Source organism: Medicago truncatula, chromosome 2 (assembly GCF_003473485.1).
Source record: "Medicago truncatula cultivar Jemalong A17 chromosome 2, MtrunA17r5.0-ANR, whole genome shotgun sequence".
NCBI classification, from domain to species: domain Eukaryota; kingdom Viridiplantae; phylum Streptophyta; class Magnoliopsida; order Fabales; family Fabaceae; genus Medicago; species Medicago truncatula.
Window position 1 is genome coordinate 30,104,914 of NC_053043.1, and position 72,089 is coordinate 30,177,002.

The following is a 72,089-nucleotide window of genomic DNA, read 5'->3' on the forward strand; positions in this document are numbered from 1 at the left end:
TATCATAAATGATCAAGATAAATCATCATTTGAGCAATCTTTAATACACTCAAAATGAGCATTCTAAACATGATTTGTAAACTTCTGGTTTACAATATTACATGTTTCATATGTTCTTATCTATTTGAAACAATAATGACAAAAAAAAAATATCCAAGTGAAACAATATAATAAATATTCTAAATTTATCTTTTGCATTACCATAGATAGAAATATAGATTAACACAAAATTTCTCCAATAAACAAGACTTTATAAATCATACACATTTGTCAGGTGAGTAATAAGGCAACACAAACTGTCAATAAGATATATTTTCAAAGTTTGACATAAGAAAATATGGATATCTCTCATGTAATATTTACGAGATAAAAATCTTGTGGAATAAGGAAGAAGAAAATCTTAATCAAATATATTTTTGTTCATAGAATAAGAGAACAATCTTGCAAGTTTATGAAAGAAAACAAAGCATAGAAGTTTAAAATATTACCTCAAACAAAAATTCTTTATGATACTAATTTTCAACTCATCTAAGTTCATACTAGTGGAACTTTATGACTTAGACATGTATCATATCAATAGTAATATCTACTAAATCAACTTCCATAACCACAATGTTGGATATATAAAACAAATAGCATGAACCATTCACTTCTGCGAATGACGTTCAATTTATAATGTGACCTTTCACCATTTTAATCAATTCCCACTATTTGTTCAATTACAAATGTGACTAATCATACAAAATATTCTTGAAGATATTCACTTATATGCTACTTCAGGAGCATATTCAAGTGGTATAGAAATACACATAATGTTTCATATTTTCCCCTTCTTTTTCTTTCTTTCATATCAAATAGATCTTATAAATTTTTATCATGTTTTGAATGTGTAATTCTTCAAGAACACACGATCAAATCATCATAAATGTTGACCAATAACAATTCTTTCATCAACCAATCCTTTTATTTCTTCAAGAAGCATGTGGCAAATGATCTATATCAAAGTCTTAATTCTTCAGGAACTATATTACACATTTATTTATTTATTATACATATAATCCTTCAAGAATTTTTTAGCATTAGTTCTTCGGGAACTATACCGCAATTTTGTACGATCCTACGAGATGCTTGAATATTAAATTTGTGAGCTCTTCAAGAACTATGTCACAAATCTTTTATTTCCTAAAAAAATATCACAAATCTCTCTAAGCAATGATCAAGGATAAACATAATTTTCGCATTCATTCAAGGATTCTTAATATTACATTATTAATTCTTCAGGAATTTATACCAAAAATGTAGATGGTGTTTGAGAATATTACTTTGAATACTCCTTCAAGGATGTTTAAATTTGTGAGTTTTTCAAGAACTATATCACAAATCTTTAAAATAAATTGATCAAAATAAATTCATTAGTAAAAGAGAAAATTAATTAAACAGATTGATCATGTTTATTTGAACTGAGTTCCATATTAACTAAGTTCCATATATATATATATATATATATATATATATATATATATATATATATATTTTGCAATCCTTCTAGGATGCATTACTTTGAATTCTTTAAGAATTCATTAGAAAAATTAGGTCTTTATGTTCTTCGGAAAGTATCAAACATATTTAAACAAAAATTGGAACTATTGAATTCTTTTAGAATTTATAAAGAATAAAAGAACATATCACTATTGAATTCTTCTGGAATCATAGAGAATAAATTAAAATGAACATATCACTTTTGACTATTCTTATTAAATTCATAGAGAATAAAATTGAGACTTTTCTTTTCTTTTTATAATATAAGATCAACCAAATACACAATCATTCAAGAATGCATAAACGTTGAATTCTTCAAGAATTCATAAGGAAATAACTAAACATTATTTGTGCAGTCCTTCGGAGATGCATTACCTTAGAATTCTTCAGGAATTCATTATTACGTTGAATTCTTCAGGAATCTCTTATGCAATCCTTTAGGGATGCATGAATATTAAATTAAAATAAATAAACACTATATAATTTGCATAATAACAATTATGTTTATCTATAAGGTACTTGATTCCAATTGATGGAATTGTAACAGTAGCCTATAATAATCGATACATAATCACAAGTTATTTTATATATCCTAATTGACCAAGAGAACACAAACGCATGATTACACTATGAATTCATAAATAATAGCTACATAGATATCACATATACCAAATCAAAAAGAAAGAAAAAAAAACCATTTTTGAGGCAATCACGTAAGTAACTAAATTAAATTGCTAAATCCAAATCAAAAAGAAAGAAAAACAACCAATTTCTGCAGCCACGTATATAACTAAATTGCTAAAAAAAAAACTATGAATTAGTGAAATAGATTATACTAATAGATTTTTAGTTGGTTAGAGCGTGCTGATAACGTGTTATGAAAATAAGTAAATAGAGAGAGCAATGGAGAGAAGGAGAAGAAAAGAGAATAGAAGCAGTATTCTTATTCACTAATGTGTGTATCTCAATGTTACAAATGAGCTCTATTTATAAGAAAATAGAGTAGCTTATGAACTAAGTCCAATAACCTAGTAGTATGGCCAATAACACATTTGCTATCTGGACATCCACTATTAATATTTATAACACTTATTAAATTTTCACACGGCAGAAATATAAAGAAACCGCTCAATTAAGTGAGAAAGGAGAAACTTGGCAGATTTTTTTTCAAAGAGAAAGCCTGCAGTTATGTTTTGATGTGTGATTAGTGGGTAAAGCAGATTTTTTTTCTTTAACAACTGCTATCGTGTGTGTGATTATTAGTGGGTAATGCAGATTTGTTTTTAATAACTACCATCAATTAAGGTCATTTTAGGATTTACAAAAAAAGGCTACACCAAAATATAGTATTCCTTTTATTAATAGGTATAGATAACAGATCGTTTAATATTTGGGTATTTTTTGTTACCATTTTCTTTTTTATGTTTTGTATCACAATTAATTTAAATGAGTAAAAATGCATAGTGGTATTCATGCTAAATATAATTTTCATAAATAAATTATTTTATGTTAATATTAAAAATCATTTTTTGTTGAAAGGGAGTATTGAAAATCATTTAATTATGTTTAATTTGACATTTATATTAATAATTAATAAATTATTTTAAAATTGTCTTGGTCCTTAGTTAATAATGTATTTTTTTATTATTATTGTCCACATTTTTAAAATAGCGCCCGCTCCTCGCTCCCACTCTGCTTTTATTATTATTCCACTATGATTGATGTGAGCTCTATACTTTAAAAAAGGGTCTCACTTTTTTTTTTGAAACAAAAAGAATCTCATTTAAAGTGGTAGAAGTAGAACTCGTATAAATTTTACAAAATAAAAGAATGAAGTTTAGAGAAATTGTTGAAAAAAATATGTTGGTAACCCTTCTCTCATATTAAACTTCTTCCATTATTTTTTTTTTGATGTTAAATAAATTATGGTTAAGAATTGTCTTATTGATGAATTAAACTTAGATTCTCATAAACAATTAATTTTCTAATGAAACTTATTAACCACTTAAAATAAATTGCTTGATCTTAAGATGTAATTCAAAATATGTGACATATTCATAAATATAACATGATCATTCTAACTTCTATTATTTCTACTCATGCCTTTGAGCTCATTTTATGATAATAAATTAGTTAGCCATGTTTTGAGCTTTTTTTTTATTAAAGAGTGTTTTGGGCCTTATTATTATTATTATTGTGCCACGCACCAAGTTTTTGAAGATTGAACATTGCAACCGTGCTTGGCTGTCTTCTTTATCCTTTTAGTCAGGACTTGTCATGATATGATTGTTCCATTTATTATTATATTTATTACAAGTCTTAAATCATTCAATTCCTCAAAAAAATAATCATAAATCAATTAATAAGATAAGATAAGAATAAGATACATTAAATGTCAATATCAAAGAAAGATACATTGTATGTGCTGCTGATTGTACATAATACTATAGTTTTCTTTGTTTGTTGTATTTTGTAAAATCGCAAATAGAAGGGTGCAACATTGAATTAAAAGGTTTCAAAACTCTCTTGAATTTTAGATATAAACATATAACTATATCTAAATCTAATGTGTTACTTACTTTTGAGTTTTGAATTTCAGGTTTAATTCAAAGAAAGAACAAGAGTGTAGAAAATTGAAGTGAGTTAAAAGATATGGCTTACAAATCCTTATCTTCTATCTCTGTATCCGATATTGAATCCCTTGGAATTGCGAGAGACCACGCTGCAACTCTCCACCTGCGTCTCACGGAATTAATTGAAATTCATGGAAATGATACATCTGCCACGTGGCAAAACATCACCAAGAACATCCTCAGCCCTGAACTTCCGTTTTCGTTTCATCAGATGATGTATTATGGTTGCTTCAAGGATTATGGTCCCGACCCGCCCGCTTGGATACCCGACCCGTATGCTCTCTTAACACTATCATCATAGATTATTCGGTTATTAATTTTATAGTTAGTTCAAAAATGATACCGGACACAACAATGATACGTAGACATTGTAAATAATTTTATAAATACAAATGATTGATTATGACAACATATCTATTGTGTCATATACATTTCATCTGAGGTGTTGGTGCTACTTATGTTATGTATATGGTGTAACTGTAACAACAATTTCTTTTGCTACATGTGTAATAGGAATGTCGCATAAGGGTGTGTGAGTTCAAATCTCGTTGTTGATGTGAGGACCTAGTTAGTGTAGTATCTTTTTAAATGCTTTTGAGCCTTGTAGTTTTTTCGAGTTCTAGAGAATCATCTAGTCGAAACTTTTTCCTTAAAGAAAAATAAGCCATAAAAAAAGGAAGTGTACACTAAAGCTCCCACATACGCAGGGTCCGGAAAGGGGTCCCACCATATGGTGTATTCAGGACTTGAACCTATGACTGAACGGGTTCTAGTCCTGGAAACAGCCTCTTGTATTAAAGATAGGCTATAATTCTTCAATTTTTCGGTTAAAGTGAGATAACTTTAGTGGAAAACAACAATTTTTGTACATTATTAACCTATTCATTTTTTCAGTTAGCTAGAAGTTGTATCAAGTGAATGATGAAATTTTGAAAAATGTGTGATAATTGAAATTATGATTATGAAGTTAAAGGTTGTGTACTTCTTTTGTTTGTTGTAATTAGAGAAAGTGTTCAATTGACGAATGTTGGTCGGTTGCTTGAGAAGAGGGGTAAAGAGTTTCTGGGTTCAATGTATAAGGATCCAATTGCAAGCTTCGCTGATTTCCAGAAATTTTCTGTCTCAAACCCTGAGGTCCATCCAAGATAATCTTATTATTTATTTTGAATTTTTTAAGTTTTTTTTATATTTGGCCGTGTTTGTCATTGTTATTGTGTGTTGTTTCAGGTTTATTGGAAAACTGTGCTGGATGAAATGAACATATCATTTTCTAAACAACCTGAATGCATCTTACGTGACAATCCTGGTGAGGACGGTTCATCCTCATACCCAAGTGGTCAATGGCTTCCTGGAGCATCGATTAATCCTGCACAGAATTGCTTGAATTTGAATGGGAAAAGAAATTTGAATGACACGGTAATAATATGGCGTGATGAACTACAAGATGATCTCCCTCTTCAAAGGATGACACTCGAGGAATTGCGTCAAGAGGTTTGGTATGCTGCAAGTAGCCTATCCATTTTGTTATCAATTGTTTAATGGATATCTTCATGGTTACTCATGAACCAATTTTTAAAGTGGATGTTTTAAGTTTCTCTCTGCTATAACTAGGTATGCACAACCGGCCTCAACATATTCTTTTTCCAGGGTTGACATGATTGATTTCTGGTGGGCCTTTCTTAAACAAATGCTTGTTAGATAAGAGAGAGGGCAGTAGGATGGAGAGGAATGAGCCGAGGGAGGTTATGCAGGATTATATATATAATCATTAAGCCCAATCTTATCGAGTGTGTGACCAATCACTCACAATTGAATTTGACAAAATAAGCATGCAACTAGATGTAAGGAAGGAAACAAACTGAATTAGGAGGGAAGTGACAGTAGCGAAGAGGATACAATCTGAAAAAATGGAAATGGAGATGAGGAAACGAGAGTTGGGAGGGAAGTGAGAGTAGTCAGGTGGGTCCGTTAGTTTCAGCTCTCATTTATATCCTTTCCTTTCTGTTAGACTTCTTATGACGGCGGTTATGGGAAGTTAGGTTTTTATTATGTGTCAATTAGTATAGCAGTTATGGGTTATGTGTGTTTCTGTTTTAGAATAAATAGACAGGAAAGGAGAAAGTGATTATGGGATTTTTCTGATTTGTTATGGGAGGGAGAGACCAAGCTCTCTAATTCTTGGATGGAGAGGCGAAGACTCTCGAATTTCTTGGATAGTAATTGTGTATATATTTTTCCTTAGTTTATGTGTGAATTCTATATTATCTATAGTGTTGCGTAATTGTTTGTTGAAAACGTTTCTGCCATCAATTAAAGTCACTTTCTACTATTAAAGTGTACTTTGGTACTAGTTTCTAACACTTTCATTCTCCATTGCTCACCATTCTAACAGGAGCTCTGCTTCCTGGTTTTGTCATCCATTTTTAGTGTCGATTCCAGTTTCCATCGACTTCGTTTTAAAAGTCATTAATCAACCAATGACCACCTTAAGCTGTTGAACTTCATATGTAACCCTATTGTCAGAATTTTTTTTGCGGCCGGCAACAGAAAATCTGTTTAGTATATCATCAGTTGACTTTATTCTTGACCACAAATGATAGCTTTCATGAGAGTTTCCAACTTGAAAGTGTTGGCTGATAGGCCTGCACTACCAGAGTATAAAATTCAATTTATGGCGTGTGTATTGAAAATTGGTAGATTTTGGTAGCAGAGAATATAGACGGTGGCTTTATGCCGCAGTTTTCCCAAACTTTACAATGTCCTAAGAGATACTTTTACATTTCATAAGATTTGGCTGGCGAGGTATGCATATCCATAGGACAGAGTGCAAGTTTCTAACTTAGAGAAAGGAGCACACACACGCGAACTCTTTACATGCTTTCTAACATATATTTGAAGCAATATTGTCAATACGGTGCCTTACTGGTGTAGCGTCCAGCATCTATATGGTACAGGACACACAATAGCAAATCAGTTTAGTGTAATGGCCGTAGAAACCGCTATAGTAGCCAACGTAACAGTCGTTGCGGCAAGATAACGCCGCACGCAAGAATGAGATAAAATTTCCAAAAATACTCTTCAAATTTATTTTATGGTCTTTGACTGGGATATGTTAGGAATTTCACAATTAAAACAAAATACCGGAGCAGCATTTGAGCTTCTCCTTTTTCACTTTGTCTCACTCCTGTTGTCATTTTCACTATCCTCACGGGTCAGTTCCAGTCACATCTAGTCGTTATGTTCTTATGTACATAGTATAAATCTTATAAAATGTATTAAAATTTCTGAAAAGTTACCATCCCACTAGCCCTTGCAACATTTTTTAGGTCCACGGCTACACTCCACTATCCGAAGTTGATAATACTTATTTTAAAGTCTAACCAACTTGTGCCAAAAAAGTATAGATGGTAGATTTATACTAGAGTTTTTCTATTCGTTGTAAACTTTTGAATTTAAAATGGTGCATAGTGTGGTTAATCTAAAATTATATTTTCTAGTTTCAGTATTGAAAACAGCCAAATGAAACTATGTTGCTTCTGTTAACTGTAGGTTAGTTGCATATGCTCTTGAATCACTGGGTCTGGAGAAAGGATCTGCAATTGCAATTGATATGCCAATGAATTGTACATCTGTGGTCATCTACCTAGCTATCGTTCTTGCAGGTTATGTTGCTGTATCCATAGCTGATAGTTTTGCGCCACGTGAAATATCAACCAGGCTTAAAATATCAAATGCAAAAGTCATATTTACCCAGGTTTAATCCCTAATATCTTTTGATTACTATTTCTTTTTCTTGTTGTATACGTTGATTTTTTTTTGTTTACGATGTAATTGTTTTGTTACTGTTGAAACATTGGGAATTTAGGTAGAAAAGGAATAGAAGAGAAAATAGAGATTGAATAATTTGAATTGATATTGATTTGATGTGACACAAAGTTCAAGGTACTAACCTTATTTATCTATATACTGGTATTAGACTCCTAATCCTTACTTAATGAGGAAACAAACAATGAAATATGATGAATCTTTTCACGTGGGCATCACTCCTCAGAGATCACCTAGGATACTTTATTTATTATAAGATACAATAATAATATTATGAGATAGGTTCAAAATATTCTTATAGTCCTGTTTAAAGCTAAGCTTTTATCCAAACACACCTAAGGAAAAAATAGTGTAATGCAGTGCCGCTTTTGGACTAGGGATGTGTTGGACTGCATTGACTTATGTAAGTAATAAGTGTCCATAAATCACTACTAGTGTATTGTTCATCCGTGAGAAAACTTTTATCACCAAAATGAGTCAACTGGAGAAGTAATCACTTATATGATTCATTACTGCAAAAAGCAGCATGATAAACATCTTCCAACTTTCTCTGTCTAGTTCAATGTTATGCCAGCATTTAAAAAAGCCATACAATAGCTAAAACAGTGACAACTTTGAAGGTCATTGTTGTTATGACAATCCTTTCCTACTAATTGTTCATTTGGACGATTGTTTGTTTTATACATGATGAATCATGCTAGTGGTAACTTGCACAGGCTCTTTGTCCCAAGAGTTCTGATGAAGCCTGCAATTTTTTATTTTTGATGAATTTAGAAAAATATTTTGTACTTGTTGTTCATAATTACTTGCGAAGAGTTTTCCACGTACCATCATTTCACTGATGTCTCTTCTTCCTTGGTAATGTACCAATCAGCTCTTTAAGTTTACCCTAGATTTTATTGATCTTGACGAGTCATCACTCCAACAGTGCTTTCCTCATTAGTCTCTCAAACATCCCCGATTGCCTTTCTAGCCATGTCTTAGAGAGCCTACTTTAGTTTTTTCCTAAACGTTAATCTTCAAAACATATAAAATCTTAGTAAGCTTTAGTTTGAGAGGAAGTGTCGGAATAACAAAAAAATATCTCACAATATCATGAGATGATCTCAATGTAGTGGTTTCCATGTTTCATTATATTTCAAAATTTGTTCCATCATTTAATTAGGATTATGATTCTAGTGAAAATAGGAATTTAAACTTTGTATTTTCATGTCCTTCACATAATCGATATCAAATTTGGAATATCTAGTCTCTATCCTTTCTTTTTATTCTTTCCTACCTGTAATAAAATAATTTCATTACATTTAAGTTTGCTAGTTTATTTCTCGATATATCTGCTATTATTTCCGTTGTTAGGTGTCAATTGTGTGACTAATTACATTTTCGTAGTTATTTACTTTTTCCTGTTTATTCTTTGCCCTCCTTCCCTTCTGTTACTTATCAGGATCTCATACTTCGTGGTGATAAAGCCCTCCCTCTTTACAGGTGAAAATCCTTTTTAACAGTTCAGTGAAGTAACCCTCTAGTTGATTTGTCTCCATGGTTTACCAATAATTTGATATCTCACGTTGTTACTTGACTTCCTTCCCAAATGCAGTAGAGTTGTGGATGCCCAATCACCTATGGCAATCGTTATCCCAACTAGAGGCTCTGGGTTCAGCATGCAACTGCGTAATGGTGACCTTTCATGGTGTGATTTTTTGGAGAGAGTCAATAAAATAAAGTATGCACTTTAATTTTGATTTGTTTATAGTTACATAATTTATGAAATGAAAAACCATTGTTAGGCGATACACCTCTGATTCTTTCAACATTCTCATATGTTGATGTTTACATATGATCCAAAAGCTCATCAGCATGAATAGTTCTGATTATGAGAATCTCCTTCAATTCTCATTCCCATTATTATCATGCAACATACAGAGGCAAGGAATTCCTAGCAGCGGAACAACCAGTAGAAACATTTACAAACATTCTCTTTTCTTCTGGAACAACAGGCAAGTTAAATTTTGTATTTTGTCTTGAAATCTTACATATTTAGACGAAGAGCTTAATACAGGAAATTCCATGGACCAATATTAACCTAGTCCAAATCTCATTGCCGTCTGACTTTGTGGTATCTGTCTGACTTTGTGGTATAGGTGATCCAAAGGCAATTCCATGGACCAATATTACTCCTCTAAAAGCTGCTGCAGATGCGTGGTGCCACATGGACGTTCGTAAAGGTGATGTAGTTTGCTGGCCCACTAATCTTGGATGGATGATGGGGCCATGGCTAGTATATGCATCATTGTTAAATGGAGCTTCAATGGCTTTGTATAATGGATCCCCACTTGGCTCCGGCTTTGCCAAATTCGTACAGGTATGAAACCATCCTTCCGTCATAATTTTCGACGGTTCCCGTTTCTTTTCTTGCCTATCAACATTAGATATACATAGAATGACACATTTTCATAAGTTTCTATCACTACGCATATCGCCTCGCATCCAGCACTAGGAAGGTGCTGGGGTTTGCAATGAAGGCAGTCCTAAGTTTCCACGATTAAGATGGGCACGGGTGGACTGCAATTAAAGTGTTTTTTCGAACATGTTATATAGTTTTATTCATATTGAGTGCTATTTTGCCCTGTTTAGGATGCTAAAGTAACAATGCTTGGTGTAATTCCAAGTCTTGTACGGAGCTGGAGAAATGCAAATTCTACATCCGGCTATGATTGGTCTGCTATCCGGTGAGCACTATTTAATCAACTACCCTAGTACACTAACAGACGTACCACATGAATGCGAATTTATGAGTATGCAGCATCTGATTGGAACTATTATTTTAACCGTAGTTGCTTTGCATCCACTGGAGAAGCATCGAACGTAGATGAATACCTTTGGCTGATGGGAAGAGCTCATTACAAGCCTATCATCGAATACTGTGGTGGTACCGAGATTGGGGGTGGATTCGTCACTGGATCATTACTACAGGCTCAGTCATTGGCTGCTTTTAGCACACCGGCAATGTGCTGCAATTTGTTTATTCTTGCTGATGATGGGCATCCTATTGTAAGAACTGTTCATTCAACTTTACTTTTGAACAGTTATCCGTGTTAAATGAGCTGGTGAACCATATGCAGTTCTTGTATGCATAAATGACATAAAGCTGATTTTTTTACTTTCCTAGTTATGAGTCTTATGACAAACCTGTATGCCTTTATTATTACAATTACAAAGAATATTGAAATTCTATATGTTGTTTTTGTTCTAGAAGTTTTCATCTTGTGTTTGTCAATCTTCTAAAAATTCAAATGATCTCTGAAAGACTGCAACATCATGTTGCTTTCTTGAACAAACCAATGAAGTGATTAAATACTTAAACTCGAGTTCAATCTTCTTTTCCATTACAGCCACAAAATGTTCCAGGAATAGGCGAGTTAGCTCTTGGCTCCCTTATGCTTGGGGCATCAAACACACTGCTGAATGCTGATCATTATGGTGTCTATTTCAAGGGAATGCCTCTCTCGAATGGAAAGGTAGACATACAATTCTCCTTTATGATATCTTGAATTCCTGAATATTGACAATTGAGTTTCTCTCTAGTCAGGTTTTACGAAGACATGGAGATGTATTTGAGCGTACTTCTAGAGGATACTATCATGCGCATGGTCGTGCAGATGATACAATGAACCTTGGAGGAATCAAGGTAATTTTTTTCCCTATAATAATAATAATAAGCTTAATTGAATGTTTGATCCCTTGTGTTTATTTGAGGTTTCAATTTGGTCCCTTATGTTTTAAAAGTTTCAAGCTTGTCCTTTTATGTTTTAAAAGTTTCAAGTTGGTCTAAAACATTACTCCCAGTTGAATAATTAGTCCATTTAGCCACATAATATTTTAAAACTGATTTTATAAATAAGTTCAAAACCGGCATCCATATTCTCAACATATATCTCTAAACGGCCAAGTGACGAAATGACTAACTTATTTCAATATGAGTAACGTTCAAAACATAATAATAATAATAATAATAAATTATAATAATGTAGTTAGAATATTAGCTAATGCCTCGGGAATTTGGTATAACTTCCCCTGTTGTCCTTAACATTGTTGTCTAAAATAAATTGTAATAATACACAACTGGTAGAACAATGTAAGGATAGGACCATGAACACTTCATTATATGATATCAACCTCCATAGGATGCATCGATACAAACTGTTCATCTATGGAATAGAAATTAGGGCATGATATATAGTTATTTTCAGCCTAGTTACTGAAAATAACTAATAAGATACAAAGATACAGAGAATATGATTCATCTCAGTAATATCAAATAAATGACATGAGTTTGTGTTGTTAAAGCCTTTTTACTTAAAATTTTCTCCATGTTACAACCATATAGATTCTAAATTTTATTTTGTTTTCTTTATTAATAAACTAGTTACTCTATTCAACTGCATGTGCATTCTACTTTATTAGCATGCTCTGACATATCATGTTGTTTCGATAGGTGAGTTCAGTTGAAATTGAACGGATATGCAACGGAGTAGATAGTAATATTGTGGAAACAGCTGCCATTGGGATACCGCCTTCTGGTGGTGGTCCAGAGCAGTTGGCTGTAGCTGTTGTACTGAAGAATTCAAACATCACACCACAAGATTTACAGAAATTGAGGATGTCTTTTAACTCAGCTCTCCAAAAAACTCTAAATCCATTATTCAGGGTACTTATTAATTTCTATATATTCATAAAGTTCATCGTCATAGTATAGTTTGGTGTTCTAAATATATGCTCGTTTGTGTAGGTCTCTCAAGTAGTACCAGTGCCGTCTCTTCCTAGGACAGCCTCAAACAAGGTCATGAGAAGGGTCTTGCGGCAGCAACTTGCGGAACAAAGCCAAAGTTCTAAAATATAACAATTTTATTAATTGAAAGCTTGATTTCTATTAGATTACAAAATAATTTGTATAAGTAGCCTCCCTTGATCTCATTTTGTACCTTCTATAATACCTCAGAAAAAGGAGGAATTCACTTGGAATCAGGTGAATTGATACAAATGAAGCACAAACACAAACACGAGCACCAAACACGACACTTGACACTGACATGGACATGTCGATACCAGTAAATTTTGTGAAAATGACATAATTCAATGTAATCACAAGTGTTGGTTTCATGTCGGTGTCGGACACAACACGTGCCGAACACTAAGACATGCCTTCAATCAGATTCAGAAGCGTTCGTGCAATAGAGCTACAAACTCTTTATAGGACTGCCTCTAAAAGAGAAATGTCTCGACATTCATCTTCTCATATGTCCTTGCCGAATCTTAAAATGCAATTAAAAGAAAGAAAAAAAAAAACAGATATAAAAACAAATTGAATTGCAACTCCACTAAAGAGCTCAATGATTACTCCGCTGCACCTCTTTTCCTATGTTCACCTAGTTCGAGTGTTTATCTGGTGATAGTGAGAATCATGGTTGCTTTAACTCAGTTGCCTCAAGTTGGAAATGGGACAAAATACCTCAGAAAAAAAGGAAGAATTCACTTGGGATCGGGTGAATTGGTACAAATGAAGCAGACACTAGACACGACATTGATAAGGACACATTGATATCGGTAAAATTTTGAGAAAATGTCATAATTAAATGAAATCACAAGTGTCGGTGTCAGACACGACACGTGTCAGACATTGAGACATGACTTCAATCAGAACTCTTTCGAGGACTGTCTCTAAAAGAGAAATGTCTCGACAGTCATCTTCGCATATGTCCTTGCGGATTCTTAAAATCCAATTAAAAGAAAGAGAGGAAAAAAAATAAAAACAGAGATGTAAAAACAAATTGAATTGCAACTCCACTAATACAATATACACAAAAGGTTGTTTACCAAATCACATGTTTTAAAAACTGTCATAACATTAAATACAAGGTTAATTTAAATATCAATAAACTCCTACATCAACGGTTAATTCCATATGGATGGTACACCAAATGTTGGTTTCTTCGATTATTTCTGATGGCATAGCAACCTAAGACATATATGCTAGTGAGGAGTATAAGCACACAAACATTGAATATTGTGAGATATCTCCATTGGTTCCTTATGTTAGCCAACACTTCTCCTTTACATGAATTGCAATCATAACACAGTTTGTTCTCCTTGTTTTTCCATGTGAAGCAATCTGTATCATTCATTGCTGGACCTGTTTTTGGTACTTCCCAGAATGTTGCATTTTTCATTGTGAATCCACATTGCACTGGTGGCTTACAACATCCAACCTATGAGAAACAGAAAAACAATATAAGAAACACTACTAAATGCAAACACAATTCACATCGTAGTGCACAGCGACATCGCAAGAAAATGGATGAGTACAAGTAGTACTAAACCATCGGAATTTTTGGTCGTGTTCGCCTATAATACTACCATGATGATAACTACAAGTTTACAAAACTTCTCACCATTCTCACAACATTCATCAAATTAGACGGTTATTGCATATAGTATTAGATTGTTTGTTCACTCGCGCCTGGGATCAATAGACGGTTTTTTCTTTTGAAATTCGGGATCTATGGATGATGATAACTAGTTTTAGTTTACAAAACTTCTAATCATTCTCACATTATTCATCAAGATATCATTATATGTGTAGACTTGGCCATTTTCATAATGAATTCAAATTGAACTATCTAGATTTTAATTTGCTACAATACAATATTTTTTACACCAATTAACTCTACAGAAAACAAAACTATGCAAATTCACGATATATAGTATTTGACCACGATTCTATGCAATATGATTGTTATTGATCACATCGTAACTATAGTGCTAAATTACAAAGTTCAACTGCAATTGCGACAATATTGTAAAGATTTTAAAAGTCTTTACAATATCATCGCAAAATCGCAATTGTGAATGCATCAGTCACAATTTCTCACTCATATTTTAGGTTTGAATGATAATTACTACAATTTAAAAAGAAAGTACGACTAACCCCCGCGGCGGAGAGATTCCGTTGACACAAACCTACACCCAACAAACAACTCTTAATATCATTCCAATTTTTATCATTAATAACATACTGTTGCAACCATAGCGAGAAATCCGCAACCTTATACTCTCCAAAACCTTTATCAGAAACCTTTTGACCAACAACCTTATTAGTCACAAACAATGCAAAAACAGTGAACAACATGAACGCTAATATAACAAAGAACGTTGCAAGAAGATAAGCATAAAGAGCCTCGTTGATACGGAACATCGAGCCCATTATTCCGAGAACAGATACGACGAAAACAAAGAAGGCCCCGAAGAGGAGAGGATACATCAACACTTTAAGGCAGTCTGTTTTATGGAAGTGGATGTATGCAGAACCAGCCATGCCAGCGAGTGAAAGCAGTAAGGTTAGAATGTTTAGGGTTCCAACCAATGTGTTGCTTATGCGGAACATTTTTTTGTTGATTATTAAATTTGTTTATTTGGGAATTGTGAATTGTTTTGTGACAACGAAAGAGAATTTGGAGAAGATTATAAAAAGAACTGCTTTGTAGGGGTAACGGTATTTTTTTTTTTTTTTGAAGGAGTAGGGGTAACGGTATTTTGAGGGTTGTGGAATGATGTGTAGTTTTCCATTGACCAGTTAGAAAAATTTGGAATATATCCATGAATGACGTGTTAATATGCGATTTTTTTTATACTATCTCTATCAATCAATATTATCTATACTCTATACCTATTAATAAAGGCAATACTTTTCTTTTGGTGTAGCCTTTTTTAGTTCCAATTTTGCCCTGGAATAAGTCGGTTATATTACTTATATATCCTTTCAAAATCACATTGAATTGAATGATAACTTCAGTGTCAGTTTCCTTCCCTTATCTTAACCCTTGAACTGAAAAAAAATAGGAAAAACTATTCGTTCTTAAATTTCCTTTTGTGTGGAGGTGTGAGAGGCACAGCTCTGATCAAACTGTTGAACAAAGAACATTCAGGCAGTCAATTGACATTGCGATTGTGGCACTGGAGTAAGCACTCTACATCTCTTAATACCCTTTCTCTCTTTCTCATATCTTTTTCACTTTCTCATTCACTTCCTTTTCTTTCTTTTTTTTTAAACCAAGTAAAATATCTCATGAATAATTTCAAGTTGGTTTGTTTGTGATTAATAATTTTTTATATTTTGTTTTTTTAGTACATGCGGCCTTTTCTTTTTGGTGTTTGATTATGCATAAATTGGGTACAGTTGCATCTATATTAATTTCATTGTTGTTGCTAAGAATGTTGGCCCTAAATGATTTGTGGTCTTTCTCTCTATCCACTTTTTCTTATTTTATCCTCTTCGTTCATGATTATTCTTATTTTGGGTGCATGTAAGGAGTACAACATAATGAAGTGATCATAGAAAAAGATTACGCATGTTCATAACGAAATGATACAACTGAAATGCTTTTATGTTTTATCTTGCTATACGCAATGTTCCAAAATTACCCTCTAACTTCTACCATTATGTAACTTCTGTGTATGACTCAAAAAAGCATTCCAAAGCAACATTTATGTATGCTTCTATACCTATTAATAAAGGCAATACTTTTTTTTTGATGTAGTCTTTTTACCTTCCATATTTACCCTTTTGTATTTTAAATTTTAAATAAAAAAAGGCAGCAGTTGCATATGAACAGGAGAGGAAGAAGCGGTTTACAACATCTAGGGTGGATTTACTTCTAGGGAGAGTGAACTTTATTTTTTCTGTCATAAAATTGGAGTAAAATTCATCTAAGAAAAGAGAGACTCAAACCAATTTTTATTTGTTAATTCAATTCCTTTAAATTTCTAACAATGGGATTCTTTACTTCTACTAGAATTAAATTAAGGAAACTGCAAATAGGCATGGAATTGTGGTCAAACCTTTTCTTCCTTAATGTAAGTTTGACTTTAAGTTGTTTTTGTGATTGATTGAAGCCAGATTTTTTTGGTTCGAGTTGCAACATTATGAACATTCAATGAGGTTTGCCTTTTACACACCTTCCATTTTTATTTCTTCTTATAAATGATATCTATTTTATATCTTCAGTCTATTTGATTTTTTAACAAGAATATCTATAACATCTAATAAAGGTAAAACACTCTTTTGGTGTAGCCTATTTTATCTACACTCTTTTTAATTTTTGATATTTTTGTCACGTTCAATAATTAATTGGTGCAGTTTTTCTTTTCAAATTTGTTCTTATGTTCACCAAAGTTTGTTACAGTTTGAGGCAGGAAAGAGGAAAACCCAACATCTTTTTCAAAGTGCAAGTGACTGTTTGTATATGAGTATATGACAATGCCATATGCCATTCATTGTTATCACAGAAAAAAAAAATGCCATTTAACATGCATTTCTGGCACTATCGTCATTCCTTCATATAAGTTACTCCAATTGATGCATCTTCTTATAATTTGCACTTTTGATTATCAATCACTATTTTGTATCTTTTTCAGTTTGTAGATGCCCTCAAATTAACAATCCATAAAGCAAAGAGGAAAAAATACATCTTCCAAACACAAAAGAAAGGGGGGAAAGAAAAAGAAAATGGTAGGAAAGTAGGGGATATGGAGGTCATCCTCTAATGGTGGGTTCAACGTAGACTATACTCTCTTGGCAATCACACCAATGATGGAAGGATAAAGGTTGCGCAAAAGACCGAGAAAGTGGTTTATTCATAGTTTTCATTGCATGTAACAAAGTTTTAACGAAAGCACATTCACTTTGTTTTGAAAACATAGATTGTTTTCTTCTAAATTTTTTAGATTCTTTTTAGTTAATTTCTACTCTTAATTTTATCTCCAACTAATTTACTTCTTCCCCTTGATTTTTTGTAGTGACGTTGCGATGCAAATTGAAAGGATGGCCATTTCTTATAATTAAGAAACTCTAATGGAAAGAGATAACGAAAAAAATTTAAGGGGGAGAAGTTGAAAGGAAATGAAAAATTCTATGGCGTGTTTCAAATTAAAGGTTATGACTTGAAATTTAATTACTTTAAAATGATTATCTCCCTTACTTTGGGTGGATTTAACAAGTATAACATAGCAAACAGGTCATAGATAACCACTTACTGAAGAAACATGTAATTGATCCCTTCAAAAAAACTATAAACTAATTGTCACACATACATACACTAAAGTGAAATTGAAAGCGTGTTAATCATCAGAAAAGGAGGATGAGAGAAGAGAGATAAACATGCATGGATACAAAAGGTAATGAGCCGGGAAGCCCACACGGTCGTAGCCAGAGGACAACATGCATATGGACCATGGTGGCGGTGGTATTTCTAACCCTTTGGTTCTCTCTCTTTGTTGGTTATTAACAAAAGATTGCGAGAAAGACAACAAAGAGATACAACCAAGAAACACCACGATTATTAACACGTAAGTTCTCTTTGAATTGAAACACTCACTAAGATTAGGAAATGGGGTAGACAAGGAGATTAACATACGACATTTTTGTAACAGGAAATTGCCACCAAGAAACTTGGTTGTCGCAATGTAGCGCCATAGAAGCAAATTGATTGTTTGAATATTCATCTTTCACCTAGGAGACGGTGGTTAATCAAGCATTGTACCATTTTAATGACAATGACCATTCATCTTCACTCATGACTTCTCTCTATATATTTTCTATGTTTGATGATTGTTCTTTTTTTTTTTTTTGTTGACATTTTTAATTTGGTTTTATGGGTATTCAACAATTCCATGGTAATGGAAATATCTTTCTTTCTTTTCAAGTTAAGATCAAGGCGTTTGTGTTGCATGGATCAATGAATAATATTTGGTTCATAACAATGTTTATTCTCATTTTAATAAATAAATTGCAAAGGTGATACACCCTTTTATATATGTAAGAGCTTATTGTGCATCATATTTAATTAATAAAAAAGGATGTAACAACGTAATTTGGTGTGTCAAATAATTCATATGTTTTTTTGCATATGTTTGGTTTTTAATTATTTCCCTCCTACATCAATTCTTTGGTGCTCTTAGGTATCTATTGTTTGTTTCTTTAATCAAGCTATTGATTTATGATTGTTATAACTTTGGCGCTTGATTTAAAAATATATATTCTGCTTTTTTTTCCTCTTCTACTTTTCAGTTGCCTTTGAGGAAAGCTTACATATAGTGAATTTTCATTGGTATAGTTGGGAGGCTTTATTTTTTTGTATAAGAATCTTTCAAAAAATTTATTTGTTTGTTGGTGAGAAATATTGATTGTGATTCAACATATTATGCTTTTTAGAAATGTTTTTTTTTTTTAAAGAATGGTGTGTTTAGATGGAAGATTTATGAGAGGAGGGCTTACTTTTCCTTTTTAAATTACAAACACTAAAAATATTTTTTTTACAAAATTGCTAAACTAAATTCACGACATAAAAAAAAACACCAAAATGACTTTTTTTTCAAACTTTTTGTGGCTTTGATTAAACTGAATTCACGACATAAAAAAACCACCAAAATGACTTTTTTTCAAACTTTTTTGGCTTCGATTAAAGTGTACTAAAGCGGAAACTCAATAGTATGGATAAATATGATTAGACAAATGCAATAAGAGAGAGGTAGATTGGGTAAAGAGGGAGCTTTCTTTTATAATCGAAGAGATGGAGAATGGGTGAATATTAGACAAATGCAAAAAGATTAAACTGCAATCAATAAAGGTTTTTATAAATTGTCTTAGCGGTAGGAAAGATATATGATATTTCTTTTAATTCTAATAATTTTCTCCAAGATATATCAAGAAAAACTAAACAACATTGATGTTAAAAAACATACTGTTTATGAGTTACATGCGTTAGCGCAGTAGAAAGAGCGGACAGACGGACACGGGAGTGCCTGTCTGGACGCTAGTATATATAAAGTAAGTTTTTTTACGCCACATGTCACTTCCACGTTTATTCAAACTATTATTATTATTTTACTATTTTTTAAAACCTATATTTAATTTAGAATAAATACCTCAACAAATTTTTGATCATATCTACTAAATATTTTACTTAACTTTTTAATTGAGTTACTAATATTTTATGTGATAGAAATATCTCAATAGAAATAACACAAATTCCTAAAAGTTAATTTTATTCTATGTGATAATATTTTTATTAAATCCAATTAATTTTATCTGTATGTGCATCTATAAATTTACAAGTATTTATAATATAATATATTTTATTATATTTGTGTGTATTTATTAAGATATTTATCTTATATCAATCCGTGATAAATTTTATTTGCGGATATCATACATATAATTTTTTTTATCTTCTTGAATATGTCTAACCCGGACAACGCCGGGTAAATACACTAGTTCTTATTATAGTAGACAAATTAATTTTTTTCGTCCCGTGAATTTATATGCAAGGTATATGGTTCGAACCCTAGACACCACAAAAAAAAAACATTATTTTTTAATTGAATAGCTAATGTGTATTTTAACAAAAAAAATGATGTACATAGATCAAATACATTATATATATATATATATATATATATATATATAGAGAGAGACCAAATACATCAGTTATTCAATGAATCTGAATCTGCAAAGTGGATTATAACAAGGAAGAGAAATAATATAAAATTTGAGTTTATCCCTAAAAAAAAATTGAGTTTAAAATCTATGCATTGTCGATGTAAAGTTATTTTACATATGCATCCAATGATGTGTTGTCATCTCAATTAATGGATATAATAATTCATCTCGAGGATAGGACAGTCTTAGGAATTCTTCTCTGCATGGAGGTTACAGGGAGGGCCGGGTTCACTTTTAGGAAGACGTTATCATGATCATTCTCGTGATTCACACGAATTCTCATGTGATTCACGCGGTTTTGGAGAATTAGGGTCTTCACATAGCAGCAACAGGTTTCATGCATGCTACCATCATTCTCGGCCAAGCTACTCTCGGCATGCATCTTATCGCCATCATTCCAAGACTGAACGTGGACGATCACGCATCAGGCAATTGTCGCACTGCATGCACGTTTCTATTTCTATTTTGCCCTCTGTCACTTCGCAAGGTAACATTTTTGCCTTTATGGCTTCCTTCTATGTCACAAACTTACCTGATCATGTGCAATACGTTGATCTCCATAAGGCTTTTGAGGTTTGTGGTATTCTATCAGATGTTTATGTTGCTAGAAATAGGAATGCTCGTGGCCAAAATTACGGTTTTGTGCGTTATATCAATGTGAAGGATGTGGCAAAACTGCAGAAAGTTCTGAATAATGTCTTTTTTGGTCAGAATAAAGTGTGGGAAAATGTTGCATGCTTTGATAGGTTTGGTGAGGTTAAGAAAGAATTGTTCAATGGCAGTGGGAGGAAAAAATAAGTTGAAAATAGTGTCAAAGATGAAAGGAAAAAAATGAAAGAAAGAAAAAAGAATAAAAAATTATGGGAGGAAAAAATAAGTCGAAAAATAGTGTTGAAGGCGAAAAAATTGTTGAGAGGAAAAAATAATAAGGGAGAAAAAATCAATGAGGGAGGACTTCTTGATACGGAGAAGGAAGAGATGGTGTTGGCTAGAAAGCAGGCACTTGAGCAAGTTAAATTGAATGCTAAGGGTAGTGAGGAGGAAAGGGAGAAAGTACATTTAATTGTCGTTGTTGGTGACATTTCTTATGCTGACTTCTTTAAAGAGAAAAAGATTAGTCACTTCGGTCATGCATCCAAGGTGAATGGTGGCGCAATTGTTACGCGCAAGTTTCATTCTGATAATGATGATGTTGTTTGGGCAAGTAAAGGGTGTTGGCAAGAGTGTTGAATGAGAACTTTATTCCTATTATGCAACAGAAAATCATTGATGCTGGTTTCGATAATGTTCGGGTGTTACCTAGAGGAGGAGATAATGAGGTTTTATTTTGTCCCCGTAAAGAAGACATGATGACAATTACGTTGAAGCTACTGATTTTTTCAGTTGTTTCATTACTGAGATGTGTGCTTTGTCTCTGGCAGAGGATAATGTGTCCGAAAGAGGTGTTTGGCTTCAGATTTATGGAGTTCCTTTACATGTTTGGCATATTAAATTCCTTGAGTTTATTTACTCATCTTGTGGGAGACTTTTAAAAATTGATCCTTGCACTGCTAACTTGGAGAGGTTTGATTTTGCTCGTATTTTAGTTAGCACATAATATTTTGATACTATCAATGTGGTGGAGAATATTTTGATTGATGAAAAACATTATAGTATTAAAATTGTGGAGGAAATAGAAGCGGGTTTTTGATGAGATAAAACCGCAAGTGCACGGTCTTACCGAAGTAGTATGAAAAGAGTATCGTTCCGACAGGGAATAGTTTAATTCAATTAACCTTTGATAATGATTAGAGGAGAAAAGAGTTGTAAGTTGGGGGTTTCAAGCGATTGAAAGATAATAATAATAATAAAAGGAGCCTTGGGATCATTGGTTCATCTAAATAACAAGTCCTTCACAAACCAAACTATAAGCTTATAACTTTATGTTAGACCTAATTTCTCAAGACAGTTTATCTTGTGTTCCTTTAGCAACCAAGCCTATTTCACTGACTTGATTACTATTAGATTTTGGTTCCTCTAACAACCAAGCCTATTTCGCTGACTTGATCATTATTAGTTCCCTTGAAAATCGAAACTATATGTCTCAAAGATTGCAAAGACTATTTCGCTGCCTTTGCAATCCTTGTCTAAATTCACTTGTTCGAATATCAAAGCTCCACTTTCGTTTTATGAATTGATATTTGAGATAATGGATAAACAATTATCAAACCCTCCACTTTCGTTTCCACAGTTTGATAATGGTTGATCCATGTTAAAGCGGTGAATTTAGATAAGAAATTAGGGTTGCATAAGATTAATGCTTAGAGCTTGGCTTGATTAGGATTATGTCATTTAGACTTATCCAACAATCCCAAGACAAAGAGAAGTCTACTCACTCATGTTCATCGTAGACATGAGGAAGAAGAGAGAAAGCATAAAAGTAAATGACAAGAAAATAAAGGAAAAGGAAAGAACTTTTATTAGAAAAGCAATTGTCACTTATTGAATTCCCAGAAAAGATGAATATTTGTGATGGATAGCTACTCTATTTATAGCATACATTCGACTTAAAATCTAAGCAATTACATTACTGAAATGTTCCACAAGAAACTGTGGGCTAAAATAGAGTAGCTTAAAATCTAAGCAAAAGCAGCAAAAGTGACTCTGGAGGGTGGCACGGCCGTGCCAAGCTTCTGACTTTGGGGAGACATATTTTTGTCTCTAAATCTTCGTATTTTCGTACTAAATCAGCTCCAAGTCCCTTTCTTTTGCTCCAAGACTCAATCCATCCAATATTCGTTCCTAAAATATAATAAAGTGCAATTTGTAGTAAACTAACTCAAAAAGAAAATAATACTAATATAAAATAAAATAAAATCTATTTAAAACTAAACTAAATAACATATAAAAATAGATATTAAATGACTCATCAGTTTTGCTCGTGATATTTGTTTTGAGGAAGAAGTTACTGACTCCGCTTCTGAATTCTCAGAACATTTTGGTGAATTGAATAATGATGAACCCATTGTTGATGCCCTTATTCAAGATCTCGGGAGGTTTGGGAGAACTCAACCGAAAAGCAAACAACAGCTCACTCTGCTGCACATTCAACCGAAGACACCATCAATGTTTCGGCTTCTTTTGACATTCAATAGCAACCGGGTCTTTCACCTATTGATCATGTGTTGTCAAATGTTTTAGAAGGCCAATTTGTAGCTCCTTGTGCTCATTCTAATCGTGTCCCTAACGGTGCAGCAAGCAAATTGAAATCAACAAAGGCAACCTCTTGTTCCAATACTCGCAAATCTCCATCAATTTCGGGTCCTTGGAGTTTCAAATGGATTAAGGATCCCAACTTTGGAGACGTTGGAGTTGTTTTTTCGCATAAAAGAAAGGAAAAGGTGATACAACAGTGGCCTAAAGCTACCCATAATCCTTCTCTTATTAGCCTTCGACGTGTTGCATATATGCCGCTTAAAGATCATCAAAATATTATTCGTATGCTCAAGAAACGTAAGAAAAAACCAGCAGCTCCATCTTGCTCTATTGGCAGCGAGAATAAAGAATGTTTGGATGATAAATCATCTTCAACAACATCTGGCGAAGATTGGAAAAATTGGATTTCTTTACATGATAAATCTAATGGTGGTGGCAAAGATATTGTAGACATTGGTAAAGCTATCAATTTATAATTCAAGGCTGATTGCTCTAATATGTTTCAAAGTTCTCTCTCAGCCTATTAAATTAGAGAGAAAGGCAATGAATGGTGATGTTGGCGTGGAAGGCAACCATGCAAATGTTGTGGCCTCTTCGGCAGGTTGTGAATTTGTGTGTTGTGTCGTTTTTAGGTGTTAGTTGTAACGCCCTCTTTGAATTATTTAATTATTTAATTGAGTCTAGAATTTATTAAGACGAGTTTATAGTATATTTATATGATATATGTGTGAATTAAGAGGTTTATATGATTGAGGTGATTTTATGTGATTTATGAGGAGTTGTGACTTATTTTATTGTTTAATAAAATAAGATTTGAAAATAAAATAAATATTGAGTTTAGGGGTTGTTTTGAGATTTTAGAGAGTTTTGGGGGAGAAAGAGAAATAAGATAAGATAGATGGAGGAGATATAAATAGGGAAACCTAGTTTAGAGAAAAACATAACGTACGATCAATTTTGGAGAAAAGGGAGAAAAAGCCAAGAGAAGGGAGAGAGACCTAGAGGCTGCGATTTTCACATTCTAAGGTAAGGGTGAGACTAACTTACAATTCTATTAATCTATATAATTCTGATGATCATATTTAGCAAGTGTAAGATTGAATTAGAGAAGTCGGAGAATTAGGGTTAATGATAGAAATTGATGATTAAACGGTGAAAAGTTGTTAGATTGATGTAGAAACTGTTCCTAGACCTTAGATAATGTATAGGATGAATTATGAAATCAAAGTTAGGCTTAAAACCATGAGAATTAGTGATTTTTATGAAAAACTGCACTTCTGCCCGTAGCAACATCATCGCTCGCCTCCCGAGCCATGATCCTCGCCACGGCGAGTGATGAACTTCATCGCTCACCACACGAGCAACCTTTCCCTGCCTCGCGAGTTGCACGTCGCAGCTCGCCATAGCGAGCAGATGAACTCGCCTCGCGAGCTTGACCAGAGAGCATGCAAGATTTCGTGATTTTGACTTTTGAGTTGATCCTTAGATGCTTTTGAGTGTCTGAACATGTCTAATAATGATTAGGAAAGAATGTAGGATGAGATTGAACCTAGAAAGATTTTAGAATGGAACTTTTGGAAATCTGACCTGAACTCGCCACGGCGAGTAGAGGCTCTCGCCTCGCGAGTGACCCAGAAACAGAGTGCCTTGTTAGGATTTTGCGATCTGTGTCGCACAAGTTGTTAAGAGTTGAACCTTGGAGTAGTATTAAGACTCAATGATGATGTTAATTATAATTTGTGAAGCTGTTTAAGATGTGTTGATATTGATTATGATGTGATATAATGTTATACGCACTACTTGAGTTATGAATGTATATTTGAGATGTTGTTGTCTTGCATTTGATATTATTATGTCATGCTGTTTTTGTATACTGCATGTGTTGTTGTTGTTATTTAACTAATCTGCATGAGTCGGTCTAAGTTGATGAAGATGATGATGTTCCAAATTATTGGATTATATAAGAGGTTGTCGAATTAAGATGTTTAAGAGGTCGAGTCCATGCATTAGCATTTCATTGTTAGGGGCTTGATGCCCTGGAGCCTTGTACTCAACACGATGGAGCTTTAGCTCAAATAGCGATGGGGGCTTGATGCCCTGGAAGTATATTAATACTTATAGCGATGGGGGCTTGATGCCCTGGATTGGTACCACATGCATATAATAGGTCTAAGTTGCATAGTCACATTGTCGAGTCAAAGATGATAAGTTGCCAAGATGTTGAGCTGTGTTCCATTTATGAACTATTTATGAAGTGATATGTGATATATTATTATCCATGATGTTATTATGATGTTTCCAAGTTGCTAAATATAATTGTTGAATTATATGTTTAATATTATTGTTTTGTGAAATCTCACCCCTTCTGCTTGGAAATGTTGCTCTTCGTATGAGTAACTTGCAGGTGATCGAGAGTAGGTTGTTGTGTTTGCTGTCGTGAGTGGCCTTTCCTCATTGAGTCTTAGGTTGCTCTGATACGTAACGGGATGGGGTCTTTGATTGCATGCTTCTATTCCTTTACGTATTGATTCATTGAATTATGATTAAGTTGTTTGAACTGAATTTATGAGGTGTTTGATGAGGCCTGCGTGCCAAGACTTTTTATGATGTTGAATTTAATTCCGCTGCTAATATGTTGAAGATTTATGCTGACGAGGATAATTAGTTAATTATCTCTTTTATGACTTTAAGAAGTGCGATATCCCGTTTATGTGATGTTTTACTCTGATAATGTTTGAAATTTTTAAGTTGGGAAAACGGGGTGTTACATTGGTGGTCAAAATGAAATTTATTTCATAACATAATAGGATTGGGGAGCTTTGAGAAAAGAAAGGAAATTCAAAAGATTGTGAAATATCACCGTCCATGGATTTTATGTGTTTAGGAAACTAAGTTGGAAAGTATTAATGACTTTCTTTGTGCTCCGCTTTCGGGTAATCAAAATTACGGTTTCTCTTACAGACCATCTGTGGGGGCTTCCGGTGGCATTTTAACTCTTTGGGACACGGCTGAAGTTTTCGTCATGATTACTAGGAGCATGGCTCATGTCATTGTTATTCAAGGTAACATGTTGAAAAATGGGGCAGAGTTTTCTCTTGACGACAGGTCAACTTACGTTATTCTTAGCATGTTTTTCAGTTTATTTTAGTAGGATTTAGCAGCAAAAAGGAGGAGTATTAGAACGATTGCCTATGATTTCGAGACTTTTGTAATGCTTACTATATTTGAGTCCGTAATTCTAGTTTTCTAGAAACATAGCAATTTTAGGGGGGTTTTGAAGTAATTCACGAAGAAATCATGCAAATCGGCAAATCAAGAACAACCGAAGAATTGTGAAGATTCAAGAGACAAGAATAAAGATTTAATAGGCCTCAAATGACTTACAAATGGGAGGAATTATGTTCCCAAAGTACCAAGGCAAGTTATTTGACGATGCAGACCTAAAAACGACAAAAAATCGGAGACTGGCCTGGAAGAAAGACATCATGCGCCTAGGGCATTTCCCATGCTCCTAGGGCATGCAAAGGGGTGCACTCTCATGTGCCCCGTGTGTAACAGCCCGATTTTCGCTAGATTTATTTTTTAATTATTTTAATATGCGTTTATTTGTGCTTGTGTGTGATTAATTATCATTGGGTGCATTTTCATGGGTTTTCGTATTAGAAGGGTAATTTAGTCATTTTGGACTCAGGGGTATTTTGGACATTTTGAATGTAAGAGTAAATTAGTAGTTTTTGAAGAGAATTATTTTTAGTGTTTAGTGGGAACCATTATTTTACTAAGTTACTAGAGTAGTAATTAATATTTTACCGTTTAAGTGACCGTTGGTGATATTTTACCGTTAGGTAACCGTTAATAGCATTTTACCGTTGTGAGTGTAGAAACATTTTGGAATTGAGTTGGAGTGGGTTAACTCTACTAAGGTTTAGGGTTAAGCCCATTATGAGAATAGACTATATAAGGGTTGTCTTAAGAGAAAATATCACACAATTTTCATTACATAGATATTTTGATAGAGGTAGAGAGAGAAAGTGGGAGAAAGAAGAAAAAGGGTTAGAGAGAGGAGGAACTTGAAGATTCAAAGATTAGAATTCATCATAATCATTTTAGTGTAATTTTTCATTGTTGTATGATTAAGTGCTTAATTGAGTAAGTGATTAATTATTCATAAATGTTAAAATTCGGGCTCTAATTATGATGATATGTTTGAGCACATGAAATTGGTGATAATTGAATTGTTGTTGGTGAAATTGCATGTTCATGGTATGTATAAATGGGTATATTATGAATTGTGCTTAAATTGATGAATTGTGCTAAGTTGTTGTTGATTTATGGTTGAATTCATGTTTAATGAAGTTGTTGTTGAATTGGATATGTTGTTGTTGATTTGTTCCATGGGTATTCCATTTTGTGGAGTTATTGTTTGGATTGGTGAAGTTGATGTTAAGTTGCTCATGTGAAGAACCAAAATGAACTTTTGATGTATGGGGTTGTTGACTGAATTTTTGATGTTGTTGGGTGAGCTAGACCTAGTAGAATTTCTGTTTTCATGTTGAGGTTGCGTTAGTCGAGTCGATTGGGAGAAAACGGGATTTTCGCTTGAAAAGTCGGTGTCTAAACGTTTTGCAAATAAGTGATTATGTGAGGTTTTGGAAATAGATTTTTGGGTAGTTGAAACTTGAATGTTTCTGTAGATTATGATAGAGCTAAGTGTCAGGAGCGTGTAGGCGAAAACGGCATCGAAAACGGGTTGACGATTTGGATTTTACGCGCGAAAACGTGAAAATTGGAAAATCTTATGTTGTCTGTCAGGCAGAAATCGGACTACGATTTTGACCAGGTTTTGGGGTGTTTCAGCTCGAAAAAAATCGTACTACGATGGGGAAAAATCGGGCTACGATTTTGCATGACCAGAAACTTTTAAAATGCATTTTTCTTCAACCAAATTGTTTCTAAACTTATTTCTAAGTCTAGGGACTTTATCCTAATCATCTAGGGGTGTTTTTATGAAAGAAATAATTTTGTATAAAGGGTCTAATGAGTACTTGCGTTGCTTTTCATTGAATTAAGTAATTATGGAACAAACTTAGGATTTTCTTAAATGAACCTTGGTGGAACTTTGAACTAATGTCTAATAGTTTGTAAGTGGCTTAAGTTCATGACTACATGATTGATTAAGATTGATTTATTAGTTTTCAAACTTGATTATGTTACCTTACTTGAGAGTTATCAAAGTTGGCCGTTTGCCACTTGATACGGTTTTATCGGAAATGGTTCTTTTAAGCCAATTATCTTATGATCTTTAGTGACTAGCCTTGTATGACTAAATGGAGATGTGCGAATGAATTGTTATGTGTTGGATATGATATTTATCATAAGATGTGGTATGTCCTCTTACTTAGAATGTGAGAAATACTTGAAGTGGTAAGACTATATGAGGTAGTTGATGTTAAATGATATTGTTGATTATTGATGATTGTGTTGATAATGTGATAATGAATCTTATTTGAATTATGACTTGATCGTTGTGTGGACGTAAACACTTGGTAATGCAATTGTTGTGGAGATAATCAATATAATTGGAAGTTGTCCTTTATATTGTTGTGAAATTGAGGTTATTGCATTGTTGAGTCCTTACTGTATGTCCATGCATCATAGTCATGTTGGGTTTTGTAGTTGTAAAAGGGTTGAGCTCTTTTACGTCGGAGATTATGTAAGACGGGTGTGAAATCTTACATACGATGTTTTTGTTGCATCGAAGTTGACGACCTTGAGGTGATTTGGTACCACATGCATATATGTGTCGAACTAGGTGCACATCATGACACGAGTCTTATTGGTGAAATGTGATTGATGATTGTGCATGATAAATGTGATTGATGATTGTGCATGATAAATGTGATTGATGATTGTTCATGACACATGTGATTGATGATTGCTTAATGTAAGATGTTGGAATTATGGTATGAGTATACATCTAGATATTATTATTATTATCATTGATTAAGTACATGATATTTGAATTGATTTATTCATGTTTAACTGTTATACGGATTATGATGATGTAATATTTACCCGCAGTGGATCTGTGATGGACCGCCTACATGTATGTATGGATGGGTAGATGTTGTGCAGGATTAGTTGCTTTGGTGAGTTGCTTGGTGGTTGCTTGGATAGCGGGAGCTATCTCCGCTATCATGTCTTAGAGTCTAGGATAGGCTCTGATCTAGGTGTCTGTTTTGATTATCTAAATTATCTGTTTTGGATTTATTCATGTTGGAGATTACCCGTTGTTGGGATTTAGAGATTCATTTATGTTGATGTATTATTTGATTCATGACATGTATACCTCGAAGTATTCTGGTTTATATCCGCTGCGACTGTTGAGATTTTTATGCATGCATGTTGAATTTGAATTTTGTATGATGACGTAGCATCTATTTCTTGAATAAATGTATTATTCGCATGTTTTATTCTTTAATAGAAATATGGGTGTTACATCGTGCATGCAAAAATTCGGTGCACAACTGTCTTTTCCCATTTTGGGTAAAGCCCGCACTCTTAACCCAAACCTAGGTAGATACTCTCACTATCCTCATTCAGAATTTCTCGTTCAGAACTGTAGCAGTTCAAGAGGAAGGCGACTTTGGATCTTAAGGAGAGTTTCTATCTTCTCCTTGATTTTCTAGGGTATGTTTTTATCTTTAGTAATTTATTTTTAGTTACCATGTGTAACTAAATCTTTTTAGGTTAGAGTTCTAAGATGAACCTCTGTATATGTTTTTTGGATATTTATTTAATTTAATATGTTGTTTATTTTATTTTATTTTATTTTATTTATACTTTTGTCCACTGTAGAGTTTTGTTAGGAAGTAGTTTTTATTTCTGTGAGAGGTGCAACCCTAGATTATTAGGTACTTAGGTTGTGAAAGGATCTAATATTGTTATCACTAACTGAATGCTTATATCTTGATATTTATATCCTTTTACTGATAACTATATGTCTTAGAAGTAAGTGATTATTAACTAGTCAAAGATGGCATAAGAGTTGTTAACCCTAGACATAGGTACCCAGTGGCTAGAACCCATTGGGTCGTGTGGTGCATTATCGAAGCTAGGAATTAACTAGTTAGTAATTAGGGAAACAAGCACCTAGTTGTCCGACTTAAAGTTATAACTTAGCAAGACCATTGTCTTTAAATCTTTAGTAAGGTAGTGTATATTAGGGATGCCCGTTTGTAGAACTACCAAGTAAGCGTAGAGAGAGTGTGCTATGAGTGTCCTAAGATTCATAGATGAGAAGACCTAAGGGAACACTGGCCTTCATTTCCTTGGGAAACACTGGAAAGCTGATATAAATTTTATGTTTCAATTACCTTTGAATTAGCAAGACCCCACACATAAGGATCACCGTGCGATCAGCATGTGCAATTAGTCATCGGAGGGAAATGCCTAATTAGGTACCCAGTAGCTAAAAACCATTGGGTCAGGTGGTGCCCTACCTATTTAGAAAACTCCCAACGACCTCATCACTTTTATAGTCACCATAAGATAAATAAACGTGACATTTAGATTACTTATTATCCGACAACGAATATACAGAGGGGATTCGAAGCATCCTAACCACTGCTTACTTTTCTGCAACCAAAACAGGTAAATTCGCAGTTTTGCAAAAATATAAAAATTGCAACTTCATTTTATACCGTCAAACTTACAAAAATAAGTAACAAGAATTGTTTGGACGAAAGGACAATCCATGTGGATACGATATTCTATTTATCACTTTATTACTTGATGAAAACGACTGGTACACTTTCCATTAGCAAACACATCTAAAAGTTCTACATCAGACTCACCATGGTACGATTATTAATAATTTTAGAGAGACATGTTGGTGTGTTTGTGGTGATTTTAACGCCATTCGGTCTCAAGCTGAACGCAAGAACATAGTGGTTGGCACTATTGTTGAAGATTATTCTCATTTCAATCAGCCCATTGATAGTAACATCCTTTTTTTTTTTTTTTTTTTATCTTCCTCTTTGTGGTAGAAATTATAGTTGGTTTAGAGAGGATGGTGTCTCTATGAGCTGTCTTGATCGCTTTCTTCTCTCAAAGGATTGGTGCGCTCGTTGGCCTAATGTGATTCAACGTGCTTTAAATCGCGGTCTTTTTTTTTATCATTGTCCCATTTTGCTATCTATGGATGAAGAAATTTGGGGCCCTTGCCCTAGGCGCATGTTAAAGTGTTGGGGGCGATTTACCAGGTTACAAACAGTTTGTTAGAGACAATTTTCAGTCATATCATATTGAGGGATGGGATGGCTATGCTCTTAAGGAAAAATTGAAGCTGATTAAGGGGAGCCTGAACACTTGGCATCAGAATCACATTCAAAACCTTGAAGGTCGTTTAAGCAACGTTCAAGAGCGTATTTCTTTTCTAGATGCTAAAGGGGAGGACTGTGATATTTTACTGGAGGAAATTGAGGAGCTTCATTCTTTATCAGCAAACTTTCGTTCCTTATCTTGCATCAACACCAACATGCAATGGCAGAAATCTAGATTACTTTGGTTGAAAGAGGAAGATGCTAACACAAAGTTCTTTCATAGCATTATGTCCTGTGAGCAAACTCCATATTTTCTTTAACTATTGATGGCACTATTGTTGAGGGCGTGGAAGGAATCCGGGGACTGGTTTTCAATCACTTCTCATCTCATTTTTGATTTGTGGCTGCTGAAAGACCTAGCATTGACAATCTCAATTTTAATATGCTTAATTTAGGTCAGTGTGGAGAGTTAACCAAACCTTTCTCAGTTGAGGAAGTAAAGCAAGTTGTATGAGATTGTGACAATTTTAAAAGCCCTAGACCATATGGTGTTAATACGGGATTTGTTAAGGATTTCTGGACGGAACTCTGTGATGATTTTATGCGCTTTATATCTAATTTTCACAAGAATGGGAAGTTGTCAAAAGGTATCAACACTACTTTTATTGCTTTAATTTCAAAAATTGAGTGCCCGCAACGCTTGAATGATTTCAAACCAATCTCTACGGTTGGAAGTTTATACAAAGTTCTATCAAGGTCCTCACCAATAGATTGCAAAGGGTTATCTCTAGTGTTATTTCAGAAACACAATCAACTTTTATCCATGGTAGACAAATTCTGGATGGAATTCTGATAGCTAATGAGATTGTGGAAGATGCTAAGCGCCTGGAAAAAAGGATTTGCTCCTATTCAAGGTGGATTTTGAGAAGGCTTTTGATTCCGTTGATTGGTCTTACCTTGAAGCAGTTATGAAAAAAAAATGAATTTTCCTACCTTATGGCGTAAGTGTATTATGGAATGCGTCAGTACGGCCTCAACATCAGTTCTTGTTAATGGCTGCCCAACTGATGAATTCAAATTTGAATAGGGGTTGAGGCAAAGTGACCCTCTTTCACCTTTTCTATTTTTAATAGCAGCTGAAGGATTGAATGTCATGATGAATGCTTTAGTAGAGGTTGACTTTTTCTCTGGTTACAAGGTGGGCGCTAATAATCATATTTCAATCACTCATTTACAATTTGCTGATGACACTTTGTTAATTGGGGATCGTAGTTGGGCTAATATTAGAGCTCTGAAAACTTTGCTCATTCTCTTTGAGGCGACATCTGGTCTTAAAGTGAACTTCCACAAAAGTATGCTGACATTGTTTGATTTCATATCTTGGTAATGGTACAATGTTCTTTTAGAAATTGACATTTCAACTTTGATCAAGATTATCAATTCAACCAATGATTAGGTCATCAATGTTACAATTATGGAGACATGAGTATTTTAATCACTTTAGTTTTATCACATCATATTATTCGCAGCATTTCATAATACTCCATCCGTTTCAAAATACATGTCGTAGTCAACCACTTCACACATGTCAATTCACAACTTTGTATGTTAATATCTTTAAGGGTTAAATATGTTTTTAGTCCTTACACTTTGCGCCCCTTTGAAGAATAGTCCCTACATTTCATTAAATGTTTTTAAAATCCTCACATCTTCTCTTCGTTATCAAAATCAGTCCATGTTGTTAATTCTCTAACGGAATGCTGATGTGACAGTTAGTTGGTTCCAATTATTTTAAGGTTAAATATGTTTTTGATCCCTACATTTTGAGTGACTTTGAAAAATAGTCCTTGCATTTCAATAAATGTTTTTAAAATCCCTAAAATAATAAGGACAATTCTTCAAAGTCACGTAAAATGTAGGGACGAAAAACATATTTAACCCTAAAATGATTGAGACCCACTAACTACCATATCAGTATTCCGTTAAAGAATTAAGAGCATGGACTAATTTTGATAACGGAGATAAAATGTAAGGATTTTAAAAACATTTAATAAAATATAGGCACTATTCTTCAAATGGGTGCAAAATGTAAGGGTTAAAAAGATATTTAATCCTATCTTTAATTATTTAAAGTAATACAAATCGAACAACATCTTACATGCTAACATTTGTATTATATGTTAGTTAAAAAAGTATGGTCAAAGTAAATCATACGAATAGCGCACATCGCAAAAAATACGACATGTATTTTGAAATGGATGAAGTATTAGTTAAGATAAACATTATGAGTTTGATCTAAAATTCAAACTTATATTTGAGTTTGATCACTTTGATATACTCTACCAATTTGAACGATGGTCGGACCGGAGAGAGTACCACCTACCTACCACATTTGACAATGACACACTCCAAATTGTTTAGTCATAGATAGTGTCCCCAACAGACCAACCTCCAAAAGACAATTAACCTTTGATTTTATGTTTCATCGCCCCTTTGACGGAGTTTCCCACCAACAACAACACAGCTCAACTTTTCAATATAAATACAAAACAAACACATTCACTTCACACAAAAAATAAAAACCTCGATCAATCAAAACAATGGCCTTGAACTGTTCAACAAAAACTATTTTCCACACCCCCTCTTCTTCTTCCTTCACCCCCACTCGCATTTCACCGTCCCTCAAATCCCTACCCTTCCTTTCGACCCAGAAACCTCGGCAGTCATTAGCCGTCCGCGCCTCAGCTACCGCGGCTGCTCCGGCCGAGGTTTCTGTGTCGAGGGAATGTACAGTGAAGTCAGTGAAGGCGAGGCAGATCGTTGACAGTAGAGGGAATCCGACGGTAGAGGTTGATCTGGTGACTGATCAGCTTTATCGATCGGGTGTGCCGAGTGGTGCTTCAACTGGTATTTATGAAGCTTTGGAGCTTAGAGATGGTGATAAGAGTGTTTATGGTGGAAAAGGTGTTCTTAATGCTGTTAGGAATATTAATGAGGTTTTGGCTCCTAAGCTTGTTGGTGTTGATGTTAGGTAAAAAAAAATTGTGTTTTATGATTTTGTTTTGAATATTGTTCATGTTTCTGTTTTGTATGATCGGTAATGATGTTGACTTGATTATTCCTTTTTTTTTTTTTTTTTAACTCCTTGTATGGCCCATGAATCGACTAATCCGAGGGGTCCAACCCCACCGTCCGCTTGTGGGGCCCATTTAGATTTAGATGTTGACATGACTTAGTTGGTCTTATTTGTTGGGAGTCATAGTTGTAAGCAATGTTTTAAAAATTGAACTGTAACATCGAACCGGCGAGAGCTCTGGATCATGGTTCAACTGCTTTAAACCTCTCAAACTAGGACGAAACCGCAATCAAAACGCTTAAATAACCAACCGTTTGAGAGTATCAGTTCATGGTTCAACTAATTGAACTGTCTGGTTTGGTTTTTAAAACATAGTTATAAGCTAAAATATTGAAAATGACTGATTGTGTGCTAGGTGAACTGGTTGAAGTTATGTTCTAGGATTAAAAGTGAAGGTGGCATCTATTGAAAGTTAGTTGTGATTTGAAGGAGAAGTTTGGAATGAGAGAAGGATAATTTTTGACATTTATATTTAGAAAATTGAGAAGTGTTTGCAAAAGTTATCAACTCAGGGGAACATTTACTTAATATGGAAAATCATATCTTCTAAATGACTTTGCAATGTAATACATAGGGCTAATACAGGAACAATAGATAAGCAACATGACTAGTGAAGTTTGAATCCTTCGATCATATCATAGTTATCTTGATTGTTTTGGGAATTTAATACTTATTAGCTGCCTTAAAATTTCACCTTAAGCCTGCATTTGGCGCTAATCTGGTAATTGAAAGAAATTAAGTTTCCGCGCTTTTGTAAAATAACTACCACATGTTGTACGCTGGACCCCTGCGAAAAAATATCAAAAGAAACAAATTTAAAAGTTAGGTTTATTATTAGTAATGAACGATTTTGAAAGCTATGGGTAAGCTGCGGCGTGTATAGAACTAGTTTTTTCTTTTTGCAATGGCATATGTATAGACTATAGAGTTAACTGAAGTTTTTCCGAGCTAGGTCCATGTAGCCTGCTATACATTGTGAGTTGCATTCACTTTTTGAGTGTTATGCTAAGCTCTTGATATCCGTTTGCATTAAATGAACAATATATTCTTCTATGGACTTGTTCTTCTTGAAATCATAAAACAAGAGAAAGATAAACAGAATTTAAATTTATATGCACTTTTGACTTGTTCTTTTTGTGATGTAAAACTGACATCTATGTCTGTGTTTGACAAAGGAATCAAGCTGATGTGGATGCTATAATGCTGGAAATTGATGGAACTCCGAACAAGTCAAAACTAGGTGCTAATGCAATATTGGGAGTTTCACTGAGTGTGTGTAGAGCTGGTGCTGGAGCAAAGGGAGTGCCTTTGTACAAGCATATCCAAGAAATTTCAGGAACTAAGGAACTTGTCATGCCTGTACCAGCTTTTAATGTTATCAATGGAGGCAGCCATGCCGGAAATAACCTTGCTATGCAAGAATTTATGATACTACCAGTTGGAGCTACTTCATTCGCTGAGGCACTTCGTATGGGCAGTGAAGGTTAGGAACTTAATTCTCTATGACTGCAGTGTCCACAGTGAAAGTGTACTTGAAAATGTATATTTATATCAATATCAATATCAATGTTTTGAAAACCAGACCGGAGATCGAGCCGGCAGACCTCCGGGTCATTGTTCAATTGGTTTGATCAGTTCAACTCGATTTGATTATTATTCAACCAGACGGCAATGTAACTGGGGTCAAACTAATCAGCAAACTGGTCAGTTCTTGGTTGAATCAGCTGGTTCAGGCCGGTTTTTAAAACATTGATTAATATGACATATTCTGCAGTCATGCGTCTTTTGTGTACATGTTCTCATATTTGGTTTTCAACTTGATGCCTTTCATATTGGTGAATGGTCATTGATTTTGTTTGGTGTCTGTATTTATGTGACTTGTGATATAATTTTTTTTCCTAACACAATGTTCTTAGACCTCTTTATATAACACATAATTTGATGTCTTAATTTGAACTCCAATTTTACTGACTACATATCATAGCATAAGCTTTTAAGTTTCATGTTTTTTTCAATTCCATTATCCACAATCAATTATGGTAACAATCATTTGATTAACTTGGTTGTATATGCTGAACAGTATATCATGTATTAAAGGGAATAATCAAGGCAAAATATGGACAAGATGCATGCAACGTTGGCGACGAAGGAGGATTTGCTCCAAACGTCCAAGATAACAGGGAGGGACTGGTTTTACTCATGGATGCCATTGAGAAGGCTGGTTATACCGGAAAGGTAAGAGGCGTTTTCATTATTATACGCCGTTGCAGGATTTGAAACTTGTACTGATCAGAAAATAAATAAAATAACGGTGCAGATTAAAATAGGTATGGATGTAGCAGCCTCAGAGTTTTACACTAAGGATAGGAAGTATGATTTAAACTTCAAGAAACAGCCAAATGATGGAACTCACGTTCACTCAGCTGAGAGTCTTGGTCAACTTTATCAAGACTTCGTGAAAGAATTTCCCATTGTGTCAATTGAGGATCCTTTTGATCAAGATGATTGGAGTTCATGGGCCTCACTACAATCTTCAGTTGATATTCAAATTGTGGGAGATGATTTGTTGGTGACAAATCCAACTAGAATTTCTGAAGCCATACAAAAGAAGGCTTGTAATGGTTTGTTACTAAAGGTTAGCATTCCTAAACAATTTTCTGTCTCTTATTTTGCTAAATTGCAATATGTAAGATAAATTTTATTTCATTGTTTGATTTATAGTTGTAGGCTCCATTTGGCATTAGAAACTATACTTTAAAATTAAAGCTAAAAATAACAGATATAGAAATAAAGATAAAGCTGTTTGGTAATTGTTGTTATTTTTTAGCTTATAGATAAAAAATTTGAAGTCTCCTACTTGATTTGAAAAGTTACTTATATCAAGTTTTTTTTTTTTAATTTACCTAACTTTTCCAGTGCAACCTGTTTTAAGATAAATCTTTTCTATTTTCCATCTCATAAAAACTAATCCAACTTCAGCTGCATGAGGCAGAACATGCTGCAGAGACATTCCAATCAATGGTTCATTTGTTTATCTGTTATCCATCAGTATTGTTAAATAGTGGCTATAGCATTGCAGAAGTTTAAAAAATCGATATTGGTCCACGATACGGTATTTAGTACAAAATGTTGTCAAATAGCGGTTGTTTTCATAAGTTATCCTGGAGAGCTTATGAAAATAAGCTGAAAACCAGCTCATGGACATGTTTTAAGTTATTTTCATAAGCTCTTCAAACAAGTATCATAAGTGTTTATCCAAGTAGACAAGCTCAAATAAATTAATCCAAACAGCACCAAACATTTTTCTGCAGCTTGCTTAAGACTTTTCTATTTGCCATGTTTGGATAAACAACTTAATGAAAACACTTATAACATAAAACATTTATCATATGAGCTGTTTTGATATAAGCTATAATCTGTTATGATATACGCTATAAGCTGTTTCATAGCCTATTTTGGAGAGCTTATGGAAATAAGCTGAAAACAGTTTATGGGCATGTTATTAATTGTTTCTGTAAGCTCTCAAATAGTTTTACAAGTGCTTATGCTACTAGATAAGCTAAAAGAACCAATTCTAAAAGGCTTTTAGTAAAAACTAATCTAACACCAGCGGCATATGGCAGAATTTGCTAGGGAGACATTCCAATTAATAGTTCATTTGTTTTATCTGCTATCTATCAGTGTTGTTAAATAGCGGCTAAAGCGCAGCAGAATTTGAATAAATCCCTACTGTTCCATGGCACACTATTAAGTACTAAATGTAGTCAAATAGCGGTTACGCTGGTGTTATAAAACCATTGTAAAGCATAATTTGAACAAACCCCTATTTTCCACAATCTGTGATTGACAACAGTGTTATCCATTGACTGCAGGTTAACCAGATTGGCACAGTAACTGAATCTATTCAGGCTGCACTTGACTCAAAGGCTGCAGGTTGGGGTGTGATGGTTAGTCATCGGAGTGGTGAGACTGAGGATAACTTCATTGCTGATCTTTCAGTTGGCTTGGCCAGTGGACAGGTTTTAAATCCTTAAACTTAATCTTCTTGTTTGGTGAATTTAATCTTTTTATCTCAGTAAATCGTCTGGTCCAAGATTTTATTGCTTTCATTTTAACTATCCATGTTCTATCTTCCAGATAAAGACTGGCGCTCCTTGCAGAAGCGAACGTTTAGCAAAGTATAACCAGGTAAATGGAATTGTGTTTTAACTTCTTTACTCTTAAATTTAGGGCTTTTGTTCAGTCTATCACATGAATATTTTAATTTTAAAATAACTCAAATAAGAAATTGAGTATGTTAGCGTGTCTTTCTTTTTAGGCAAAACTGCAAAAGTCCTTTAACTTTATTTAAAGTTTGAAACAGATCTTTTATATTTTCGTGTCAAATTAGTCTTTTGCCTTTAAAAATGTTTGCACCGTTGAACCAACTTTCATTCTTAGTCCGCTTTTGTTACAAATTTATGTACATGATCATTGAGTGATATACTATAAAGAATGATTCACCACTCAACACCATAATTGGACCTTGGTTGACAACAGCAAGGTCACAACTTTCATTCTTTTTTAGTTAGGTATCCGTGTCTTTGTTTGGGCTTGGTATGGTAGAAAATTGATACAAGTAAAACAAGAAATTGAGCATGATCATGCATAGTTAGAATAAATGACTTAACATTTTCAATTTAGTAAAACTTTCTAACTTTAGATTTTGCTTATATAAAACACCATTATTCATGAACAGAAGTTTCTAGAGTGCTTCTATATATTATGTGAATGGTTAGCATGAAATGTAGTGATCTAATACACACTTTCCTTGGCTTTGTTCAATTTCTTTTCAGCTTCTTCGGATTGAAGAGGAACTCGGAAGTGTGCGTTATGCAGGTGAAGCTTTCAGATCTCCTTAGAATGGATAGCGATAGATGTGAGAAAATTATTTCGGAAATAGTTATGTATTAGAATCATTGTAATCATTGGTTTGTTTAAGAAATCAAACTGGACTGAGAAGAATCGCGAGTTTTGATATAGTTGATAGCCGCCTTATGGGGTTTTCAAAAGATTTACTTGGGGAGTTGGACTTTTTAAACGTGTTTTGAACCGAAATAACGGATAGTGAATAAGTATTTGATGCTTGAATGAAACCACTGTTGTAATGCGAGGAAGTAGTTGAATGTAACAATGCAGAGATAAAGTTGTGTAGGTGTGATTTTCACTTCTGTTAAACAAAAGTATTTGAAGATTTAGACATTGTTTGCTGGTATACTCTAGTTTTTCATTTCTAGTGAACAACACTATTTCGTTTCCCTATATCCTGTACTTTAAATTGAAAAAGTTTACAAGATTGTAGCCTGCAGTGATATTTTTCATTCAAAATGGACACATTAATTGCACTAACTACTTTTTTTAATTTTTAATTGCACAAAAATTAAAAAATTAATGTGAAATTTCCAACCAAATTAATATGAGAAAATTAAAAAATTCAATATACGATACAGTCGAGATACTTTGACAAAAAATTAAATTAAACTACAAATTAAAACTCAAAATACAATTTATGGACTAAAACTCAAGCAAAACAATAGGCGCAAAATCAAGACCAAATCGACATAGATCAACGATAAGGCACGGCAATAAAATTGCCTACACACGACAATCAATAGCATCCTTCTCAAACAAACAAAAAAACATGAAACAAATAGCGGACAACAACAAAAATATAATATAAATATAAGTCTTGTCAAAAAAATTATATAAATAAGTAATCTATACTATATATATATAAAGAAAATAACTCATTTCATCTCTTTTGGGCTGACTTTTTTGTTCTTCCAAAAAATATCCTCAATTTTCAATACAAATAACACATGTAACAAATAGATAAGAATAAATTTAAATATTAAAATAAAAGTGGAACAAACACAAATGTCCAGTTTTTTCTTTTATCATTTAAAAAGTGTAGCAAATTATATTAGTGTATTTATACTTACTTTTTCATTATCCAAATTATACCCTTAAACAATATTTTCTATAATAAAGATTGTTGTTGGTGTCATTAAAAAAAATAAGAATTTAGATTATAATTTTTTGTTATATTGTTGGCTTTATTGAAATAAAATGTTGTTCTCCACATGAACTTGACTATTTGCCTGTTTTGAATAAAAAACTTATTTGCAGTTTATAGAACAAACACTTATGCAAGCACTTACATAAACTATTTTATAGCAAAAGGTAAAATAACATTAATTTGATTTTGTATAATACTATAAATTGTTTTAATAAGCTATATTGAAGAACTTATAAAAACAAGTAGAAAAAAAGCTTATGAATATTGTCATAAGGTGTTTCCATAAGTTCTCCCAAACAGTCTCACAAAACTTATGATAATATATAAGTTCAAATAAGTCGATTCAAACATATCCTATGTCAACATTAGAGATATTCACCCTTTGCAGTTTCTTTTTTCTTATTCAATAATAAAAAAAATTCAGTGATTTCCTCCTTTATTCCTCTACCATTTACTCTGAATTTTGGTTACTATCAAACGGGTGACAATATCTACAAAATTGTCGTCTTATTTTAACTGTTTTCCATATAAAATATTTGCAGAAAACATGTAAAAAAAAGAAAAAGATGCAGTTTTGTAATCAAGCAAACTCTTAAATTTTCCAACAATAATACCATCCATCCTTTACATAAGAAAATACGTAATTGCTTTGAAATCGAAGCAGCAGAGCTAAAGCTTTATAGCTGGACCAGCATATACACCACTATTCATATAAAGATTACTAGGTTCTACCTCTGCAAGCCAAGCATATTCATCCTCGTCACCATCACATAGAGATCCATTTCCTGCTGCTGCAGATCCAAAGCAGGTGGATTAAGATACAATAAATAAAGATGTTATGAAACATGGCATCAATGGAAAAAATAGAGAGAAATCTTGAAACTCTTGTTTATTGATAACAATGAAAATATTACAAGCGAAGAGATGAGTACAATTTGACTACCTCAAGCCTATTTATAGGCACTAACTAACTAGTAACCAACACCAACTAGTAACTAACCTACTATATCTCCGATAAAATATTATAACAAGAACAACAAGTTTATCATACTAAGTGGGGTCGGCTACATGAATCAAACAAACTCATAATGTTATAATAAAAGGAGAAAACTTAGGTACAATTCCTTAGGTGCTTTTCGTATGGTTCTTAACTAAATATACCATGATTTCCTCAAATCCATAATTTTCTCAAAGTTTGTTATATCCAAAAAATATGTATTTTTAGTTAAGAACCATACGAAAAGCACCTAAGGAATTGTACTTAAGTTTTCTCCATAATAAAAACCATATTTTTATGCAGCTCATTAATCTCTAGATCTTTGATAATTTCTCTTATAGTTTTTCTAAGTCTTCATCTACGTCTAGTGATTTGACTCCCCACCATTTGATCTACTCTCCTTACTACATAATCCACAAGTCTTCTCTCTACATGCCTAAACTACATAAGTCTAGTTTCCACCATCTTTTCTACTATATGTGCTACCCAACTCTATCTAATGTCGTCATTTTTAATCCTATTTTGTCTAGTCTTACCACACATCCAACACAACATTCTAATCTCTGCTATGCTTAATTTATTTTCGTGTTGGTTCTTTACTGTTCAACATTGTCCGGTACAACATCGCCGGTAAGGGTCTTACCGTTCAACATTGTCTGGTACAACATCGCCGGTCTTACCGTTCTACGGTAAAATTTCCCCTTCAGTTTGAGCTGTACTTTCATATCACATAAAACACTTGAGGTCCTCCTCTATTTCAACCACCAACTGAATACAGTGGTTTACATCTCCTATTTCTCTGCTGTTTTTTACTATGGATTTCGATTCATGTCATAGGGATTAGATAAAGTTTTACGTTAATTGCTCAAGTCTAACACAACCCTCTTCTTTTACCTGGACTTGGGACCGGCTATGAATAGTAAGGCTAATATAGGCAAGATTATAAATAAATATATTAGTGGAAAAATATAATTAATACTTCTTTAATATTTTAAAATAATAAATAATATGAGACAAACAAATATTCTAAAGAAGACAGTTAATATGAGACAGTGGAGAAGGATGTATTTCGATCAAGAGATTTAGCCATATTACTGTTCGATATAGATGTCAATTGACTTTCTGAGCAGTTACTTACAGAATGTTGAATAAGGATAATCATGATAATAAGTACACTTCCTTCCTTCATATTCTTTGTAAGGAGGCGCGAGAACGTCCAGCATGGCACAAGGTGTTACTGCTGTGAAACAGTGAATATTGCCACCACAGTTTGGATATAAAACTGATGTTTCACATGGTGCATTCAATACCTTATCAACTGCTAACTTTGCTAGTCTTACTGCAACAATGAAAAAACAAAACCATTAAAATATAGATACCAGGTAGTTCCAAAATAGGGATGGAAAGAGAAGGGTTTATATCATTAAACATGGTGATTTTCACATTATCCAAGGCTAAAAACAGATTTCCTGGATATTATAGTCGACAATGCATGTTCTCAACGACTAAAGTGTCCGTTTATGAGGTATTAACTCAGTAAAGTGAAATATTCTCGTTCAATTCATTATTCTGTAGTGTACAAGACTATTTATATGTCAGCAAATAACAAACTAATTAGCTACTGCTAATGACACTAACAGTGAGTTTATTATATTACAATAATAGGATATGTATGTAACTAAGATATATATATAGACTATATTTTCTAATACAATCGGTATAAACCAAAACATGGCATAATAAAAGTATTTATGCGAACAATTGCTCACACGAGGATTTTGATCATTGTCTAAGTTGATCACAGTAAGGCATTATAAGTTTTCAAAAATTTCCATTAGGTGGCATTTGTCCATACATGCAAAGTCAGATAAAAAACTATGTAGATTTTGTAGTATACATATGTCAGAATGAACATCTCATACAAAAATGTTGACCCCTTATACTTTTTTTAGACCAACTGCACACAACCAAGGGAGGATATAATTTGAAACATTTTGGTAAAATAACATCCCAAAGGATAATACACACTCATTCAATATTGTGAGACATCGTCTTCAATGATGCATATTAACAAGAATCTAAACTTTTCAGAAAATAAAATGCAAACAAAATAAGAAAGTCAACTGAGTAAATACAATATACAGGTTATACCTTGAGCATGTCCTGGTCCCTTGCTTTTTACGATGCAGGGAGGCTCAACCCAGTCATAAGCTTTCACATGTAAAGATCCGTACAGAAGTTTGCTAAATACGGTCATTTGAGGATGGTCGTGGAGTGGAATAACTGAAGAAGTTGGAAAACAAAACATACACATCTGCACCAATTCAAATACTTCACTTCTCATTTCAAACAGTTTTGAATTTCATATGAAAATCAGTATAATTGATGTTATGATGCAAACATCGGGATTAACGTAATAACAAGACCGCAATGAGCAGTTTGGCTTTATTTGACGGACATGATAAATCTTCATTAGGGGATAGACAAATATTAAAAAATAACGAGTATACACAAGCATAGACATGCTGCTTGCATCTTAGCAGAGGCAGTTTACTGATGCCATAGCCATACACACACAAACTGACTATCATGGTGTCGTTGAAGAGATAGTAAATGGAGTCCATGGCAGATTATATAACTTATTGTGGGAAAACAAAAATCTATGAGTGGCAACATATCATGTTCTTACAACTTATGAGGCATGAGCTTTTATATGCAACACTTTGCTCATATGACTAATTATCTTATTGATGTCAATGCACAAGGGCTAACTGCTAAAGCTCACCGTAAAACTATCAGATTCATGAATGTCCACGTATGTTATCGGCTTAGCCCATCGAGCTACTCTACTCAGTTGGTTAACACCGAAAAATCCAAGCCCTCGATCATCGTCTGCAGCTTCCTCCTTTAGCCCAACATCAACGGGTTTAATAGTGTCTGCCGAGTCACGAATCATGAATACTAATAGATCAATAATCCATTACTCAAAACAGTGTAACATATTGTGCATTTCAAAGTTAAAAAATGTATTAAAAGCAGTCTGTATTTTCATATGAAATGCCCATGATAGATTATTTATAAAATGCATAAGAATCAGAATAAAAGCTTATTACTCTGCACAAATAAAACAAATGTCAGTATTCACTTTGCCAAACAAGTCAAACATTAACAGTCAACCAATATCATATTCTCTGATTATTGAATAATTTGCTCATAATAAGTGACATAAAAATTCTAGCGCCCGGAGCGAATTCTCCATAAATAAACTCTTCATAACAACATTCTTTTCAGTTTCCCAACCTTTTTTAATAGGAACGATAGAAAACAACAGCAAAAGCTAATTTTTCGGTCTACAATTCATTTTGGGAAATCCCCAATAAAGTAAAAACCTTCAATTTGATCCTTAAATTATCATTCTCTCTTGTATTTAGTTCCCGATCCATCGAATATAATAAATAGTCCATAAACTATTCTAAATTCATCAAATTGATTCCTCAATTACTTTCTGTTCTGACACACCAAAAAGAATCACATTGCTTGGAAACCAAGACTAATGGTACTTTATAAACACCCAAATTCTCAACCCACATAGGTTCCTTTTAACTAAGAATAAAACCATGAGGGCATGTACAAAAGACTCAGCAGACAGTATTTCGGAAAATTTGTGCAAGCCTAAGCCACACACAAAGGCTGACAGACCCTTTAGCCCATTAACCTCAACTAGAGGGATACTGTTCAGGTACACAAAAGATTCCTACATGAGTTGGGAATTGAGGCTAAGGGTGGTTTATAAACACCCATACTCCTCAATCCAGTGAGGCGCGTTTTAACAAAGGACAAAATTGTAAGGGCTTACACAAGGTCCAAAGAGGACAATACCTCAAAAAAGCAGCGCAGTGGACTTGAGGCCGTGACATTGACACTATGAAGCACGGATACAGACACGGACATGACACGGACACTGACACACCGACACCGCTAATAATTTGAGAAAGTCACATAATTCAGTGTAATTATATGTGTCGGTGACGGATGTGTCTGACACTGGGAAACACCTAATCTGAGAAGTGTCCGTGTTTCATAATGCTGACGTGCCCTTTAACCCTCGCCCTCGACTCGAGGGCTACTGTACCGGAACATCTAAAACTTCTACCAAGGCGCCTTTTAACCAAGGATAGAGGATTTACACAAAGAACAAACAATAACTCATAAAAGTTACCTAAATTCATCACAATTAACAACTACTCATATTACTGGTTCAGCTATGTAACTTATTCAAGTACATTCTCACACTTCAAAACCAAACAATCCAAAGAGTCATTAACACAAACACAAGACCAACAATTTTCACAACAACCACCACTTAAAATACCCATAAACCCCAATTTCTCAAACTGAACCCTCATTAAACTGGAAAAAAAATATGTAGATTTTTTTTACAAGAAACATACCGAGAATTGAAGAAAGTTTGTGCAAAGCTTGAGAAGAAGGAGAGGGTATTCCAGAGGGAGAGAAAGTGTTTTTACAGTGGTCATATAAATCTTGAACCTTAGAGTTTTGGTGCTTCATACTAAAGTATCTTTGAAACGAAGCGAAAACCATGTTCTTGTTCTGTACAAGTAACTTCATCTTATTAGATAATAAATGTTGTAATTTTGAACTTATTTTGGTTTTTTTTTACTGTGGTCGGTGCCAATTCATTTTTTTTTTTTTTTTTTTATCTCTCAAAAGATTTGGAAATGTTAATAAAAAGTAGTTTTAAATGCAAATTTTTATTTTTAGAAAAGTAAAGTTTTGGTCTCAAATTTTGAAAATCGGATTTGTCAAAATGTTGGTCTCTCATTTTACTTTTTTACTAAGACATAATATATTTTGTCCACGTGAGTTTAGCTCAGTTGATTTGAACAACGCATAAAATATGCAAGGTCTGGTGTTCAAACTCCGACCACCACAAAAAAAAATTACAACATAGTATATTTTAGAATGTTGTTCTTTTCACTTTAAAAATTGTTCATTCACAACGATAATTAGATGTGCCCGAACAAGATTTAATCTATAGCATGAGCACTTGTTTGTAAGAAGTGACATTTTTTAAAATTCAATCTTGAAAGTCTTCAAGTCTAAGATCAAAGAAGAACTAGTTGCTCTCAGGCAGAAGCAGGAGACTCTGGAAGCTCATATGGTGAGCATAATTGCAAAGCAGGAAAGGAAACCATGGAAGCTCAGATGGTGAATGTCATGGCAAAGCAAGATGAAAATTCCTTTTTTGACAATGAATACTTCCTATTGACACAAGTAAATGACGCTTTTATCTCCAGCGGCAGTTAACAACCGTTAGGCTATACGCCGGCAGTTAACTGCCGTTGCTTTCTGTTATATGAACATAACAACATAGGAGTTTCCAAAACTCCATTGTTACGTTTTTTGCTTCCGTAGGTGCGAATTTCACAAAGTATAAGTCATTCCAAGCCAATTTCAAGCACAAAATTAAGTAAGTTTTTTGAGTCCTATTGCATTGCTATTTTGTGATTGGTTTGTTAGTTTTTTTTTTGGTGAAATTGCGATTATAGAGGTTTATTGATTTTATGATGTTATGATAGTTTAGGTTGTTTGAATTGTTAGGTTTAGGTTAGAATTGTTTAGATTGTTAGAATTGTAGAATTGTTATGAAATTATGGTAGAATTTTTATGATTAGATGAATTGTTGTATAATCGTTGCGATTAGTTTAGGTTTGTTATGAAATTTTGTTGTTAAGAATTTGTATAGAATTGTTACGATTAGTTACGGTATAATTTTTAGGATTAGTTTAGGTTTTGATGAATTATTGTAGAATTGTTACGACATGAAGTAGGTTTTGATCGCCAATTTGTTTATGTAGATATGTCTCAGAATCAGGGAAACGTTGAGGTGAACAAAAAGGAGGGTGACGACAAGAAGAAAGAAAAATCGCCGATGACATGGCACGAAATCACATGTGATGGATCCGTCAAAAAGAAGGATTCGAATGTGTTGGTGTATAATCATTCGAGGTTGAGGAGGAGCGAGAGGAAATGCTATTTTGGTCCTCAGCCAAAAGCAGGTGTCCTATGGACTGTTGAGGACAACCCAATTGACTTGTGTGAGAAGGAAGATGATTGAATGTAATGGGTTGTAATATCTAATTGTTTGGATCTTTTTTAATTTTTTTTTTATGGTACATTTTGCTTGACATATTGGTACTTTGAATAAATTCGCGTTTTGAATAATTTCAATTAAAATCGCATTTGGAATAATTTCGATTAAAGTCGCGTTTTGAATAATTGCGTATTCGAATAAAAACTAATTAAATCTAACGTGAATTCAACTAATTAAAATTGCGTAATGAATAAATAAATTCGAAAAGTGAATAAATAAGATAATTATTGTTCCATTCAAAACAACATGTATTATGCATATTCAACTATATATGTTATCACATTACATTGCATTACATTACATTCCGGAATGTACCTTCCAACTGCAACAATTATCTTACCCTTGAATGGGGTAAATTCAAACTTGCTAAACAGCAGGACTCCAGTACTCGATCAGCATCTTGAATGATGGTATTCAAGTGTCAAAAGAATGAGGGACATTCCTTGATAATTGTAGAATGATGGTATTCACGAACACAACAACAGTTAACAACCGCTGGAAACCAGCGACAGTTAACTGTCGACGCTTGGCCTAACAGTTGTTAATTATCGCTGGGGGTAAAAACATCATTTACTTGTGTCAATAGGAAGTATTCTATGTCAGAAAAACAATTTTCAAGCAAGATGGCACGAGTTATGTACCAAGGTCATTCTACAGCTGCTAAAGATCAAACCTTAGGACTTTACCTTTTTTATTTTTGCATTTTGTCATCACTTTGTAATTTTAACTTGAATTTTTACTATTCTTTTAACCCTTTGTTGTGCTTCTGAATGAGAATTGTATTTTCTATCACTATCTTTTCTTGCATATTATTAAATTTTGTTGATTATAAAACGGGGAGTAAGAGTCATAAGTATTTAACTCTGAGTCTGACTAATGAGAACTTAGACTTTTTAATCAATTCTTATATAAGTAACTTATACTCTAATTTTGTGAAATTCGCTTTAAATGAATTAATTAACAACTAAGACTTAGGAGGAGTTTACAAACCTCGCTTTTGGATTATCAAACTCTTGATAAGCTTACAAACCTCAAATTCATAAGTCAACTAGTTAATTAACTTTTTGTTGAAAGAATAACAACAATTGTTCTAGACATACTTAGGTTTGTCATCATCAAAAAGAAGGAGATTGTTGAACTAAAATGGATTTTGTACAATGCCTTTGATGTTTTGATGTTAACAAAGTTCGAAAAGAACAATAGAATATGTTAATAAGTGTTCAAGTGTGCAGGATCATAAAATTAAATTCCAATTGTCATACCAAGTTATGGTTATGTAAGAACAAGATTATGAGCACATATAAGAGCATCTCAAACAAGTGAGAAGCTAAAGATTTGGAACAGGCTCTGAAGTGGTCAAGCATTTGATGGTTTGAAGACTCTAAGGGTGTCAAGACTCTGAAGCCATGTAAGCATCAGAAGAATCTGATCAGCTTTATCTTCTTCTGAAGGCAGGTCATTATTATACTATGGATAGTACAGTTTGTCGCATTCTGACCACATGCAAAAACAAACGAGAAATTCATGGAAGAAGAATTTTGAATGACTATTCAACGGTATTAACCAAATCAATCAATATTCCAACGTCTTGGATCAAGCTTCTGAAGGACTCAAATTTATGCACTGACAATCTTCAACGTCTCTTAGAATTTCCTCTATATAAGGAGCAGAAGACTTACTCTGACAAAATCAATAGTTTAATAATTTCTTATAAACTTTTATATATTAGAAATTCTTAAGTCTCAGAGTCCATTTGAATTTTATTGTATTACACCTTTGATTGTATATCAAGTGTAAAACCAAACAAACTTTTATTTGAAGAAAAGTAACACTCTGAATTTTTACAAGTGTCCTTACTCTAAAAAAATCAATAGTGTATTAACACTTAAAGAATTCCTTATAAACTTTTATATCTTAGAAATTCTTAAGTCTCAGAGTCAATTTTAATTTTATTGTATTACACCTCTGATTGTATATCAAGTGTAAAATTAAACAATATTTTATATGATTAAGTTAGATTGTTAAAATTCTCTTTCAATTGTAATTGAACATTAGAAGTTTCTTTCTTGTGTGATTAAGCAAAGGAAGTATCTTGCTTGTGTGCTTGCAAAATTTGTAATCTTTGAGATATAATGAAATCCCTAGGAAGTGCAAGGGGACTGGACTACTCTTGGTTTGTGGGAGGAACCAATATAATTTCTTTAAATCTCTCTTTCTCTTTGTGTGTTTGATTTAATACCATTGAAATTTAACTCTGCTTCAGACTCTGAACTGAACTATGTTTCTGCTTCAATCTCTAAAAAGCTTTCATAAACATTTAGAAAAAAGTTTAGCAAAGGAAAACACAAGAACATAACAATTCATACTCAATTATTTCAAAAAATAATAATAATAAATTTAGCTTTATGACTAACATTTAAAAATTACATAGGTTTTACAAATTTGATTTACTAGTATTGAGCTTAAATATAATAAATTAATTCCAACCCAATGTCACCTATTAGAGTGGACTATTTTTCCAAAATAACAAGACGAAAACAAAACAAAGTATTCAGACAAGGCATCTACTTCACTTCAATACTCATAACCTAAAGAAATAGTGATTCCCCAAATGCAAGGTCATGCCGGACAAACACAAACAACGAAGGGGTGAGTTTTTAAAACATTTAATAGTATAAAATACATGAGAAAAATATACAAAAATAATAAGTAAGCAACATATCATATCAAATCATATTTAACAAGAATCATTGGCATTAAACATCAACATAACTCATGATATCAAGTACAAACGGTATCACAACAAATTACTTTATACAGAGGACATCAAGGAAGGAAATCAATACAGTTCATGGCATCTAGCAAGTTAAACCACAACTCAAATGATGGTATGCATGCTCTTAGAATCTATAATCTCTTTCTCCCTTTATTACTATTCAACTCTGAAGTAATCAATTAGTAGATCATAATACTAGATCATTGACAACGACTTTGAAATTTGGCGTCACTATGCAGAGGGTAGTGCTTCTCTCATTTGATACTGCACTACATATTTTATGATCGAGTATGAGTGTACTTCTCTCATTTGATACTGCATTGTGTAGTACTTCTCTCAAGCGATATTGTACTACACCCCATGACATAATTTCGGGTATGCTTCTCTTTAGTGATATTCCACTATGTGGTCGCTCCTCTCTAGTGATATTGTGTCACATTCGGTATGATACTTCTCTCTAGCGATACTGCATCATACACACCCTATAGATCAAATACTTCTCAATTGCTGGTGTGCTTCTCTCTAGTGATATTGCACCATGTGGTCACTTCTCTCTAGTGATATTGTGCCACATATGGTATGATACTTCTATCTAGTAAAAATGTAAAATGGTATCATACCAACCCTATAAGTTGTATACTTCTCAAACAAGACTGAGACAATGATCTCCTCTAATGATCCTAACAGCTAATCGATCCCTTCGTTGGCCAAAGGATACTCCTTAGGAGAACCAACTGCAGCACAATTCAGAACTACCACTAACTCATTGTCTAAGAGATAATCAACATATGTTCATGACAAATTTCTCAGGATATATCGCAACAAACATAAAGTTCACATTACAATTTTATCAATCATTAAATAATTCAACAAATCAAACACGGATACACCATCCAATTTATCAATAAACCACGCATTTGGCATAATTTAAATCAGGCAACACCTTAATAAAGTTTCTAATTTCTCTTTTAATACTCCAAAATTTTTATATCTTTGATATTGGTATTTACACTTGTAATTATCTAAATTTATTATTTAGTGATTGTTCTACATATATGCTTTGAATTATTGCCAAGTGTGCCAAGAAATGATTACTATTGAATCATCATTTTATAAGGAATATTGTATTATTATTGTTGTTGTTGTTGTTATTATTATTATTATTATTATTATTATTATTATTATTATTATTATTATATAATGTGTTTTTGTATAAAATTATCATATTATATGTTTTCCTTTATTTACTTTTATATATGGTTTAGTTATATAACAAAGTCTTGGTGAAGGCAAATGTTATTTAACTAGTATTAAACCCGTGCGTCGCACGGATTATTGAATTTGATTTTCAAAAATTTTACCAAATAGTATTGGGTATAAAATGAATAAAGATCAAAATTTTTAAAAAATTAAATAATAGATATTTAAAAATAAAATGAAGCATTTGCTCGGTCTGCACAATAAATATACATCTATGATTGAATAAACGTAATGACGTTGCTCATGCACAATCGAGTAAATCAAATCGATTCATAAAGACTCTCAACAAAAAGCGGAACAGTTTTTTAACCGTGTATTTTTTTTTTCGCACAAAATATTTAACTCGTTCGCAAAATATACAAATGACATGACTGTCTAGATTGACTATTGTTTTCGATTCCATTCCTTGAGTGTGAAACCGTGTTGTTCGTGTTCTTATTAAATTTAGGTGAAGGTTACTTTACCTTATATGATCCTCAGGAAATCGTGTTTCTCGTTGTCTTGTTAAATATTAATTTTTAATTCTCATCTTATTACGATGTTGATTTGATTTTTATTTAAAAATCAAGTATTCAATCAGTGATCTAAATAAAATACATGGGCAATCAATCAATTTAAACATATGTGTATTATATTCTTTTTGTTAAGATGTATGCTTTGATACAACTCAACTAAAAGTCTTGCTCAATACGCCTAATACATCAATATGATACAAAGATAGACTAAAAAAATTGAGCACAAGGCCTAACAATAAAAGACTCAATTCAAATTATTGACTTTGTGTTAAAATCGATGTTTGATTGTATTTATCTTATATTAAATTAAATTTAATTCAATAAGAAATTAAGTTTGCACCTACTTTTATTCACACTAAAATTAAACCGATGAAACAAAATATCAACTAAGAGGATTAATAATCGGTCTAAAGATAAACGAACACATTGTTTTGATTCATCACAGACAAAGCATAAGTTAGAAATATATTACATCAAAGGTAACAAAGTTCAAAAAACACTTAATATCCCATAGGCCAAGTTACACCAGACATATCCAAAGGACACATCCAAACAAACAGCGGGCCAAAGGTAAACAAAAAAAAAAGCCTTATATGGCAAGAAAGCAGACGAAACAGAACAACGAAATACATCTACAAAAGACAACACCCATGCATTTGCATCCAAGCGTGATCTCCATCAAGACATCATTCAATGATTCAAATCCACAACATCATTCGAAGCATCCACTGCATGGAAGGTCGGAAGTAGGTCCCTCCCATGGCCAGATGATGACGTCCCTGCGCCAGCTTCGTCCGAGTCAACCAGTGAAGCAGCACTGCTGGATGTTTCCACCAATGGAGACTTTCCAGAGCTTGAGCCACCATAATCGTTCGAGCTCATGCCAGGAAATGGAATAATTGGTGACATATAGGCAAAAGGAGGCTTGAAAGTGCACTGAAAAACATAAAACAAAGACAATATAGGTTACAATAATTCAACCAACAACGAAATTAAATAAAACAATGATTATGGAATTGAACAATTGAACAATCATTCACCTTAGCAGGGGTGTAGTTTCTTCCAAACAACTTGTAAGTGTTGACAATACCCTCATTGTTTGTAAGATTAATCACCTCAAATGCATGTCCAGCAAGATGAATATAGTTCTGCAATTTCCTAACAACAAACAACACCTCTTTCTCTTTCAATTTTTCCCCAAACCCTTCCCACTCAAAGCACAAGCTACTCCCTGAAATAGAACATTTTAAAATTTGCAGTCACCCACAAAGAGGATATTACAACCTCAGAAAAAATAAACCAGTTCACCACTTACCAGCTCATCATAGTTAAGACAGGGAATATCCTGCAACATATGGTCAGAGAGCTCAAACGTCGTAGTGGCCTCTCCATCATCGACCACAACCCTTAGCATGCATCTATGTGTGATAAATCAGAGGCAATCATCAATTTCAAGCAATAAAAGAAACAAAAACATCTATATATGCAAAGAAAACAAGGACTTCAACTCACTTGGATGTCACAGTAAAGGTAGTACGGCCAACCTGAAAGCAGCCAACAATTTTGGCACATACAACAGCAATGCCTGTCTCATGGGACCTGATAAGCTCAAGAACAGATCTTGCATGATGAAAATGAATGAACTCCGAAGGTTTTGTAACAGGGTTATTTGCTGGACCCTTCCCAATCTTGATGGGAATACGACCACCACAGAGAACCAACCTATTCACCATGCATACAATGAATGGCACAAAATTAGAACAAATATATAATAAATCTAAATACATTAGAGGCAAAGGAGTCCAAATAATACAAAAACCTATTTTTAAATTCAATACACTCAGCAACAGGAGGGTTAAGCATTATCCTTGTGATAGACCTGCAGCCCTCCAACACAACAGATCCTAGAGAAATCATGCAGGCAACACCTTGTTAATAAAAAGGCATGCAACACAGTTGAAAAAGGTACAAAACACATAAGAAGAAGCAGTTGCTTTGATCCAATACAAAATGAATCAGACAAATAACCTAATGACATACCTTCACTCTTCACAATCTTCGCAAACTGAATTACAACCAGTGGCAAACCCACACAGGAAGCCTTCAACTGCTCTTTAAAGTGGTTAAGGATAGGACCCTTAAGATCACATCAAACTTTTCCTCTGAACATGATAGGGATATTCAAATAAAAAAACAGCAAAGAAAGATGAAAATGAAGCAACCAAAATAAAAGCCACCTAATTCAAAACCTGTCATCAGTCAACTCAAGCTTTCCAACGGTAATCAACCCCTCAACATCATCAAGAACATACTCATAATGTAACGAAGTGAGGAGTCCAATAAAATCTACAAAAAACAAATGGTAAGAGAGCAAGTTAATGAACACGCATGGCCAAGCATGACCACAATAAAACAAAACATACAGAGATAACAACGAACCAACTAAGAGGAAGTAATCCAAGCGAGGCCTCAAGATTGCATCAGTCTTAATGCAGGAGAGACCATATCGTTGGATAAGAAAGCTGTCATCCAACACAACAACGGTCCTTGGATGCAATGTTATCTTGTGGCGATTTCCGGTAGCTTTGGAACAACTCATGCTCTCAGAGACATGAAAGATAGCGAGAATATACACGAAAAACTCACGAAAGACATGAATGAAATAGCCAACACAGTGACTTGGAATAGTGGCATGGATCTTATTGCCCTAAAAAAAGGGAGAAAAAAATATAAAATATTTCAATAAATAATGGAAAATCATAACTTTATTCCACATAAAGACACACACACAACCATTCTCAGCAAAATCACGAAACAGTACACACAAACATATGGATATAAAGCAGTTCACATATGCAAACAAATAAACAAAGACACGAGGATAAAATAACAACCGCATGTACAAACATACATAGAAATAAAAACACACCTAAAAACAGTTTCTTCACCCAAAAAATTAAGAAAAACACAAAGTTTTGATTTTTAAAGCTATAAGTTTAACTCACATCTATGTCAAGAAGAATAAGCTCAATGGAGTTGACCCTTCCAGGCAACAGCTCGCTCTCAACGTTCCACATTCTTATGACCCGAACCTTCACCCTCCAATCCATCCTACCAGTTTTCAGAGCATTCAAACTGCTAAACGGTATCAACATTTTGATCTGGTGCAAGAGTCTATTTTTGTTGGCAAGAGTTTAATAATAGACTACGCAGAAGATAATTATATGGTTAAACAGGGTTAAGTGTTAACATGAAAGAAGATAAAAGAAACTATGTTGGAGAAAGAAGGAAGAAAACATTAAATATCACCTTATTATAATAGTTAGACTCTACAGGGAGAGACTCTTCCACTGCTTGTTTCTTCTAAGAAAGGAGGGGTCTAGTATAAATAGAGGGAAAAAAGAACAATACGTGCATCAGAAGCCGGATTTGAAAAATGAGTTAAATAACATATGGATAGCACTTGTGTGAGATAGAGTTGAGTCACATTGGTAACATTGGCCAATCACAATGTTACAATGCCTGTGTTTCACACTCTTTCACAAGCATTGCGACATTGTGATTGACCAATATCACTAATGGCACCCAACTCTATGTCACACAAGTGGCAACCCAATACAATACAATGACAATAAAATAATAAGCAACACATGTACAAAAGTCATGGAATCAAAGTGCATTTATTACGATTACTACTGTAGCACAATTCAGAACTACCACTAACTCATTGTTTAAGAGATAATCAACATATGTTCATCACAAATTTCTCAGGATATATCACCACAAACATAAAGTTCACATTACAATTTTATCAATCATTAAATAATTCAACAAATCAAACACGGATACACCATCCAATTTATCAATAAACCACGCATTTGGCATAATTTAAATCAGGCAACACCTTAATAAAGTTTCTAATTTCTCTTTTAATACTCCAAAATTTTTATATCTTTGATATTGGTATTTACACTTGTAATTATCTAAATTTATTATTTAGTGATTGTTTTACATATATGCTTTGAATTATTGCCAAGTGTGCCAAGAAATGATTACTATTGAATCATCATTTTATAAGGAATATTGTATTATTATTGTTGTTGTTGTTGTTGATATTATTATTATTATTATTATTATTATTATTATTATTATTATTATATAATAATGTGTTTTTGTATAAAATTATCATATTATATGTATTCCTTTATTTACTTTTATATATGGTTTAGTTATATAACAAAGTCTTGGTGAAGGCAAATGTTATTTAATTATCTTGGTGAAGGTAAGTGTTACTTGGTTATGTGACAAAATTTTGGTTGACCACTATATAATTATAATAAAAAAGTAAATTCAACAAGATCAAAGTGCCACATTGATTTATTATTTTTGCATGCAACTCACAACAAGCATTTCAATTGGGAATCTAATCCTTGAAACTTTAATCTAATTTTAAAGATAAACTTTCTTTTAAATTTGTTTTCTAACCATTTTTGTTATAAACATGCATAATCTCCTAGCATCCCTTAATCACTTCAAATAATCTCCATTTTATCAGTTCCTTGTAGTTGAAAAATATATGTCATGGAACATAAGTAGTGGACACATACATTTTACCATTTTTTATATCAAAATTTCAAACAAATTAAAATAAAACAATTTATTATAACTCGGCTAGTTGGAGTCTCATATATAGATTTCATCCAATAGCAAGTAATGCTTGTGTTTTATATTTTTACACATACCATTAAATATACAATGTACATAACCTAATAACTCACTATGTGAAAAAGAAAAAATAGAGGGAAATCAGTGATGGAAAAAGTGAAATATGTCATTAATTTCCTAGTCACAAAATGCAATGACGGAATTAGAGATGAATTTCATGTTTTTCTTCTCTAAATTTTCCTCACTAATTTTTGTTTTCTTAGTAGTGACTAACGAGAAAAAACATTAAAAAAAGGAAAACTTAATTAATAATATGGAAGGAAAAAAACATCAATCAAATAAAAAAGAGAAGAGACAAATAAAAATTAAAAAGTAAAATGAAACATGGACAATGCACATAAACTGAGTTTGTAATAGCCAACCAAATCCATTTCGCATAAATGAAATTAAGTCTATAGTTTATGGAATACAAAGTTTAAATATGAATATTGAAGAAAATGTTAAATTCCCAGCAGTCACAAATTTCACTCATTCATGCAGTCATTGTATTGGTGAATGTTGAGTTAAGATCATATGATCAGATCTTTGTAATGTAAATTTTGTGTGAATCCATGGAAATCATGATTGCATGGAATCAAAATTCAGTTAAAATCCTTAAGAGACAGGCCTACGACACATGGGGCAAGTGTTGGACCTATTCAACCACCTCATAATGCAATCATGGTGGTAAACATGACAACACAGGCTGGACAATTGAATTCCTTCTGACACAATGGGAAGCTCTTCAAGACAAATGGAACATATAGAGTCTGGTGTTCCTTCTTCGATCATAATTCTTCCAAGGTTTTCTCTTCGATAATGTTGCCTCAAATTGTTGAAGTTTTGTTCATGAAATATGAGGGGCGCATCTCTGTTATAAAGGCGCATGTCCCAGTCCTCACTAACCAACAAAGGAACTTGGTTCTCGCCTCTCCTATGACGATACAGTTCATAAATATTTCTTGTTCGGTTCCAACGATATGTCAAAACTATACCATGATTTCTTGTACTATTTCTTGTTGAGATGCGTTGTCGATCCATGGTTGTTATTTCTTGAATTGATACTTGCACTGGGACAAAAATAATAACTAAAATTTTAGGCATTTTACCATGTGAAGCATTTTTTTTTTCCTAATATTTTTGTCAATTTTACTTTCTAACGAGGACATATTAGACTATTGAAATGAACAACCGTGTTCATTTTTTTTTTAAACAAGGTAATTGAAAAGAATTGGTTTCATTTTTTAAAAAACACATCACCCCTGGTTAGAATTTCATCTTCTCTTCACTACAATCGTTTATGTGATGAGAATCATATTTTATTATTAACAATCAAGATACTTGCACTTAGATAAGAAGCAAAAATAACTAAAATAGTTGTGCAAATCTTTTCAAAATGCAATATCTAGTTGTACTATTTTGAAGGTTTTATGAGAATTCATGACAAGTAAACATGTGTAAAGTTCTAAAAGAATTTTCAAGAATGATACTTATTTTATACACAATACACAAATATATGTATCATTCATATGAATTATACATGTAAAAATTATTGATTATCAAGGAAAATAAATAAAATAAAATTGTACTATATTTTAAAATATCTCTAATATCCCTTTCATTTGAATAAATTTTCATCCGGCGATGAATCAAAATACTTTTTTTAATGGGTTCATTTAAAATATTTAAAATACATTAACATAAAATAAAAGTAGACACTCAAATTATTCTTGGAAAAAAATATATACCTTGTTCATTTTTACCAATCTATTATTTTTATAATCTTCAAAACCCAATCACACCTTCGATCAATCCAACCATCAAGTATCACTAATTTAAATGATTGAGGTTGTGGGGGTTAGATCGGATGGAAGAGAAGGTAAATTTTAAATTTTTGAATAGAAAAATAAAATTATAGGGTAAAATTTATTCAAGTTTGAACGTTTTATTTTAAAGAAAAAATGCATTACCTTATACAAATTTACTTGAGGCATATATTTTTTATATTATTATTTATGTATATAGCTATATTCACCCAACTCAAATTTTAACCTCAAATATCATTCACATATATATTATTTTGAAATTTATGAAAATCATATCGTTGTATAAAATCATCAGAGGCATAATAAATTTACAAACATTGTAATTTTTTTAAAATAGATATGGTGAAGATTCTTCTTTACCTATTCTCCTTTAGAAATCGACGACCTTTGTGTTTTTCCTTCCTTTGAGCGTCCAAGCGAATCTAGTAAATAAAAAAATAAAAAAAACCACCTTAGATATGAAGGTGAGTCTAGTAAAATACTTTTCCTAGTCATTAGTCATCTCAACTATTTTATTGAGAAGTAGAGTTAAGCGAAAAGTAGAGAGAGAGAGAGAGAGAGAGAGAGAGAGAATGATCATGAAATACTTACCAACTCCAATGTTTATGAGATTAGGGTTCAAATATTAAGATCGTACAATATTTGTGTTTGAAGAGGAATGTGATAATGTGAAGAGGGGATGAAGAGGTATATATTTATAAGAAAACCGGAAACATTCACATTTATTAAAGTTCGTAAAAATTCTCTTTCGTCATTAATTAAAATTTATTTAGACACTCATTTATGAATTTCATATATAAGTTTATAATATTTTATTAATAAATTATATTAATTTATTTAATCATATGTTTTTTTTGTTGACGGATATTTAATTGTGCTAAAATATATTAATATATAAATAACTTTTTATAAATTATATACGTTATGAGTCATAGGGAAGAATCCCTAGTTTGAGGTACAAAGTATAAATATAACTTTACATGTTGTCACAAGTCATATATGAATTTTAAATGATTCAAAATGATCCTTTAAGACGATTGATTTTGACGTTCAAAAGCCTTGTATCAGAAATGATATTTAATGAAGCATCTTAAGTATCTTCCCTTTGACTGTAGATGATGTTATCTTTGGCTAAGATGAATTGATGAGATCATATGAAGTGGTGATCCCATGTTTGCGTGTTTTGAGTTTAATATGCACTTTAGGACATGTAGTGACAATAGAATCAAGCTATTTTAGGTGGGAAAGATGAACAACATGACCTAATAAAAAAAAAAAAATCTATATACACAATATATAAGAAATTTAATATAATAAATATGTTCTCACAAAAATTCAACACAAAAATATAAAAGTAACATAAATATTAATGAAAATAGATTTGAATATAACTTTATTATTGTGTTTATATTTTCCATTTTAATGAAATCATTTTCTTCACTATAATTTTCTTTGCTGAAAAAGAAATGAACTTTCAGACTACATAATATATATATATATATATATATATATATATAGGATCTGTTGACACTAGGTGTCAACCAATCCATTGACACTAAATCTTAGCCATTTAATACATTTAATTCAATGGTCCTAACTATTGTAAAATTAACTCACATGAACCTTTCTCCATCTGATCCCCTAATTTGCACACTCCTCTTTTTCCTCAACGCTAACCAATAAAGCTTGAAAGAACAACAATGAAAGTGTCTTTTTCTTATCAATGATCTCAAATCCTACCACTCCTTATTCATATCCAACAAAGACAGTAACAATTATTTTCTCATGAATCTTTTATTCTTTCTCCCGTAGCTGCCCCCATCAATGGCTTTTGCTCGATCCAATTTATATGTGGTGGAGTCCAATTCATCATAGGCAGATCTCCTAATCAGTTACACCATCATCACTATTAAACCCAGTATCTCTTAATTTTTTTCATTAGAAGAAGGTAGTGAGTCAAGGAGGATTTTGGATTGGAAATTTCAGAACTTACATGTTGGAATTTATAAAATCATGTCACCAAAATTGTTATTATTCATAACCCCCAAATTCAATATAGTTTAATTGTTTCCAATCTCTAACATACGCAACTCTATTAATTGATGAACAAGAACCATCAGAGAGAGGAAATAAAAGATTCAAGAGAGACATTGTAAAACACATCACATGAAGATTCATGAGAGAAGAAGCGACTGAGGGTTCAGATAACAAAAAAAAAAGTATTAAGGTGTGAAAAATACATATGACTCACGGTGCACTTTTAAGTAAATAATTATTAGCCTTTAGATTAAACCAAATTAATGGATGAGATTTGGTCTCAATGAATCTGTTGACACCTGGTGTCAATGGATCCTGACTCATATATATATATATATATATATATATATATATATATATATATATATAGGGAATGGATATTTTGACTCCAAGAGTAACTCTAAAGAGTTACTCCATATCCCCACCATTAGTTTTATCTTAATCTAACGAACTACATTTATGTCTTATTAATAATCATGTGCATCATCATACTTGATCATTTTAACAATATTTAATTTTCCTTTTTCATACTCAATCAACATTTATGTTTTACTCACAATTTTTTTTTGGTCAAGATGTTTTATTGAGAGACAGTAAGTTATTGGTGAAAAAAAAATCTTATATTTCATCATGTTTTATTAACACAATTGTTTTTTGTCCAAGATGTTTTATTGAGACAATCAGTTATTTGTGAAAAAATAAAAAACATATTCTTACATTTTATCTAATGTTTATTTAGAACAGAGCTTCGGTCTACCCTTATATATAAATAAAGTTTTTCAAGTATATATATTTGTACAAATATAAATTGATAAAAAACTGATTAATACAAATACATATTTTTTTTTAATTTAAAAAAGTATATATATTTTTATTAATTTTTATTTTATCGATGAATTAAAAAAAGTTGTATTTAAATATAAGTGTAATGTTTCGTCAAAAAATAAATAAGTGTGATGTTTTTTACCAGCATGAGTTTTTTTTTTTAAGAACTTTAATCATAGTTTAATATTTGAAATTTGTTCTAAAAATACATTTGATGAATCATACAAATAATTTCTTGTTACCAATTATTAATTGTGTTAATGAAACATAAATGTTGATTGAAAGCAAAAAAGGAAACCTAATATTGTTAAAATGATCAAGAATGGTGACACACATGGTTATTGATAAGACTTAAATGTAATCCATTAGATTAAGATAAAATTAAAGATGGAGATGTGGAGTAACTCCTTAGAGTTACTCTTGGAGTCAATATATCATTCCCCACATATATATATATATATATATATATATATATATATATATATATATCAAATTACACAATGTAATATTACATCGAACAATATCATTTTATTCGACGCACATTTTTTAAATTTGACTATTGAATTGTAAGTTTATATCATATAGATCATCTAAATAAAATTTGACATAAATATAAAATCTTTTGATATGTCATTTAGGTCCATCAAGATTAACTGTTTATGCAATTTTATTGAATATTATTGATCTTGATGAGACTCAATAACATACGAAATGATTTTAGAGTTGTGTAAAATCCTATATATATATACACATGAAAGTGAATAATTATTTACACTAAAGTATATAATATTTATTAATATATTTATATTTGACTATAGAAATATTGTTTAACTCTAAAGTATATAGTATTTAATAATAATAATATTATGCTTGTTTGCAAATCTGTAAAATAACTTAAGAAAGAAATGGTTTATCAAAATAACATTTTCAAAAAGGCAATTTACAAAGGTTTTAAAGGGATCATTGTTAAGATTGTAAGGTGAGATGGTTTTTTTGTCTTTCTTCTGATGTGATTGTAAGTTGTGATAGTTTTAGAAACATGAAATGGTTTTAATAACAACTTCTCTTCTTTTTCAATCAAATTTGACAACATTTCATAAATATGAGTCCAAACATCTTGAATAAACTTTTGACTTGTGATATAGTCCATTTGAGCTTTTTGTATCTTTTTTCCATTCTCAAGAGATATTTCTTTCATATTCTTTTTGTGCTCGGTTGCTCCATTCTAAAAGTTATGATTAGTTTTCATTCAAAAGTAAGGCACCAAAGAATACTTTTAAATTATTTTAGGCTCAAAGATTGGAAACTAAGAGAAAAAATTCAACAAGCAATGACACCAACTATAATATCCCGCTTAATAATTTTATCAGATTGCATTATCTTCTGGTCGAGATTGAGAAGAATTATTTTAAGTAAGGTCATAAGGGTAATTATATTATGCATGTATATATATGTACCAAACCTTCTTTCATCTTCTCTCATTCACATTTTTCACTTTCTGAAGAACAATACTCCATCCATCCTCCCTTTCATCCCGGCATCCCTCTCTTTCTCATTTAATTCATCAATTCATCATCCTAACCCCAATCAATCCAAAATACAATCACACTAGAAATATCCTTGAAGCATTTCCCCGCTCACTTGGCCGAGCCTTTCCCTCAATTCCTGATATTGAGAGGTTTTGCAAGTTAAGCATGATTAGTGGCTTTGCATGTGTGAATTATTAAATCCTTATGGTTTGATTGTGTGCGTAGAAGCAAGGATTTAATGAAGAATCAAGGATTGAAGCTTGGGTACTAAGGATTGCAATTGGAAGATTTGAAAGGGTCCATAGATAATATGTGAGTTCCTTTTAGCTAGTACCCACCGTTGGCGTAGTTTATGTATATGTATTGTGAGATAACTATGGTATTAGACTTAACCTTGCATGATTAGTTGCCCCATGTTATATTAATGTATGTGGTTTTGTTTGTGCTGAATCTGAAATGAAAAAATTTACATGAATGCAACCGGTTACACAAATGCCAAGCTTGAAAAACTGATTTTTGAGAATAATTATCGCCTTGATATAGTGGGAAATACTACTAACCTAATGGGATATGAAATATGATTAGAATATGTTTAAGCATGATTACACATATTATTTCAGATAAGTCGTGTCCCTTGCAGGCTCCAAGTTTAGGTTAGATGAGATTTACTAGATTGAAATCCACACGATAGTATGAGGAGTCCCGACTCGAGCCTGATTGATAGATATTTTTACCTAGGATGAAATAGGAGCTTTAGAATCAAGTGTAGTTTGTCAATAAGATTCTATGTGTACGATTCTATTAAGGTTTATTATATTTCACTAAGATATTTTTTTTATATTATTTTACTTTTGAATAAAAATAGGTGATTCAATCCCAGTTGTATAAGATTGCTCCGACATATGTAAGGATGGGATTCATGGATGTTTCGATGGTAATAGAACCAAAATTGATCCTAGACGCAATGGGCTTAGTTGTAAACAAATTCTTCGATATTAGGACCTACAAGCATGACGAAGAGAACACTATTAGTGAAATCAAAGTTTTGCAATAGTGTTATGGCATTGTTTTCTGTTGCGATGGTGGAGGTTCTATCACGGATGGGCTTTCTTGCTGCTGCTGTTTTTTTTATGGTCCATAGGTGGTATTTGGAGGCCAGTTAATGTGTTCTTAATATGTTGAACAGATTCAAGCCCAACATTCACATTTAGATGGCAACGTATATATATACGTATAGATATATAGTGTAATATACCAAAGTAAATGGCAATGTGTGTGTGTCTATAAAGTGTAATAATCAAAAGTAAATGGTTAACATTCAAACTATCTTCTTAATGTGTTAAACAGATTCAATCATGTCGACACACTAGCATGAGTTTTGATAACGTTCATTTTGCTTGCTTATCTGGTTAGCTTTTTTGATAATTTTATTAATATGTACATCTTCACCAGATATCATTTACAGTCAAACTCATTCATTGTGTTTTCTTATCAAGTGTTCAAACTCGATGCTACATAGGTCGAAACTGTTTCGTCCAAAGCAGAACAGAGCTTTGAATAAACTGTATCGAATCATTTTCCTGAGCCATAAAATTTGACTGTTATGTTTTTGTATTTTGAGATACAAATTTGTGGTTGTTCGTTTTGTGTTCTAATTGATGACAGTGACTTCGAAATGTGACAGTGTTGATTTCAACCGTAATTATAATATTATATACTCACTAATAGATGACAGTTATGAATTGTACAGGTTATGATCAATTGTAGAAACACCGCGATTTCCGAGCTGCTTTTTACATTGCTATTCTAAGATGTAACATCGAAGCTCTTTAGATGTAACATCTGAAGATTCTAATAACCGATGAGAATGGTGTTAGCATGGATAGAACTTCGAATATTGTTTGCAAGGAAATTTTTCGCAATGTACCAACATGAACTCCTTTTTTTATTGTATTTTTACTATTAACACTGTTTTTGCACCAAAAGCACATTATTTTCTATTCATTTGAATATTCTATTTGCCGTCGATATGACACGTGCGGCAGCACGGGTGCAAGGTCTAGTTAGTGTTATCGTGGACGTGTAACTATCATAGCTTTTGGCAGATATGCTGGAACTTGATAGAATATAATATATGAGTTTTTTTTTATGTATACAGAATATATGAGTTTTATTATGTGTTTGGTGCATATGCAAAGTAGAGGAGAGTAAGTCAGGTAAAAAAATAGAATATTCAAATGATACATATAGATGAAATTGAGGAACCACACTATTGTAATATTGTTATCGGCTTATTCACTCAACCGGTCCCTTAACTTAATTGATTGTCTCAATTTGATCCCCTAACTATAATTTGGTCCTTTATGTTTTGCTCTGTTACTAGTTTATTCTTTTATGTTAGTTTCTATAAAAAAAACGTTAACAGAAATGACTAAAACTAATAACAGAGCAAAACATAGGGGACCAAATTGATACATAAGTTAATGTTTTTTTTAGAGAAACTAACAGAAAGAACTAAAACTAGAGCAAAACATAAGGGACCAAATTGGTACAAATTATAGTTAGGAGACCAAATTGAGAAAATTAATTAAGTTTTTTTTTTTGGTACAAAAGAGGGCAAAGCCCAAAGAAAAAGAAAACTAAGAAATTACTAGTTTATTCTTTTCTGTTAGTTTCTATAAAAAAAACGTTAACAGAAATGGCTAAAACTAGTAATAGAGCAAAACATAGTGGACCAAATTGATACATAAGTTAATGTTTTTTTAGAGAAACTAACATAAAGGACTAAAACTAGAGCAAAACATAAGGGACCAAATTGGTACAAATTATAGTTAGGAGACCAAATTGAGAAAATCAATTAAGTTTTTTTTTTTTGGTACAAAAGAGGGCAAAGCCCAAAGAAAAAGAAAACTAAGAAATTAAACGGAAGTTCCTAGGCATGCAAGCCCTGGAAATATCATCAAACAAAAGACTCTGAAGCTCACTAGGGGGAGTCTCCAGAATATGAAAATCTAGAAAATCCATCGAAATGCTGAAATTAGCAAGTCAATCTGCACTTATGTTGCCTTCACGCCATGTATGTGTAATTTTGACAGTCCAACTCAAACTCAAAAGTTGTCGAATACGCTTGACCAAAGTAGGAGTCATTCAACTAAAATTGCAATTTTCAGTAATCATGTCGACCAAGATCTTTGAGTCACTCTCCACTATAAGATGAGTGGTATTCTCCCTCCACGCCATGTTCAAACCTAGGTACATGCCCCACATTTCAGCATGAAAAGCATCACACATTCCAATCTTCTTGAAGTAGCCTTTGATCCATCTGCCATCAGAGTCTCGAAGAAGCCCTCCACACCCTGCAAAAGTACCAGATCCCTTCCAAGCACCATCGCAATTAAGCTTAACCCAACAAATCGGAGGTCGCATCCAACCGATGTATATAGTTTCCTTTTGATGCGAACTTTTATGCACCAACTTCGTATTGTATTCTATCTCTCTAGTAAACTTTTGAATTACCAGTGTTGGATTGCCTGGTCTTTGAAATCATATTTCAAAAATAGATTTGTTTCGCCAATTCCATAAATACCAACATGTTGTCATGAAAGTAGTCTGCCAAGTAGCAGGATTATCTCCCATCACTTTTTTTTTATCAAGGTTGTTAAATATCCACTCCCTGCAATCAAAAGAGAAGAAATTAGTTATGTAATTAAGGGACCGGGTGATTGAATAAGCCTATTGTTATCAGTTTCAAGTGAATTTCTTATGCTGGTAAAAGTGCAAAATTATTTAAAACTATTTTATGAATTTAAATCCAATTGCAATGCAAATAGGTGCAAAAAATATGATCAACGACCAAGGCTTCCGGGATGCACTATACTTTATTGATATTGGGCAAAATGACCTTGCTGATTCATTTACCAAAAATCTATCATATATGCAAGTCATCAAGAGGATTCCAACAGTTATCACTGAAATTGAGAATGCTATTAAGGTCAGTTTAGTGTTGTTTCAAATTGTTGACTAAATTTGCTCATCACCTATGAATCTGACCAAACTTATTTGTTTCATAATGGTGATTTAGTTATAGCTAAAAGGTCTGTGTGTGATCATAAAACTGATCAACTTTTTTTCATTTTTATGGCTCATCCTTTATGACAGAAAATATAATTTCCCCTTTTCCTTTTATTGAGTACTTCCTTTACTTTATAGCAAGGTTCCAGTCTCTAAATTTATTGATTTCAAATTCTTTATCTAATTTCGATTGATTATATAGAAGAGAGATAAGAAGTGTAGCTACTACTGAATTTTTCTCCCAAAATCAAAATTAGTCGTTCATATATATTCCATACGTTTGCTATGATTCACTCAAATTTCATTGAGTTCAGTTCATCGACATGTGCATTTTTGTTCCAAAAATCTTGATCTTATCATCGTTTCTCCATTGGTTTGATGCTTAGTTCATTTATCTGTATGCAGAGTTTGTATAATGAAGGTGGCAGGAAATTTTGGGTTCACAATACCAGCCCCTTTGGTAGAGCTGTCAATTGAGTCTCAAATTACAGAAAGTTATACCCCATACCCCTACATTTATACCTTCACCCCAACATTTTACACAAACTTCCAAATTTATCTTTTATATAAAACAAAACACAATCCCCTTTCACTTTTCACTCCAACCTTTTATGGAAAAAAAATACTTTGCATTTAACCCAATTTTCTAGAAAAATATTTTGTTGCTTCTGCTTTCAACAAACAAAAAGCCTTCTTTCTTGTGTTCTCTTAATCGTTTTTGTGTTATTCCTCTTAATATTTTCATGTGTCCGTTCTCTTAATAGATTACCGGAATCATTGATTGAGGTTTGAGGTTTGTTAGGTTTTCTGGGCTAGTGGGTTACGGAATTCGTTTTCACCAAAGCCTTCCGGTTGTTATCCGGAAAACTCGTGCAATGCCTTCCGGTTATACTTATTTCTTCCCATAAATGTTTTACAGTGAAGAATTCCGGTTTAGTTTTATTTTTTTAAGTTCCAAAACACTTACAATCTCATAATCGACATAACAACTAAAGTGTTTAGTTTTTTGCAATGGATTTAAAGTTACATTTTTTTTTCCTTAGGATAAATCTAATTCCAGTGTCTTTGTGAGGAATTAGATGGATATTGCGATTCATGACACTTCTACAAAATCTCTTATTAGTTAATGTTAACCCGTAAATAATATTTTGCCTTAAATTTAATCTAATTTTTTCGCGTGACTTTACTATATTAACCCTATATTTAATTTATGCAAAATGTCATATCTTATTTCTAAATGTTAACAACTTAACCTTATTAATTTTATTAGGTGTGCAACAACTTAACCTATTGTTTCTGTCATAGTTTTAAAACTCGGCTCGGTCATCGACTCGGCGGGGGTACTGGGTCAATGGGTCAATGGTCGAACCACTGATTCATTGGTCGAACCGCATGACTGAATCGGAACCACTCGGATGACTCGGTTAGATAACTTGGTCCTTAGATTAAATTTATATAGTTATTTAACCGGATTAACTCGGATTGAATCGGTGACTCGGTCCCTTTAGAAACTAAAATAATCAACGAGTGTTGTAATTTAAAAAAGGTTTACATTTAAGGACAAAAATAAAATCAAATGGATGTTTAAATATATGGACGAAGAGAGTAATACATATTCAAATAAATATAGTAAAATAAAAAAATTCTTTCAAAAAAAAATATTGTAAAAACAATGTTTATTAAAATATTTGAGATGTCGGACAATAATATTTAAATGATAAGAGTGTGCTTGGTTACTTAAAAAAAATAGAGTGTACTCCTAAAAAAAATTGTTTAGTTATTATATATAAATAATAAGAAGTAATTTTAAAACAAAAGAGGTTCATGTTGCAGTGGATAAGTGATTGCCTTGAAAGCTGGGGACGCGGGTTCATCACCCAACGTTGCCATTTTTTGGCTTAATTAATTCAATTAATTTCTGCTTTACTTCAAACTGGTCCGGTTTGTCAAACCTGCCGGTTCATCGGTTTTTCCTGAGTTTGACCGAGTCACGCCGGTTCAGTCCGGTTTGATTACATGACCGATCCGTTTATCAACTCGAACCGGTCATCCCACCGGTTCCTGGTCGAACCGGTTCAACCGGCTGGTCCGGTTTTCAAAACTATGGTTTCTGTAGATTTTTGTTGACAAGTTGTTGTACACTTATTTAATATGTTTACAAACAGAATACTCTAATTTCCATGCAAACTCAGTTACCCTAAATAATTTGTTAGGAACCATATTAATTTTTTATGTTTAACTAGTAAAAAATAAAATTAACCCGTGCAACAGTATAATTTTGTATTCTTTTTATCTTTTTTCTTTATAATTTTTTTTTTATTATCATTTGATTATAATACTACATCTATAATAATCCAATTTGCGTTTATTGATTGACCCATGATCTTACGGGTTAAAGATTATTTATTGGTCTCTATTATAGTCAAGAAGACCGGTGCGTCGCACGGGTCAAAAGTCAGCTTGTTATGATATGATGTTATAAAATGGTGATTTCTCCCCTAATCCTTAGGAAACGTAAGTTTTAGTTATAACAAAATTAAATTAAATTATAACAAACAAAATCCTCATGTGATAATAACACTAGTATATATCTGTTCCCATGTACTATTTTGGAAAGAGTTGATAGAGCATTCTGGTCTATGTACCGAAAACCTACGCGTGAGTATTACGAAAATATTTCGAAAATGTTAACATGAGAGTTCCGAAAAATTTCAAAAATGTTTTATATTAAAGATGAAAATCTAAAATACATTTTAGGAACAATATCATATCTTGTGAGGGTGAACTCATACTGGATTGAATTGAAAAATTAATATATAAAAGGTTAAATAGAAAAAGGGTAAAATTGAAATTAATGATAATATGTAGCGGTGAAAGTACATTTGTTGGGGTATAAACTTATTTTACTTATGTTTTATGAACATTTTTATGTCAAAAAAGCAATTTTCAAATTTTAACTTCTCACATACATTTCTCAGACTTAGTCACTCGCTTCTCTCTTCTCCCTTCACGTACGTACATTCAGTTTGCCTCTTCTATTTAAAGCTGAACAGGGTAAGTTGTTTGCCTCTTCCAGTTGGTTCTTTATTTCCTTTCTTTCTCTGCACATGTCCTTCACATGCCCTGTAACTGTAATAACCTTTTTTTTCTCCTTCTTCTTTTGCTAGTTTTTTCATCAGAGAACAATTTATGTTAGAAAAAGTTACATATATAAGAAAGCAATATTATCTTTTTTTGGATCATTTGTTAAATACAGTTTGTTGTACACTATATCTATCTAGATATACAAAAGTAGGTTTGTAAGATTTTTGTTTGACATGATATATATATTTTATTTAAAGAATAAAAGATTACAACTTTTGAATAAAATAAGAACTCTTTGTCAAAAAATAAAATAAGAACTCTTTAGAATGTAACACCATAAACTAAAATCAACGTAGTTTATTTATGCATAATAATGTATTTCTTTGTAGTTTGTTGCATAGAACCAAGCCTTATCCATTGGTTTAAATGTTTTAAAACTTTTTTTATACTGCTATTTGTTGCTCGGTACTTTCTTTTTCTTTCTTTCTTTTTTTCAATAAAAAGAATGTAAAAGTAATAGAAAAGAAATACAAAACACATACAATGATGTTTTGTATACCTTGAATGTAGAACATGTCATGTTATGTTGAATCAGTTGAAAAAAAAGTGCAGTTAGTTTTACATGTCATGTTGAATCAGCTGGAAAAAAAGTGTAGTTAGTTTTACATGATGATATGAAGAAAAAAAATATGAAAATACTTTTTAGTAAAGAAAAAAAAGTTTTTGTTATGAAGAACAATGAGTGAAATGGGGTAATGAATCTTAGATAAAAGTGTGTTGAATTTTGTATAAAAGTGTGTTGGTACAAAGTATTATTTCTCTTTTACCTTGATGTATTATGACAAAGTTCATAGTTGTGTAAATATATCTTTTGTAGAAGAAAAGATTAAAAATTTATTAAAAATGTTGAAGATGATAGTTGCAGAATGGTGGTAAATTTTGTTTTGGTATGATATATACTGAAGTTGTTTGTATTTGAAACAAATATGTTTCTACCTTTTTTTCTTCTGTTTTCGATGTTTATTGC

The 72,089-nt window shown here is 32.6% G+C and overlaps 4 protein-coding genes and 1 long non-coding RNA gene across 6 annotated transcripts; 3 read left to right on the forward strand and 2 right to left on the reverse strand.

Moving 5' to 3' along the window:
* Positions 1-3,900: 3,900 nt before the first annotated feature.
* LOC25486807 (probable acyl-activating enzyme 17, peroxisomal) lies at positions 3,901-13,217 on the forward strand. 2 transcript variants are annotated; one of them, XM_013608533.3, is made up of 15 exons: positions 3,902-4,051; positions 4,139-4,445; positions 5,177-5,306; positions 5,400-5,668; positions 7,722-7,926; positions 9,442-9,482; positions 9,595-9,720; positions 9,921-9,994; positions 10,139-10,359; positions 10,632-10,726; positions 10,832-11,048; positions 11,390-11,515; positions 11,587-11,685; positions 12,493-12,705; positions 12,787-13,217. In XM_013608533.3, the coding sequence occupies exons 2-15, from the start codon at positions 4,192-4,194 to the stop codon at positions 12,895-12,897; spliced, it is 2,181 nt and encodes a 726-aa protein (XP_013463987.1). In that variant the 5' UTR covers positions 3,902-4,051; positions 4,139-4,191; the 3' UTR covers positions 12,898-13,217. The 2 variants fall into 2 exon arrangements, 1 of the variants encoding a protein (XP_013463987.1); XR_003009308.2 differs by lacking the exon at positions 12,787-13,217 and having other exon boundaries at positions 3,901-4,051; positions 11,583-11,685; positions 12,493-12,528.
* A 725-nt stretch (positions 13,218-13,942) lies between these two features.
* LOC25486808 (tetraspanin-11) lies at positions 13,943-15,601 on the reverse strand. The gene is made up of 2 exons (XM_013608534.3): positions 14,983-15,601; positions 13,943-14,263 (listed from the first exon to the last, which is right to left on the reverse strand). Exons 1-2 carry the CDS (start codon positions 15,436-15,438, stop codon positions 13,943-13,945), a joined length of 777 nt encoding a protein of 258 aa, XP_013463988.1. The 5' UTR covers positions 15,439-15,601.
* Positions 15,602-15,704: 103 nt separating this feature from the next.
* LOC25486809 (uncharacterized) lies at positions 15,705-17,750 on the forward strand. Its single transcript, XR_003009311.2, has 3 exons — positions 15,705-16,012; positions 16,947-16,992; positions 17,469-17,750. It is a non-coding gene; the product is annotated as an uncharacterized lncRNA (long non-coding RNA).
* A 16,763-nt stretch (positions 17,751-34,513) lies between these two features.
* Positions 34,514-40,459, forward strand: LOC25486813 (enolase 1, chloroplastic). The gene is made up of 7 exons (XM_013608539.3): positions 34,514-35,100; positions 36,381-36,688; positions 37,286-37,440; positions 37,523-37,840; positions 39,078-39,224; positions 39,343-39,393; positions 40,041-40,459. Exons 1-7 carry the CDS (start codon positions 34,670-34,672, stop codon positions 40,104-40,106), a joined length of 1,476 nt encoding a protein of 491 aa, XP_013463993.1. The 5' UTR covers positions 34,514-34,669; the 3' UTR covers positions 40,107-40,459.
* A 1,311-nt stretch (positions 40,460-41,770) lies between these two features.
* Positions 41,771-46,913, reverse strand: LOC11414101 (plant cysteine oxidase 3). The gene is made up of 5 exons (XM_003595584.4): positions 46,712-46,913; positions 45,046-45,197; positions 44,412-44,574; positions 43,399-43,599; positions 41,771-42,054 (listed from the first exon to the last, which is right to left on the reverse strand). The coding sequence occupies exons 1-5, from the start codon at positions 46,887-46,889 to the stop codon at positions 41,933-41,935; spliced, it is 816 nt and encodes a 271-aa protein (XP_003595632.2). The 5' UTR covers positions 46,890-46,913; the 3' UTR covers positions 41,771-41,932.
* Between the last annotated feature and the right edge of the window lie 25,176 nt (positions 46,914-72,089).

Excerpts from the sequence above, each read along its gene's own strand:
- LOC25486808 (XM_013608534.3), bottom strand. The coding sequence starts at position 15,438 with ATGTTCCGCATAAGCAACACATTGGTTGGAACCCTAAACATTCTAACC. Across the intron at positions 14,264-14,982 it reads GGAATCTCTCCGCCGCGGGG|GTTGGATGTTGTAAGCCACC; the intron begins GTTAGTCGTACT and ends TGTTTCTCATAG.
- LOC25486813 (XM_013608539.3), top strand. The coding sequence starts at position 34,670 with ATGGCCTTGAACTGTTCAACAAAAACTATTTTCCACACCCCCTCTTCT. Across the intron at positions 37,841-39,077 it reads GTAATGGTTTGTTACTAAAG|GTTAACCAGATTGGCACAGT; the intron begins GTTAGCATTCCT and ends CATTGACTGCAG. Across the intron at positions 39,225-39,342 it reads TTGGCTTGGCCAGTGGACAG|ATAAAGACTGGCGCTCCTTG; the intron begins GTTTTAAATCCT and ends TCTATCTTCCAG.
- LOC25486807 (XM_013608533.3), top strand. The coding sequence starts at position 4,192 with ATGGCTTACAAATCCTTATCTTCTATCTCTGTATCCGATATTGAATCC. Across the intron at positions 9,721-9,920 it reads GAGAGAGTCAATAAAATAAA|AGGCAAGGAATTCCTAGCAG; the intron begins GTATGCACTTTA and ends TGCAACATACAG. Across the intron at positions 11,516-11,586 it reads TGCCTCTCTCGAATGGAAAG|GTTTTACGAAGACATGGAGA; the intron begins GTAGACATACAA and ends CTCTCTAGTCAG.
- LOC11414101 (XM_003595584.4), bottom strand. The coding sequence starts at position 46,889 with ATGAAGTTACTTGTACAGAACAAGAACATGGTTTTCGCTTCGTTTCAA. Across the intron at positions 44,575-45,045 it reads ATGAATCTGATAGTTTTACG|ATGTGTATGTTTTGTTTTCC; the intron begins GTGAGCTTTAGC and ends GAATTGGTGCAG. Across the intron at positions 43,600-44,411 it reads GGGACCAGGACATGCTCAAG|TAAGACTAGCAAAGTTAGCA; the intron begins GTATAACCTGTA and ends TCATTGTTGCAG.